At 34.2% G+C, this 72,089-nt stretch overlaps 2 protein-coding genes and 1 long non-coding RNA gene across 7 annotated transcripts; all 3 read left to right on the forward strand.

The window, feature by feature from the left end:
- Positions 1-4,991: 4,991 nt before the first annotated feature.
- On the forward strand, positions 4,992-20,840 carry LOC144420943 (uncharacterized). 2 transcript variants are annotated; one of them, XM_078110808.1, is made up of 20 exons: positions 4,992-5,703; positions 7,783-7,918; positions 8,142-8,369; positions 8,534-8,738; positions 8,886-9,102; positions 10,206-10,332; positions 10,449-10,580; positions 12,025-12,174; positions 12,353-12,411; positions 13,435-13,563; positions 13,791-13,961; positions 16,919-17,124; positions 17,203-17,343; positions 17,438-17,549; positions 17,631-17,773; positions 18,511-18,662; positions 18,894-19,036; positions 19,253-19,381; positions 19,686-19,849; positions 19,980-20,840. In XM_078110808.1, exons 1-20 carry the CDS (start codon positions 5,136-5,138, stop codon positions 20,157-20,159), a joined length of 3,492 nt encoding a protein of 1,163 aa, XP_077966934.1. In that variant the 5' UTR covers positions 4,992-5,135; the 3' UTR covers positions 20,160-20,840. The 2 variants fall into 2 exon arrangements, with proteins under 2 accessions (XP_077966934.1, XP_077966935.1); XM_078110809.1 differs by having other exon boundaries at positions 8,904-9,102.
- Positions 20,841-28,256: 7,416 nt separating this feature from the next.
- Positions 28,257-32,623, forward strand: LOC144420946 (3'(2'),5'-bisphosphate nucleotidase 1-like). Of its 4 annotated transcripts, none has more exons than XM_078110827.1 (8): positions 28,257-28,299; positions 28,706-28,830; positions 29,120-29,326; positions 29,502-29,550; positions 29,672-29,775; positions 30,507-30,692; positions 31,444-31,570; positions 32,293-32,623. In XM_078110827.1, the coding sequence occupies exons 1-8, from the start codon at positions 28,272-28,274 to the stop codon at positions 32,418-32,420; spliced, it is 954 nt and encodes a 317-aa protein (XP_077966953.1). In that variant the 5' UTR covers positions 28,257-28,271; the 3' UTR covers positions 32,421-32,623. The 4 variants fall into 4 exon arrangements, with proteins under 4 accessions (XP_077966953.1, XP_077966955.1, XP_077966954.1 ...); XM_078110829.1 differs by lacking the exon at positions 28,257-28,299 and adding an exon at positions 28,305-28,422; XM_078110828.1 differs by lacking the exon at positions 28,257-28,299 and adding an exon at positions 28,400-28,418.
- Positions 32,624-44,328: 11,705 nt separating this feature from the next.
- Positions 44,329-45,699, forward strand: LOC144420870 (uncharacterized). The gene is made up of 3 exons (XR_013474775.1): positions 44,329-44,454; positions 44,994-45,059; positions 45,513-45,699. It is a non-coding gene; the product is annotated as an uncharacterized LOC144420870 (long non-coding RNA).
- The last annotated feature ends 26,390 nt before the right edge of the window (positions 45,700-72,089 follow it).

The raw sequence follows: 72,089 nt of genomic DNA on the forward strand, positions 1-72,089 counted from the left end.
GACGGATATTTCTATTTTGTCATTTGTTAAAAATACATGAATGAGCTGATAGTAACAGGTAAACATCTTTTTTTTTTTCAGAATTCATACAAATATATTATAAGGTGACCTGGCATGGATATTACATACTCAGTTAAACGATTGGCAATTAGGAAGATATTCAAATTTTATTATGTGTATAACAATGTTTGTGGATATTTCCAATGAGGCAATTACCTGAATGACGGCAACAGTTTCCGAGTACATTTACATTTTATAATTTCACGCGTAAACACTTATCAGGTAATAGTGGTTAAGTGCATAGGAATGTATTACAGATGTTTGTTGGAGATTTTTAGTGCTAACATAGATTCGAGAGCAAATAACATAGTAACAAGAATTTTACGTAAATAATAAAAGTTTGAAAACCTATTATATTTGTAATATATTTTGGGACTTACTCTTTTCTCGCCTGGCTCACAGCCAGGCAGTTAAATATAGCACTGCATTGTGTTCAAGTTTTTAAACATGTGATGGATTGCATGCAATAACAAAATATTATAGTAATTTCCTACGTTCGTAGCGTAAAAATTTGTATATGACCTTTGCATCAATTATCTCCAGACGCAAGACGCACGTACCTATACGAATAAAATGCGTCGTTTCTTGTAAAAGTCAGTCCCTCATTTTCTATTATTTAGATTATTTCGAGATAAAGATTTGTTTATAAATTATTTTCCACAAAACGTATCAACCGTTAACCTGTTGTATGAGTTACACATGGCCAGTACGCAAACAGTCGGGTAGACCAAGGTTTTATAATATTATTAATTCAGCACGTAATTACGTAATCGCATAAAACTTGGCGAGCAATTCTGTGCAATATCCGCTTAGTTTTGGCGAAATATAGAGTAAAGGCGATAGTAATATTGTGATAATATTGTTTGTTCACCTATAAATAAAAAAAGGATTTTCCTACAGGCAAAATTCAAATTTGATCGATTTTTTTACATTACAATTACAATATACTCGTGAATTTTCAGCCAAAATTCCTAAAAGTGCAATTCATCGAAAGAATAAAAAAAACATGACTTAGCGCATTGTTCTACTATGCGGGAGACACTTTAGAGGTATCTATAGCTTTCGTCGTTCCCATCAATGATGGGCCACCCCGTTATAGCAGATGTCTAATTGTGTACCCTACCAAAAAGGAATGTAAGTGTCCGGTTGTCCATTCAAGTGACTGTGTTGTATTAAACGTGGGAAATAACCATGAAGAAATGGGAAGAATTATTGATACTTAATAATAATTCAAAAAGCTCTCTTGTGGCTCGGGACCATTTTTTAATTTAATGTGCACTGAAAACACAACAGTGCTGGTATAGGTTTGTTAGATCATTGATTCCATGGGGAAGTCAAACGATATAACGCATAAAAAACGAGACGATTGAAACCAATGTTTGTTGATCAGCATTTTAAGTTGTAAAATTACACAGATTTGAGCAAAATAATATTTTTAATAATATAATATTTTAATAACATAAATATTTTATAATATTTTTATAATATCTTCTTAATACTCATTGGATTGTTCTATTATTTTAAATGATAACACTCCAAAGAAATATTTGACTATAAATATTTTCATATTTGACGATTTACCATCTTATTATAAAAGTTGTACAAAATTGAAAAAAGTTGTAGACCAGCACACATGAAATCACCGTAAGCTGTATCAATGTTATAAAATACCCGGTGGAGAATGCGTCGTTTTTACTCATACAAACTTTTACTTATACTATGTTCTAATGTCATTTATGACACGCTTTTTCTTTGCCCGGTAAATACAGTTTTAAATAATACTTGAATTAGAGAAATTCCGCCGTGGTATTGTCATTTTTGTTGTTGGGGATACGCCCAATGTCAACGAAAACATGCTGTTCAACATATGTGGCGATTCCCACACTAACATACGTCACAAAAAGATGTCCACTGAATTTTCTGAAAATTTGGCACCAAAAGGCATGACTACAGATTATGGAAGTAGAAGGGAAATTACTTTTCGATACGTCATGATGAGGAATATCAATTTATATAAAGTATCCGTTAACTAGTTTCAATTGTATTTTATTTCAAGGTTATATTATAATATTTGAAAAACGTTAAACTATTTGCATGTTTTGAATGAACATATATGTTCATACCAGCGGCGTTCTCTCGCTACCCTTTTTTCGTTCACCGAGATATCACTTGTGACAGAAGGAATCTGAAATCATATTTTCAGTTTATTGATGTTTGGAGCGTAAATGTATGGCTCTAAAACACATCTTCCCAAATAATAAGTCTGTAGTATACATCATTTGACTATATGCTTTTCAATGCAATACTTTCTTGCACAAAGCGCGAACCTTTGAATTGTTCTTATCGTTGTTGTTGAGATAAAAGATGATTTTTTCCCTATTTACTTGACCATCTTTTCAGATCATCATTGAAATAATTTAATATGGATTTCAAAAAATTGCGGAACATTTGGAGTTTCGTATGTGTGGATTTATTTCTTGTTTGATCGCACAGAAAGATACGCGATACACCAACGCCAGGAATTAACCCAACAGACGACGTATCTTCAACCATTACTTCCGCAATGCATTGTATATATAGTTCTGGCAAAATAGGACCGAAATTAACATCCATGATTTAATTTTAATGTTTTTTGTCCAAAACGTGAATGAATTTGTATTGTGGTAAGTTTAACGTGTGGTATCTTGTTCATTCATTAACGAAAAGTACCGCTTATCTCTGCTATTTTCATGTATTGTTTGTTATTTAATGTTGTCGTACTAGTCTGTCGCCAAAATCCTTTCTACTTGAATTGAATTACTTGATTGATTGCTTGAAAATTTTCTCAAGATTCTGCATCAAATAACAACACACATAATGGTGTGAAGTAATACAATATTAAAAATAATATTTATCACTTTTCGCCAATGACAACAATTTACTGATAGAAACGTAACCTATACGGAAAACGCAATTGTATGAAGATCTACATTTTAAAATAAAAACTTCTTTATAAAATTATACACAAATTATCGTTTGAATTCAAGTCAAAATACGAATATGATATTATACGTACTATGCTGGTCGAGATTCAACAGTAAGTTTATCCCTGATCAATGAGTGTTCACTCCTGATCCATAGTTATCTGTCCGTCAAATTATTCTCTGACGAAACGTATGTATGACTTTCGTAAACATACGAGCTACTTTGCACTTTTAAAGAGCTAACAAGAACCTTAACATTGGCGGGCACTTAAGTCTATATCCGAACTCGTAACGCGGTCTAATTGACGAATAATTTCATAAACAACCGAGCCAAGGTTGCCTTCTAAGCGATAAAAGCGTTAAATTATTTTGTCGAGATCATGTATTAGAATTATTGCTGTTTGACCCTTGGCTATCGTAGGCTGGCGAAGTCCATTGTATTCTGCGAAAGTCGTAATATCGAGACGATAATAATCGCGATTTGTGCTTGAATATAAATTCGAACGAAGGTATGACAAATACGAAAGGTGTTTTTGATTTGTGGTTGAGTTTTGGTTGTTGTTTCATCGTGAATTGTGTTCTTGATATCAAATGAAGACTAATTTTAGAATCATTTCTCATAAAAAAGAAAAATGAAAGTCAATTTGGTGATTTTATACATTACTTCATCGGCGGTGGACTAGCAGAAGGGGGATACATTTTATATTGATTAATATATTTAGTTTGTAAGTTTTTTCAGTTTAGTCAATGAAAACTACGGATTTCGATAGAGTTTTGATTTCCATGCTATCTAACGGTGGTTATTGACCAGTAATATACCGGAAATATTTAAATTATAGCATGTTTCCTACGTTAAAAAGAGTGCGGTTTTTGAGGAATGCAATGTAAAACCAATTTTGACAGACAGTGTACGGATTTTGTTCTTCCGAATTAGAGAAGAATATGAGACATAACGATGTCGCTTGTTTTGAAATATCAAGTTACAATCGTATCAATCTTAACATTCAAGGTTTGGTATTGTATATACCTTAATGTGTGACTAGAAGTTACGACTGGTAAGCTACAGTTATCGTTGGGCTGAGGTATAAAAACTAGATATATATATACATAATTAATATATATATATATATTTAGGATTATTTCGTGAAAGAAGATTAAGTTGGCTTTCGCCCGTTGGTGCGATTATAGGCTAGTAAGTTGTTAGATTTGCTTTCTGTTCTATAAGATGTGAATGTATGTTGGGTCATAATTCTATCTTTGTCGAGTCACACAATCACAGGTGAAAACAATAATAAGATAAGATTATATGTGATATATACTTTGCATAAACTTCTTCGAAACGTCATATTACTGACATGCGCTCCCGATTAAGGAAATGAGTAAATCAAAGTTGACATCAATTTTTAAATGAACCGTTCGTGATGAATATTCTATATTTGAAATACGGTTCTATTTTTGTGCAAGTGTGCTTTAGTCACGTTTTCTTCGTGAAATTCAATTCGATGCCAATTTCTTTCTTTGTCGTTAATTAAAAAAATGGTTGTTTTATTTGATTATTTATATATTCGAATACTTTCCTCAATTTTCATCATTTAGTCCAACGGCATCGCATTAAAGGATGTAGGCAATTTAATACAATATAAGTAAAATTGAATTATAACTTATAAAAAATGCTTAATTAGGAATTTAGTAACGTGGATAGAGGAAGACTATTTTTTAGGTAGTAACATACACCATAGCATTGAAAATGTCTTTGTGTGAAGGCGTAGGTGTGATTGTATACGAAATTAAATAAAAACCATATCTTCATGTAAAGAAATAAGTACTTATAGATTTATTTGATGACTTTTTATTTTTCACTAATATGGTTTTGCCACTTTAAAGAAGTAATTACAAAAAATATTTGTTTGCAAATAATAATCACTAACGATACATTTTCTACACAGATAATTTGATTTTGTAATTTTTTATATGATCTCTTTGAAATATTTTTACGGATTACAGAGACTGTAACGCCGGCTACGTTTTTTTTATACAAGTTTGACGCGTGCGTTTGCATATTTAGCGTCTAATATAAATACCGGCGGCGATACTGGGTGCTCACTATAAGTCATGATTAAGATCGCGACTGCCGGATCTGGAAAAAATATGGAACTTATCTCCGCAAAGCTCAACTGTACCAGATTATCCACTGTTTTGAGATTATGCATAGCTGTGCTTGTTTTGAATTTGCCGACGACGAACGGAGAAGATACAAGTCCTGTCATACACGAACTGGATTATATTCCTGATGTTTCTGAATTTAATATGCAAAATAAAAGATTAAAACTTGAAAATGTTGCCATAACACCTGCGATTCACACTAATACTGCGAAAACGCACTACATCGACTCTTTTTTAAATCAGGTGGATAAACCAGACTCACTGCAAACAAAAATGTCAAAAGACGAGATTTCGCAAGTTTATAAACATGACATTTCAAGTAATAAACATGAGCCGTCAGTTAATTCAAATTCAGTTTTACGATGGTTTCCCGAAGCAACATACGCAGGAAAGTTAAAGAAATTGGGATTGCTTGCGCAGTCAGTAACACAAACTATTGGAAATGAAAAAAGGAAGTTTATTGCAAGACTGAACGGACTGCTACCTCATATTTTGCGATTTGGGAACAAGCAATCAGGTTTTTGCATCTTATTTTGTTTTTCATTTTATATTCATGTCTGCTGACATTAATATGCTGCAACGGAGTGGTGATGACAGGCCATATTACCGAGCAGCAATAGAACGACTATGAAATCTTTTTGATCAGCCTTCTATCAAATATTATTTTCGACCGCCGAAAAACTTGTGACCGAAACCGAAATATAAACTAGAGACAAATTCGTGGTTCATTTGCCTGAACTAATTAGCAAGTTTGAGATTATGACTGTGATTATGTCAAATCAGGAGAATTGATGAAAGCAGGGGGTCGAAAAATAATCTTAAGATAAACCATTGTTAAAATGATATTGACCAGCATAAAAGTGACCTTTGCTCGAAGGACAATGTAGAACGAATGAACGTAAATATTAGGTGCATTCAAGGTTGACAATAAAAATAATTTTGCCAAAAGTGTGAACGTGTAGTATTCAGTAATTTCCAAAGTATCAAGTAGCTACTTACAGATAAAAGGTCGACGCAATATTGACGAAAATAATGTTGATTTTATAATATGCTCGGGCAGATAATATTTTGTTCCTCCGGTTAAAAATAATACCAAACATCATGCATACTAAAAATCGGCGTAATGGTTATGCTCTGAGAACGTTATACCAGATCTTGCATCTAAAAATAAATAAACATTCGGTTTAGTTGAGTTGAGTGAATTTCATTCGTTGGAATGTTACATTCTAGTGATCTATTGATTATGTGCAACTACCCACTTTGTTCAGGGCAACGTTTCAAAACCAGGGAAAAATTGCGAAAGAAATTTGATTTTCTTGGAAGGGAAATAGCATTTTCACAAATATTATTTAGGTATTTAGTATAATTTAATACGTCTTTATGGATATATTATTATAGGTCATTCAAGGTGTGCGAAAGTCGGCGTAGCACTAGCTAAGACGTTGTGCGTAGCACTAGCCAAAAGGATTAATTAAAGATTGAAAAAATAACGGAAACAAAATTTATAGGTGTAGTCAAAAATAGGAATTTGTCGAAAAGGTTGGTTTCGGGTTCTCCTGCGAGGGGACTTAACAACTTTGTGCTATTTAGATGGGTGGTAAAGACGCGTTTATGGATTGTTAAATGGTGCCCCAGTATGTAAGTGACTAACGAACTGAAGCTTGCTCAGAATTTGCTGGTCTCTGAGCTTTGCGCCGCATCTGAACAGCATTAGCATTCTGGTTTCATGGGGAATAAAGGGCGCTGCCCACCCTACTTACTCGATACCATCGTTTCGGTCCATTGTCAAGTCAAAGTAATAAGCCATCGCTATATTAGTGAACCCTAATAAGCCGCCTAATGACGATGTCGAAATTCGACTAGGTGCACACTCTGACCTAAAGTAGAAAAATGTCTTTTTGTGTTAGATTTGCATTTTTGTGGTTTTTATTTTAAACGGTTTCATGTCATAAGTAATAATAATGCGCGTTGACTAGAAAAATTCTCAGAACGAAGTATCGGATACTTCTCGTATCTTCCACTATCTGTTTAAGGTCGTCTTTAACATGACTAATAGTGTAACATTATTAACTTCGGATTAAGGGCAAAGATTACAAGAAATGAGAAAATTATATTTTTTTAATTCTAACCGATGATTACATTTTATTGTGAACATGTACAGGCGAGTAACATGAAACATTCGACGAGTTTAGCAAACAAATATATTTATTTACCTTTCATTCATAAACGAACAAGGACTCGTTGATACATTAAAATAAATTCTGAGAATGTTTGATTTCATGGAAGCGCTGCATCAAATAATTTATGCAACCGTGCATTTTTTAAAGTATATTAGTCATCATTGTATCAAACGTAAAACACTGCACTAGGGGTGTCCGGGCAACACCTAAAGTAAACTTATCCCTCAGATTAATTATGTCAATAAATTAACGAGGGATTACATGAAAAATCATGTCATCGAATACACCGATGGTAGAGAGAAGGGTTTTTCTCACCAAGAAACCACGTCACTGACTTAACAATATGATGATCAATATGCTGAATAAGCAATGTAAATACACAATTCTTAAATTAATATTGAAATTTAAATTTTTAGATGAGGCAAGCACGGTAACCGAATCCAGAGATCAAGTACTAAATAGAAGTAGACGGAGTAGTAGTTGGGGAGATTTTTGGTATGACGACGAAGATTATGAATTAGATTATTGTGAAGATCCACCTTGCCCCAGATGGTATGTCAAGTATTTTTTGAAAATAACAAATAAAATACGATTATAAATAAAATTGCAATACGACTATGTTTGACGGGTGGTTACCGCGAATTTCATAGCGAACAAATGTCCATAACAAATTGAACATTACTCTCAATATATGGTAAATTCCCAGACTATTTTGAGCCAAGCCAATACTCGGCAAATTACAATACCAGCAAATTACCAAAAGATCATTTTTAAGGTCGGAATGGCACGGACACGGATTGTGCAATGCAACTTGTGGCGGAGGAAAGCAATTATTAGTTCGATATTGCAATAACTCAAACCCTGATGAATTTCAAGGTGGTTGTGATGGCGAAAGTACAAAATTGGAAGATTGCAACATGCAGCCTTGTCCAAATTGGGCTGACTGGCGACAAGTTGATAAATGTAGCACAACATGTGGGAAGGGAATCGCGAAATATACAAGGTGAGAACATAGTGTAGAGAACGCCGAAATATTGATTTTGCTATTCCCAACCATGTTCAAAGGTAAGTGACAATAGCTTCCTGAATTCAAATACATTTGAATAAAACAAAATGGAAAGCTCATTCTAACTTTACATTGATTTGATTGAATTTTAACTACTTTAGAAAGTGCCTATTACAAGGAAAAGAAGTTGACGGGTGCTTGGGCGCCAATGCAGAATTCCGAATTTGTTCTGGGAACGAGTCATGCCCCCCAGAATGGACTTCGTGGTCTCGGTTCAGTCCATGCACAAAGACTTGTGGATTTGGAGGAGTTCAAGTGCGGCGACGATTATGTATTGTTGATGGAAAGCCAATAAGAAGGAAGGAGGTAAGATCGATACTGTAGTCTACGATTCAATCAAAGATTGTGATAGTTTTTCTCGTTCGGCTATGATGTTCCGTATTAAAGTCAGTATTCAGGTTAAAATTAGAAAACGACTCGTTATATTGTTTCAAATTATAAAACAACTCACAGATGCGTAACTTCTTGCAGACACCTTGCATCGGTTACTCAACTCAGCAACGACGATGCAAAGGAATAAATCAATGTCCGCCAAGATTTTCTCAATGGACCTCTTGGACAGTATGTGACGCGATGACCTGTGAATCGACCGGATTCCAAACTCGTTCAAGGAGTTGTGTAGGACCTAATGGAAGAGTGTTATCAAAATATAGAATGAACTGCAGTCCAGGTAATCCGACGAAATAGTTACATTACTTTGTAATCAACTCATATAAATATAGTATTGAAGGGCGTTTCCATATAAATTTCGAAACTTGTTAAAGTGCATAAATTTGTTTATTATTATTTATTACTTTCAATAGCTGTGCAATAGCTTTCTATAAAGCAATGTGCATTTTTACCATTGAATTGAAGCTACAGTCATACCCTAATTTACCATTTACTTCCTGGTCAGATTTTTGAAACAATAGAATAATATTGTTATTGTGCGAAACAGATTGTCAGTCACGCTCGATTTTTATAAAAGCATATATATATATATACTTCGTGCAAATTTTGCCGCGTCAAGAAGTTCTACTTGTTAACGGCGTTTACCATTCATTTCTCTCTGCTGTTGCTATTTATTTTCATATTATTGCGATTTAGCCTCAACAAAATCACAAGATTTAGATTGCCGGGTGCCACTGTGTATTGGCCACCATGTATGGTATTGTCGCGTATTGTGAATTACTGTAATTATCATGTTGTTTAATTAATTGTGGACCATTACCACGTTATTGAACTTAGTGAATTTGTAATTTTAACAATGCAGCCTACTTGGATAAACCGATCAAAAATATTCTCCCAGTCGTTATATTTTCTTTGTTCATTAGAGGAAAACAATAAAAATAGGAATTATGTTGTAGGATCACAGTATATATATGTTTTGTGCGCCTTTATCGGTTTTTATTACAAAAGTCGATATGTTTCTTCCAGATATTTTTGAATTAGTGACTTGCAATCGCACATTCACATTTGTGAAGCACAAAAACTGTAATTATTTCTTATATACACACGAAGTTTACTTATATTACCTATTCTTTATATTAGTTTTAGGGATATGCACAGCTCGATATTCGACTACTCCGACTGTTTATATACAGTGGATTCTCGCATTTCCGTAAAAAATAATAATAAAATTTTAAGCGAGGACAGATGTTCTCCAGTTGTTATAACTTAAACTAATGCACACATAAACAAACTTTTCTTATTCCTCATGCACTGATTCTTGACTTACTGAATGAAATCAAGTGATATATATGTACTATTTCTGATCGATATTATCTTCCACAGATCAACTTTCAGAGCAAAGAATATGCCGAACGGAGTCTTGTAAAAAGTCTTGCACAATTGTGATTGCTGATTATGCGAAGTCCAACAAAACCATACCCAGTCGAATGTACAGCGCCCCAGTAGCAACGTAAGTAGACACCCCGTTTAAATAGCAATCAATATAAATGTCTCCATTGAATAATTTAGTGCCAACATAGGATGCTTATGTAATTAATGTAATACATCAAAATAATTTGATACCAGGTGGTCTCAATGGACAGAATGGAGCGATTGTAGCGCCACATGTGGACTTGATGGAAAACAAGCGAGAAGTCGAATGTGCTTTGGAGTTAGAATAGAATCTAAAAATGACACTGTAATACTGAAAGAAGACAAGTGAGTTTATATACATTCATTATTTGAAGACTATCGAATATTATTCCGGAAAGTGATTAGATTATTCACGGTATTATAATGAATTGGACCAAGAATTTGGACCCACGTTCTACTTATTTGCGCACTTTTTAGTCAAACTTGGTGGATTTCACTCTTTTGTTTCTTCCTCATGTTTCTTGAAAATATATATATATACTGATTCCTCTGAGATTAGTTGGTATAGCGGAATTTAAACTATAAATTTATAATCTTTAAGGTCAGTATACCAAACAAAAGGGACATCGCGCTAGGTAATTACATTAAAATTAGAAACTTGAGTACGTGGAAGTGCCCTGGCCTCCTCACGTTTATCTCGAATGTCAACAATCCAAGCAGAGTTTCACACATGATGTAGAACTCACCACTGTCATAATAACAAGATGTTTATGTTTACAAAATAGTTATGACCGTTCCATCAACTGTAGCACAATCCGTCATTGGGTTTCACGCCTAATAAAGTTGGGTAGTACCAACAAACACTCATACGAAATATGTAGTTTTGGTATATATTAAAGATGCAATTCTGTAAACAAATTTCATATAAATTATGTGTGAGTGTGTAAGCGTAAACTTTTCCAGAAATTTTTCGAAATTGACCGCCCAAATCTTTTAAAAGAATCGTAAACTATTTACAGATCATCAGTAGATAGGAGAATGTTGCAAATGTCCATCAATTTGTTAAATGTCGAGACAACGTTTTTGTTTGAATAAGTCAACAGGTTAATTTAAATAAATTTGGATCAATTCACACACTTACACTTTTGCTTTCCACATGCCAGCGGAAATTCTGTGCTCAAAGTGTTTGCTCGAGGATTTTACCTTGCGGAATTCTTTTTTGCATATAGCTGCTCATATGTTCCGTTTTAAAGGCCGCTGGCTGACAATCGATTTTTTATCCGGAACGAACTTATGAAAAAAAATATATATACACTTTTTTTTTAGTACATATTTATCGGTAAATAGCGCTGAGTAATGTTATCTGAATATTGTTCAAATATATACACGCCAAAAGTAAACGGTGGAATTCAAATCTTTGACGTTCAATATCGGTGTGACTGAGTTTAACTTTGTTTATTTTGTACACAGCACGTATTTATTGTTACTTTTGAAAAAACCGGCTGTGAATAATGGATACGTCGAAAATTATCTTTTTAGCAATATAAAAAACTGCTTCAATGGAAAAAAACTAAAATAGATAAACTTACGACACTCTTTAAAAGAATGAAGTAACCCAAATTTCAATTTGTCTGACTAACTGATTTAATAATATCTAAAAAAGACATAATTTATAATGGCATTGTGGTCATAGAATCAGATATTTTAACGGATCAAGTACACATTGCATATCGATACAAGCAAAGGATAATTTTTTATCTGCATTATGTAAGACATTTTGTTTTATTAGATCTTGTGAGGGAAAAGCAATTGAAACTAGAGGTTGTCATTTCAACATTGGATGTCCGCACTGGGATTCCTGGGAGAAATGGGGAACTTGCACTAAAACATGTGGACTCGGGGGGAGACGGAAAAGAAAAAGACATTGCGTGATACAAATGTAGGTATAATATATGATATGTTAATTGTTTTTACCACTATCTATCTACATTTGCGACTTATTCTTTATAATGAGAACAATATTATGGAAGTAATAATTAGAAAGCACGTAATTGAGAACTCAGTCATATCAACCAAAAGATTTAATAAAAATAATAGTTTTTTTTATCTGGTTTCAGATATGACAGATTTGATATCGGCGAAGTAGAAGAAAGCAGAAAAATATTGAAAAAAACAGGTAAATTTTAGAATTCAAATCTACCATTTCATATCAATTTTCATTATTTCCTAATAAAAACTCTTGATTTATCAAGTTTCTAAAATTGGAATGTCATCCAATAGTTCTTTGGCATGTCTTCAGGGGTCGTTTTTATGCAAATCTCAGATTATCCTAACTAAAAATGAATACTTTGTACCATCCCATGCTTTCCCTAGAATCAATTCGTTGAAATGTAGATCAAGTTAAACAGAAACGGGCCAGATTAATAGGATTAGCTAAACGAAAGGGTAACTTTAAACTAATTTTAAAGTAAATAATTTGATCAAATATTTTCAAATTTCAATTTAGTTTCGTATCAATTGCTGCCTCAATGCATTGTACACTCTGACACCCGCAATATATATTTAGAACTTTTGATTAGTCAAGTACGATTATCGTTGCAGCACCTATAATTGTTGAATAAGATTTTGTGAATGAAAAATAAATTTTGCGACAAAGACAATTTGAGAACATCGGCCAAGTGCATGGTGTTGTCCGTGTTGCAATGTCTCCAAAATATACTTATCCCCTGTGAAAAATATTTCAGCAATGTTTAAAGCTTTCGCAGATCATACCTCTAATATATTATAGGCATAACCTCTCATGCGCATTTTTCTGTATTTAAAAATGTCGAAGTATGAAGTAGAAAATATAACATTTCGCAGACTAGATGAGATAAATGCAATTCATTTCTATTTGCACCGAATAACATATTTAATTTTTTTCAACTTCAAAACAAGACAAACCTGCAACTTGAAAAACAAGACAATCCTGCTTTAATCCATACTTAAGGATACCCGTAGTATGTCCACCAATGGCGACAGAACAACAACCACATACTAATTGAAGTGGCTATATACTATATAAATGTCTAGTTAAAACCCGTTCAAATATGTTTTATTTTCCTTACAATATCTGGATTTGAGAGTTCGGTGCGGCATGGTATATTCAACTTTGAATAATGAAGCACATATTAAATTTTTTTCTTTAAAATTCAATTAGATAATGGCGATGCCGAAGAAGGTTCTGGAGGAAATCAATCAGAGTCAGACTGGGAAAATTTGCCCATGGTGATTATGTTTTCGGGAGGTCATGATCTTTACAGACAGAGACGTAATGTGTCCAGAGTAGGTACGTTCCAGCGTCCTAAATTTAAATGATATGGAGGAGATTTATGTATCCAACCTCTATACACAGATTTCTCTGAAGGCTAATTATTTTTGATTATTTGGTATTCAATTTTTCCGTGATGGCTTACTTTTCATTAAAATCGATGTTTCAGTTCAAGAAACATTGCCTTATTTCTATAGTATGTCCGGTGAATGCTGATATACTTGTTTTAAATAATTGATTTGCAGATCTTCTAAAACCACATTGGTGTCCTGACGGCTTTCACGCTTCCAAAGTTGTGTCGCCTTGCAACGAACATTCGTGCCCACCTAGATGGAGTCGTTGGCAGGCGTGGAGCGAATGTCCCGTTACCTGTGGGAAGGGTCAAATCCAGAGGTCTCGAAGATGTATTGGAAAGGGTAAGAAATAAAAACATTAGTTTTGTGAATTTTTAATGGTTATCATGAAGGTATCATTTGCATCATTTGCAATTCGTCAAGTATTAGAGCACTTATCTCTAAGTTTGTGCTTTCGACTCAACTGCCATCTATCGTGGGTTTGGTGAAGTGCTATATATATATAACCAAATGTGCGTAGGTAGCTCATGCATGCACAGCTAACTAATTATACATATACAGCCAATGTCATATGCACGTACAACCGACTAGCATACATACACAGCCATTCAAGTGGAGTAACTAAATAGCAAATATAGTACCCATGCATGTATGTTCGTGTCATTGATATCATAATGTTGCTATTTGTTCAATCAGCAAGCCACCGTGGGGGTGTTGATATGCTTTTGGCATTATTCAGCGTGCTGCCTAACTATACACACAGATTCAGCCCTTTGTGATGATTGAATATATAGGATGTAACACCATATCACAAAAGCTCGTCGCCAATATAACGAGTAATGTGCTAGTAACAACAATAACATCAAAATTATTTCTTGAACAAACTGTTTTTGGTCATAGTTAGTAAATTCGCGACATACTAATCAAACTATGAATACGTTCCATTTTGCTACAAGTATCGCGAGAATACGTTTTGTAAAGTATGGATATGCTCGCTGACGAAATGTGGCCGGGTTCTTTCGCTTGCAGTAAACCAGTCTTGGACACGCAATGGACCGATAGACCGTTTTGTTATTACTTATCGATCTTAAGATCGGTAAGTATATTGATAGGTATTTGTATGTCTGTGTGTGTGTGTGTGTGTGTGTGTGTGTCTGTTAGATGAACGCGATATCTCGCGAATGCGAGGTTGAATCTGCTCCAAATTTTGCATGTGCATACATCATATCTCGGACCAGAAGCCTATTGATTTTGGGTTGATTATGTCGTATAATTAGCGAGTTATTAATTAATTAGTGATAGGACACACAGTGTCACTACGGAGTAAGACCACTGTTTTGGGGGATCCCCTAACCTCCGATCGATAAGTCTTCGGTTTCCAACCGAATTCTAGTTATGATGTTGATGTGAAACAATCGCTTTTCTCTTCAACTACTGAACCAATTGTTTTGGAATATTTCGAGTGGTTAGAGCTTGTTGTTGTCGCTATTACTTTTATTTCTTTCAAAAATATCTGTGGGCTCTATGGAATTTGTTTTTCACTTTGAAGTTTTGTGCGATGACGTAATAAAAATTAAAAATTGCGTGCCTGATCACAACTCAGTGATCTAGTGGTCAGACTACCGGTACTGTAAAAGATGTGAGACTACTTCGTTTTGGTCTTCATGTTAATATATCTGAGCATTGCTCTTTTGTTGGACATATGGATCGTTTTTATTATAATGTTGTTGTTGTTCTTGTTGGTGTTTTTCCTCTTATTGTTATGAACAAATCGCTTTTCTCATCAACTACTAGACCAATTGCTTTGAAATATTCAATGGCATTCGTGTCCATATACTTGAGCATTGCTCTCTTGTTGATAATAACAATAAGTGACTTATCACAGGTGTAAAGAAGACTTACTGGATTACAAATTTGAATGATATTCAAAATGTGATCTAAACATTGCTTAAATTTTGTCTATGCAAAATATGTTTTAACAAAGGACAACGCTCTAATGTCAAAAACACGTTCATACATGCAAACAAAATAGATTGGTTTTCTATGTAGGCTACATCACTTTAGTGGCTATATATGTATATTGAGCCGGATTTATATGCATACCATTGGCTGTATATACACATTTCATTGGCTATATATTATAATACATGCAATTATTTAGATGTATTTGCATATTGTGTCTGTGTGTGTATGTCACGTTTTCAACCACGCTCGAATTTTGAAATGAATGAAATAACTTCGTGCTTTTATTAAAAATATTATTGTACCAGCTGCTAGGATTATTTACTATAGCGCTTAATCGATATAGTATAGTATAAAATAGGAATAGAAATTGAGCTATGAAAAGTCCAGCTTCTTGGTCTTGTGATTATCCAACAATACATCATAATTGTATATTCCCCCATACACAATGAACTAATAATGCGCTGTAGCTGCATATTCTTGTAGTTATATGAAAAATATGGTTTTTAATGACGTGCTTAAATTGAGCTAGACAGATATTCACTGATAATTAAATGGGCCAACGAATCGAATTTGTGAAAATGGTTTGCAAACGTATTTGATGGTAAACAGTTTCTACATAAGCACCGGTCGTGTTGATGATAAAATGCTTCAAAAAACGATTTTTTAAATTTTCAAAATTCAAAAATTGACTCGCTTGGAACAACCGACGTCCGTGGCCGAAAAATAACGAAATTCTTTGATACCGACAATAAATCAACTGATTTATACCCCTTCCTTTCACATCCCCATTCTTGTTCTTTGCTATTTGAGAAATATTTCGAACGGCTTCAAATCGAGGTTACTGACAACAATAACTCTATTTCAGTTAATCGAAGACTTGATCTCATGTACATAATTTTATGTGCTCAGTCATAACCTATCTGAAGGCTTACTCTTATAATGCATTAAACGAGCTTAACTCCGACGCTTCCGTCTCCTGCAGGCGTCAGCGAGGGTCCAATCTGCCAATATTTGATTGCACTCAATCGGACCTTTTTCTCGATTACTAATCAACTCACTTATTATCCGCCCAACACTGGAGTTACTAGCGATAATAATTAGTGTATAGTATTTCCGTCACAGAATGCTTGTGCAAAACGCAGTCAAGCCTACATTACATTAACATTTTAGTCGATAAAGCAAGTTTTAGTGCAAGTGATAGTGAATATTACCTCGATTTGAGATTATGCACTTTTCTCCTCGAAATACCGAAGTGCATAATAATATTCCCCGTGTATGAGTGTGTGCATGTGTAATTCATCAACAACTCCCTTGACTACGAGGCTTTATTTCAGGGACCTGTCACGGAAATAAATATGAGTTTCGCGCATGCTATCGACCTCCTTGCTGGGGAGAATGGAGCCCATATACACCATGTACTTCCTCGTGTGGAAAGGGCATTAGGACACGAGCGAGAAAATGCAGAGGTGCTACGGCAGCGGTTCCAGGATACGACAAATGCGAAGGTTTAAATAAAGAAAGCATAACTTGCAATATTCAGGTATTTTATACTATCAATGATAACCCGGATCAATGAAATGAATGAAAAAAAATTTGAAAATTTTTGTCCTCTGTTTAGGATTGTCCAAAGTGGGAAGAATGGAGCACATGGGGTAAGTGTTCTGCGCCTTGTGATGGAGGAACAATGATGCGAACAAGAAAATGCGCCCAAGGAATTTGTAAAGGAAGAAACAATGATGTAGCCAGCTGTAATTACCAGGTAATAAACTGCAATTTTGTATCTCGCACATGTGCTTACATTGCCATAGGTTTATGCATAAAATCATTCATTGTTTTGATATATACCAATTCAGCCATGTCCATACTGGGATCAATGGTCTACATTCTCCTGCTGTAGTGTTACGTGTGGAGATGGCGTGAAGACAAGAAATAGGATATGCAGGCATGGAAAACAAGGAGAAGGTGGTAAGTAGTCACCAGATGACATAGGCTACAATACAATTTTCAATAGCTTCTGCTCATGATGTACTTTCGTTTTATTCGTAGGTTGCCAAGGTCCATCCGACGATGTTGAACATTGCAATCCAAATCCTTGCAATAAAACTGTGGAGCCACCTCTAAGTTCCTTTCAGTGTGGAATAAAGCCTAAGAAAGAACAAGAGCCTATTTTGAGAATTTTCAATGGCAGAGTAAGTGAAGTTTGTATCTATAAAAATACTACATGCAGTTATCTCGACAAATTTTCGTATTTTATTAATGTATATACATGAATCTGTGGTTTAAAATCGGAATACGTTTAAGTAATGGTATAAAATAATCGGGTAAACATAAACGCGCATATTTGTGTGGTATTTCTATTATATGTTACCACATGCACCACCAAAGTGTTTTGGCCAATAGAGGAAAGTGCGGAAGATTGGGACACTATTTATTTGCATCCCTTAAACCCTATAACCTGTACATGTATTTGACATGGTGGGGATAATGTATAGAGGGGTAAATGTAGTTTTTATTCAGCATGTAAGATATTCCCCAGCAACACAGATCTTACCACTAAAAGGCTATAAAGTGCATTGGTGGGGCACATTGGGACGCACACGGGGCAGTCTATTAAATTCAACGAAATATGTCGTTAAAAATTTACTTACCTGTTTGCTGCGTCCAATAAAACAACAAAAACCAAGATTCATCAATCACTGCCGAAAGCAAACAATTTACGCTTTCAAACGGACTCTGAAAAATATTTTTGAAAATGGAATGTATTTCATATTGGGCCATACATATAACATAACGCGTCTTTAGAACCACAAGCTGTGTCAAACGTCGAAACACATACTGATTCCGATTTTGTTATGAGAGATGGTTCCCCATAGTGCCCCATGTCCCACCTTCCCCTATTTACTTGAAATTTTTTTTTTCCTTGTAGATCTCGGGTGATCATGAATGGCCTTGGCAAGTTAGCTGGCAGCATTATACATGTATGGCGGGATTATACGATTGCAAGTGGGAACATTTATGCGGAGCAACCCTGATTGGACCAAAATGGGTTGTGACAGCTGGTCATTGTATCGAAGAGTGGTGGGTATACCTTATATTATACCTTATGAATGACCAACTTATTTTCATGACTACGTCATGTAATATTTATTAACACGTTCATTTTGCTATCCCACATGACGGAAAGCGGATTGCTTTGACCGCTTCTTATCCTAATCTAAGGTGTAGAATCCTAAATAAAATTTGTGTATTATTATAATACCCCAGAAAATTTATATTCAACATTTTAAACAATAATAGTTTTTATTGCAGGCTTTACAGGGTTGTACATGAAGATCCCGGCGAAAAATGGAGCGTCGTTATTGGCATGACTAAGCTTTATACAGATGGAGATAGATACTTTGTCAGACGAGTTTTTCTCCATCCACATTATGAATATAGAGGAGTGCCAAGAAGTATGTACATCTTGAAATTATAGCTAGAATTGAATCATTCACTGTAAAATCGAGTGCGATAAAACATGATTTTTGTTTCTACTAAACTTATCAAGTAATTGACGGAACCAGCAACTACATAGTTTCGTTATTGGTTTGATATGTGATTTGTTGATGTGTGTTTATACTAAGCTATCTTATTAGCATGAAAGGTGAACTTTTTACAACGTTTTACAGATGACATTGCTTTGCTGAAGTTGAGGGAATCAGTTCCCCTCACAGATAATGTAATGCCTGCCTGCTTGCCAGAACACCACATCCCGCAAGTTGATGATGAATGTTTCATTACTGGATGGGGAAACTTATGTAAGTTTTTTTTAAGTATGTTAAGAAATATAACGAAGGTTCTCGGAAATGGAAAGTATTTGTGACTCTCTAAAGTACGAATACATCATGTTACCTTGGAAAAACATTTCTGGTTGAAAAATTATGCGAGAAACTTATATATATTCTTTTTTCCGACAAAGTTAACAGTGACTAACTTTGTAATTACAATGTTACATTGTTCCTTGAATGAATCATTCATTATTTAGCTATCGCTGTCCTGCAAATAATATAACATTCATAGTATTATCTTCTACAATTATCATCTGCTTATATGTTTGTACAGATCCGAGGAGAAATTTATCGAGAGATCTTTTGCATGCGAGTCTACCATTACTAGATTTCAAACAATGTCAGAAGCTTGGTGATCTTTACAACACGTATTTGAATGAAAATTGGCACTTATGCGCAGGAGACACAAAACGAGATGACGGAGCAGATTCATGCAGGGTAATTATTCACGCTGTTATATTGGTATTTTTTTAAACATAGAAAGTTATTGTTGTCCAAGTGTTTTATATTTATATACTAGAATACCATTAAGTAAAATATTTATTTAGTTAGATCTTTTGTATTTCAGGGTGATTCTGGTGGCCCTATGGTATGTGTGCGAAACGGGAAATGGTATTTGACTGGCATAACATCGTTCGGATTTAAAGAATGTGGCACCAAAGGTCACGCTGGAATATACGCACCTATGAATGAATACAATGAATGGGTCAGAAACACTATTGAAAATTATTCGCACAATGGATGCTAGTAGGAAGAAGGAGTTCATACGTCAGGTGCCTAGATAAATAAATCTATGAAGCATCCTATGGAAACCATGGAAGAAGAAAAAAGATTACGACAGGCGATGTGTGATCAACTCCATCGGAAGAAATAAGTCTATACTGAGATCTTTGTTATGTCAAGCAAATGGGGGAAATTGATCCCATACTTATTAAGTATATAGGTTGTTTAAAAATCATGGAGTTTAATAAAGACTCGCAGGGATAACACGTCGCGTCATTTTCACCCATATACACTGGATTTTTGGTTGGTAGTTGTTTATTGAGTGTTAGTTCCTAACAATATTGATAAGCGATTTTTTCCAGTTTAAAAACTAAGTATAAAAAGTACAATTTTGAATGAAATGCATGCATGAGAAGCAAATGAAGTAAAATATATAGATGGTAATGTAAACAAACAAATCTATTTTAAATTGTTCCAATTCTTACGTCAAGCTCAAACGTATTTCTACCTCTCATAAATATATCCATTTTGTTTTCTGCACAACTTTCTCCTCACCTGAGTCATCCTATTTATTTGTATATAAATCATATTTTTATTGAACTGTTTTAATATTATTTGTATTAGTTTATACAAATGCAATTGAATTCTTTGTATGATTTTATCATTGTTTTTCTTTTGTATACAATTCTGAAGCTTTTTCTGTAAATTTTGCATTTATGTTCACGACAAAAATAAAAAGGGGGGGTTGGGGTTGAAAGGCTCCGTAGGTTTATGGTATATTTGACTTTTGATTGTACGCTGTTTAAGTGTGGAGAACTGGAAAAATTTAAAAGAGAACTTGCGAAATAAGTTTTAATACGACCACCACGTTTGTTGAATTCACTTCAAAAATGACCATGAAATACATCACTCAACTCGATATGCTTAAATTATTTCAGCAATAACAGTAGACGTATTAAATCATCCACCGACCGTATTTGCTGGCACACCAACATCACTATAAATTCATTTTAGTGGTCGTTTGCGACTTCCCAATAAGTCATCCATTTACTTTTAGTGTGCGATCGCGACCTCGCTTTTACCAGACTTACATAAAATTTTACAGGAAAATAGGTTTGTTGATTTAATGGATCTACTCATCTGTGTATACTGTATATATATGTTGAGTTGGTTTCCAAGTTGCTGATGAAATAAAGAATGAGCTTCCTATAAAATTAGAAATTAAATGTGCTCGTCTTTCCGAAAAACCGCGTTCATTTTCGAACATATTGGTTTGGACATGGCTAAAGCTATGAAGCGATTACGTAATCAAGTCTTGAAAACAGTTTATATTCACATGTTTTATGATGAGACATCTGGTATCGAATGATATTACTGCACAGCCTTTGAAAAATTGCCGGCCTGCACGGGTACTTAAACTATTACTATAGGTCGTAGATCTGTTGAATAAGCTGCGGATCTTTTGTACAAATCCCCCGTCACTAATGTGAAATGTGAGGTTTGAGAAAACATCTCCGCCACGTTTTCAAATGACAAATTAGTAATTATCCAGTTTGAGTGAGGATTGACTTAAAAATTTGAATTATCAGCGCAATCTGCATTCCTAACCCCACGCTTTGTACACGAGATCCGAAGCTGCTCCTTAAGAGCGGTAGCGCTAAATCACCTGGCCTTATGCGAGGCTATCAGAAGCTGTCATGTTCGGAATAGCGGAAAGCCAGACTCGCAAAACTTTCGTTTCTATGCAAAAAAAAAAAAAAATAGGCCAGGTTAACCACGCTTGCGTTACGCGGAGTGGGATTGGTAACGTGATATACATTTTAAGCCGATTAGATGTACATATATGGTCATTCAAGTGAAGTACATACACAACCCATGTCATATGTATGTATAGTCAACTCAATATTTACATAAAGTTATTTAGGAGATTTACACACAAAAGTAGATACCATAATATGCATATACGACCGAATTTAAAAGGTGCGCATACAAAAGTCAATGTCATATGGACATACTGTACAGCCAATTTAATATACATAAAAAGCCATTCATGCAATGTATGTTTACAAACCAATGTCATATATACGTATAGTTAACATCCAGCGGAAAGCCTCCTATATGTTGTTTGCGCATAAGTCCGCCGGTGCACGTGGTAAGTGAATAGTTTTGGTGATACGTACAATTTGTTACAATCTATGATGTCATAGTTCCCTACACCAGCTGATCGTTCATAACATGAGGCATGTGTTGTTGTAGCCACCGCGACATTTGAAATCTTTGTTCAAAACTATTGTTTAGCTTAGCAATTGATAGTAAACTGGCGACAAATAAAGAGATTAATGTTAATTATTCTATCAGCTTTACATTTTTTTTATATAAAAATTGTTTTTAATGCAAATATGAATAGTTTTGGTGATACGTACAATTTGTTGCAATCTATGATGTCATAGTTCCCTACACCAGCTGATCGTTCATAACATGAGGCATGTGTTGTAGCCACCGCGACATTTGAAATCGTTTTTCATTAAACTATTGTTTAGCCATTGATACTAAACTGGTGACAAATAAAGAGATTAATGTTAATTATTCTATCAGTTACATTTTTTTTATATAAAAATTGTTTCAAATGCAAATATCATCTTATGCAAAGACCATTGTAGCAGCAGAGATTCCATAACCCTGAGAATTCCATGGTAGTAAATGCCACAAATACAACAATCCTAGAAATTAGACAACATTTGCATTTCTAAAAACAGTGGTTTTTAAACCTGCGCCCTATCGTAAAAGTGCCTTAACTTCGGATTTTTCAGCAATCATTTAGCCATTTTTTGTTCTAACGGCGCCGAAAATGCATAATAAAACTTTCATGTAGTACTTTCCAGCTGGCCGGCGGGTATTTGTTTAATATTTTGTGCAACCAGAGAAGTTGAATGATGTGCTTGGAAGTCTAAATTGTTATGCCGCCTTGATGTCAAAATTTATTAATTACCCTCCCGTACCTCACATTTGGTAATCAATCTATCTAGAGGTATTTTGTAAACACGAGTTCGAAAAGAAAGCTGACAAATTCAAACAGATTTTAAACTGAATGTGGGAGGGAAGATACCACAATGCTTGAAGAATATAAAAGAATGTAATTTAAAACGGCATTTTAGAATCTTGTGGGTCATTTTACAAAGTTAAGATTAAGCTTTTTAAAATCTTATCGATGTTCAAAAGCACTTAAATTTACGGAAGCCCTTTTTCCGTTATGAAGAGTTTGAAATCTTACTCTAAATTCCGATATAAATAGAAAGAATTTTGCTGGTTTTTGCATGATAAATGATAAACCCTGATCAATATGTTTGCACAATAAAAATGTTTGTTATTGTAGGCTATTGTATGTTTGGCTATTCCCAGCACTATGTGGCCCACGAACAATGTAAAAATAATTTTGTGGCCCCCGGAGCCGACCATCTTAGATAATTTTTTTCCTATTTTACTCTCATGCTCTGCTTTAGCAATCTTCAATATGTTAACACTGAACTGAAAATATTTTAAAGACGCTGATGGAATATGCTGAATAAGATCTTGAATTTATGTATTTAGAAGCAATCTTACCATTTCCGGAGTATCGTACGCTTCCTTACAATCTACCACATTTTATCAAGTTCGTCTATGTTTCGCCAAAGAACCGTTATAATTCTGATCGAAGAGATTTTTACACCATGGTTTCCATACGGTGCCATGGGTTCTAAAATCTTCTGAGGTTTTTTCAGGCGCATTGCCATATTTGTTCGTATACTTTTTGGGGGCTAATGTTCACCGTCAATGTCCATTTGCAGTCGATATGCAATTGTTGCCGTTGAGGCAATTGAAACTGATATATTGATTTTTGAAGTTGCTGAACGATTCTAGTTGTTGGGTCGCGATTATCTGTAGGCTATGATTTTATGAAAATTGGGGTCGCGACAATAAAAGTTTGGGAACCCCTGCATTATGGTATCATAAATTGCAACACATAAAGTACACCGGGCATTTTCCGTCTTATTATGCGTAAACAACATGTTACCGATGCTCGAATGATGCCCATACCATGGCATTTTATTACATTCACGTCGCGCGTATTTCTCCTAGGCCTAAACCATAGCCTGAAGGAGGCTAGAACTTTGGAGCGGGTATCGTACCTGGGTCTAGTAGACTCTAAGGTCCGCTTATCATAAAATTTCGTTGAGCGAGCACCGACTTCGCAAAATCAAAACAGAGGACAGCCTTGACGTAGGCCGTCACGTTTGACGAATGAAAATCGTGTTCACATGAATGAAAATAGAACAGCGAAATTTTGGAGAGCTATCTAACGACAACAATAATCTTCAATCACTAAATTATTTCAAGCAATTAGTCCAGTAGGCTAATTAGAGAAGAGCGATTCTTTCACAACAACATGGAGTAGAAAAATACCAACAGAAACATAACAAGAGAGCTATGCTCAAATATATGGACACGTAGAGTCACATAATTTTGATGACGTCATAGCGAAAAAAAAAGTAATAGTCTTCTGGAGAAAATTTTTATCTTTAACCACTAAAAATTTCAAAGCAATTGGTCCAGTATTCGAAGAGAAAAGCGACTTTTTAAAAACGTGTCAAGCGGTACTGAGTTAGCAGTCAGGCAGCATCTTACCTGTACACTGTAGGCCATATACGGTAATTGATCACAGAACAGTTGTTCCCTTGCAAATTTTATGTTGTTTACACTTTAGGACAGATAATTGATCCCAGAACACTTCTTCCCTTTCAAATTTTATGTTGTTTCCAGTAGACTCTCATCAAAATAAACAAATATAGTAGGCTACAAGTGCTACAACGCTTGCATTGCTGCACTGGTAGGACCGTGAAAGAATAAGTTACGGTAATTTCATTGTGGTAAGACACCGGTACCGGCACCAGTACCAGTATCGTACTTACGTACTGAGCTACCAGTACCGGTTAGCAGTCAGCCAGCATCTTACCTGTACACTGTAGGCCATATACGGTAATTGATCACAGAACAGTTGTTCCCTTGCAAATTTTATGTTGTTTACACTTTAGGACAGATAATTGATCACAGAACAATTCTTCCCTTTCAAATTTTATGTTGTTTCCAGTAGACTCTCATCAAAATAAACAAATATAGTAGGCTACAAGTGCTACAACGCTTGCATTACTGCACTGGTAGGACCGTGAAAGAATAAGTTACGGTAATTTCATTGTGGTAAGACACCGGTACCGGCACCAGTACCAGTATCGTACTGAGCTACCAGTACCGAACCTGTAGGTCTGATATTCCGTTCCGCATACGATAGGCTATAAAACTTGCATTGCAGCATTAGTAATACCGCGGAAGGAATAAGTCAATTTCACTGCGTTACGGTACCTGTATGGCAACTTACCAGTACCGACCTACAGTAGCTGTAGTACTGAGCAAGACAATCGATCGCGAAACCGCTTGAAATAAGTGTAAAACAGTGTTCCCATGAGTAAAAATAAATACCGCGAAATTTTGTATGAAATATCATATCTCATAGGATTCATATAAAATTTAAGAATAAACAAAAGTAATAGCCTTCTAGCGAAAAAATTAATCTTTAACCACTGAAAATTTCAAAGCAATTGGTCCAGTATTCGAAGAGAAAAGCGACTTTTTAAAAACGTGTCAAAGAACAAGAACAAGAACAAGAACAAGAACAACAACATAATATTGAAACGATCGTTATGTCCACTACGTGTCCAATAATAGCAAAACGAACCATAGGTCCACTTGGTGTCCAATAACGCTAACTTTATCACACTTCAAAATGTAGGCTCACAGGAAGCGAGGATTTTGTTTCGTTATACATCGGCCGCAAGCCCGCAAACTGAATTTTTTCATTCCGATTTCTTGATGTCCACTTCAGTTTTTTTTTCACTCCGTTTCATTTCAACATGGATACAATACAGTGAATGGGGCACCTTGTGACGTAATGACGAAGTAAATTCATATTCTATTTTAGAGATGTATATCTGCTTACGTCTCCGTCCAAATTTGAATAACCGTGCAACCGTTCAACCGTTGAACGTGTATATATTATATACAGCAAGGTAGACAATCCTCAACATCATCAAAAATTCCGATGCTAATTTTGACATAATGATGCTTACTTAACCATTATTTTCAAATGCTAATTAGGAAGTAATTAAAAATACTCAGTTTGTTTGCTAAAAATATATGACTTTTGTAACATAACTGGCTGAAAATATGACTTTTTTGATGGAACCGGCTGACAAAAATTTGAATCCCACCGCTGGTTGTATTCATTTCTTCATCTAGTGTATATAGCATAAGTATAGCCACCGCCGTGAAATGAAAAAAAATGATTCGGGTTTTTTTGTTCTCTATATTTTTGCTTCCATTAATAGTCACGCGGGGCATTGTGCAGGGTGCATATATCTATATATATATCTTGATAATGAAAATTGTGGCTTTTCAAATGTGACATGTATATTATTGACTTCTGAGCTAATACTAATTTACCGGCACTAGTAGTGAAGCTTTACTTATCCAAAAATGGTTTCAAACTTGAACAAAACCTTCCAAACTTGAAACCTCACCCTCCAAGAAACATTGTTTCAATGAATAAATTTAAAATCTTTGTTTGAATATCCGTATTTGGTCCATACAAGAGTTACCGTGTAACGGTAGTGATCAAATGCCTCTATTCATAATTATAAAACCGTTGATTTATTGTACCTGATTTTCCTTACTTTCAATTGTTTTTATTAATCATAATATATGATTGATATTGACTTGTTTTATGGTGGAACCATAGACTAGAAAATGTTTTGCGTTCTTTGCACAAATATGGATTGTAAGTGCATTCCATACGACGATTAAGGATGATTTCTTACAGAAGATTCTGATTTATTATAAGTTTGTTGCAAAGAAGGCAGGGGTATGATAAATCAACAGGAAACAGGTAAAGCTGCGAACATAACGAGGCGCCGGATACCGTTAGGTCTGCTATTTACTTTGAGTTTTCTTTCGACCGGTGTCTTTCGCGCGTCGTTTCACATTGTCCTAGTTAAGTTAGGTATGTCTGTAAATCAGTAACAAACAAGTCGATGACGACGTTTGCGTCGTTGCAACTTTATGGGTGCATTGACGCATTTAGCTGAGTGTATAAGTTTATTTCGACTCCATAATCAGCAATAGACGAGAAAATAATTGTTAAAAACAAAATAAATAAAACTGATTACAGAATCGGGAAAGCAAACGAAATATCAAGTAAGGTTTAAAGCGTACAGATTTTAGGTGGGAAGGTATTGACAAAAAGAAGTAGTACGTGTTCGCTCACCCAAAGTTAGTGTGAGACAGTTAACAATGGAATATGGAATTCCTACTTATCCCAGGAAAAGGAAGAATGATTAGACGGCTTAATCATACATGAACCCCGTCTTATCGCCCGGTCACAAGTCCATGTTGCGTAAGTGAATAGTTACTTGTTTCTCATGTATTAAAACGATGGTGGAAGAAGTCGTAACCAACCAGCGGTTACGTGAACCCCAACATCATCCGCAGTACTCGAACCAGCGTAGGTGCGATGTCGAGCGTATTCCAGTGTTCCAGACGCTTAATACGATGCGCCGACCGCTGAGCCTATATACAAGTACGTATACGGTACGTAATGTGCGTTCTCACATTCATTGTTTGTGTGACGGTAAATTCTAGTTATCGTAAAATACACATGGCTTGTTTTGTGAGACGACATTAAAAAGTAATGAACTGCCACATATCGTCGCCAACATAATACAATTAGAATTTGAAACAAACAAATGACCATCTATCAATGAAGATTAAGTGTGAGCCTAGTCGAAGGCGAGAGCATTAGGAAATTTGCTATATTTAGTTTTGAAACAAAGTTGGTAGGCTACACGCAAGAGTTGCGTCGTCATTCTTACAATGCCCCTGATATGACGTCGCGAATGTGATTCGGTTGAAATCCGCAACGTTGCTAGTCAGTTTGCCCAAGGGTGATTTTACGTGTTAGTCACATCACGTATTTCGTACCTCAACAGGTTATTAAAAATCGCAGATAAAAGCATGACTAAGGAGGACGTTATGAAAGCAAACAACTCATTAAATGAAGTTGGAACTACACTCAGACACTGGTTAACATTCTGACATTCCACCAGGATTTGCGATGTTATAAATATGGGAGGCACCATGTACGATATATCAGTGTGCTGGTGTGGTGCTGTCTGACTGTATATCACACATTTGTACTGTAGTAGGTATCATGCTCACTCTACTCATTGGCTTTGCTTATGTTATCTTCCTGTATTGCAGTAGTCTAGTACTCTAGTACAGTATCAAACGGACTGAATTATGCAGAATGCTGGATTGGGAACTGCGTTACTGTTATAACACTGTAGCAAGATAAACTAAACTGACCTAATTACAGTATTAAGGTATTACCTTTATTAGGATATCATTACAGTGGTAACATGAACTAAATATGCTATCTGGTATTACTACTTGCAGTTTATTTAAAATCATTCATTTTGTAAATCATAGTGTCAAAAATGTCGACTGCTCCTTTGTTGATGCGCCTGGTCGCTTCTTCAGTTCGTGCTGCTGATAAGGCTGCAGAGTTGGTTCGAAAGATTATGAAAGGAGGTGACTTGGGAATTATTGACAAGGTAGCTGTACATATATTACTATATTATTTTATACCATTCAAGTTTAAGATTAATGGGAGTTTGTTTGTCTTTATAATATATATCAATATTTTGTAAAGACTTGTGAATGTTATCTTTCTGTCTTTCCTTATCTTGCTTCATGTCTTGTTGGTGAATTATGAATGCTCCAACTCTAGGAATATATATTTTTTTATATTATGACCATTTAGCACAACCACTGGCAAAGTGGCCAAATAATGTCTTCGATGTCCTTATTTATTTCAAACTTTGTTATATCTAAACTTTTTAGGGCGGCTTGAACAACTTCCAAACTGAGGCCGATAGATCCTGCGAAAGACTCATCCGAGCAACTCTCTCATCTCAATATCCAGAAGTAACAATAATTGGTGAAGAAGATGAAAAATCTGATTCATCTGCAGATGCAAAATGCGGAATGGATGAAGAAGTTTTATCAAAAGAATGTCCAGATTATCTTCAAAACATCAAACAAAACGAGGTGATTAAACTAAATATATTTTTCAACTTCCCATATGAGTATGTTGAAAACGTATGTGTTGATTAATATAAAAGGAAAAGCAATTGGATTGGTTTGTTCTTTGACTGAACTGCCGATGGTTCCGGTTTTGTGATGAAAAAAGTCTGTATTGTTTAAATAAAAATTTTGTTTTTAGGTTGTGGTGTGGGTAGATCCCCTTGATGGAACCGCAGAATTTACGCAAAGTGAGTTCAATTAATCTTGTATGTTCTGTATTTCATCTTTACTCTTTATGACATTGACTGCATTATCCCTGGTAATCTGTTTTTTAAATGTGAACTCTTTTCTAAAAATCTTTTTTTTTAGATTTACTTGATCATGTAACAGTGCTTATAGGAATAGCAGTTAATGGGAAGGCGGTGGCTGGAGTCATAAATCAACCTTTTTACAACTATAAAGCTGGTCCTGATGTGAGCATAAATTTTATCATCATGCCAACAAGCATTGTTCTAGCGGACCATGCATGGTAGATTCTTATTAATGTGTATTGATTGACTGATGATAACAAGCAAGTTAAGTAGAGTCATTAAAATGCACTATACCTTAGCACGCACATATATCGTAGTTATAGTAACGGTGCTTTCCAGTTAAATATTGGCCAATCTAAAATACATTCAGTTATCTTGAGCATACACAAATTCTATAAGGAATTCCCCAAGACCTAGTTCAGTCTGTGTTGGGCACATGCTTGTTGACATTGCTGTGAACAAATAAAGATACACATTTTATATTATAGTGTTCACCTGCCATATCTCAACCTTGAGACAGCATATATGATATTGGTATTCACTCAGTTTATACATGGCAGATTAAAAAAATTGACACTAACAATAATTTCAATTGAAAAATACATTCATTGAAACTATGATCACACAATGTTATTATACATCAGTCTAAGGGTCTAGTCAAAACCTGTTAGTTAATCTATTTATTTGTGATTGATATATGCCGCAGTAGATTATGTCACTTCAAAATCAAACCTTAAATTTGAAAATTTTGGAAGTTTTTTCATTTTTCTGTAGGAAGGCATTTTCCTGAATTTTCATAGTTTCTATTTCATCCATACTTTCTGGGAGTTCCATATCAAAAGATATACTGTGGAACGTTTTTTTTATTTCATAAGTTGTGATTAATGTTACAGGCAAAACTGGGCCGAACAATCTGGGGGGTTATCGGTCTTGGCGCCTTTGGATTCAAAAGGAATGATTTGCCGAAAGATAGCATGATAATAACGACAACTAGATCACATTCCAATAAGCAAGTAAATGATTGTATCGAGAATATGACTCCAACAGAAGTTGTCAGAGTTGGAGGTGCAGGAAACAAGGTAATGATGGCTTATGATATTATTGATACGTTGTAGCTGAATTATCGATTAGTATGAATCTAGCATTGCAACTTCAGATATCAATATCAGATATACACTGAAAAGGAGAATTACACAATTTGCATCCCATATAAAAGAATGGATAACAGAAAGTAATTATAGTAATTACAGATTGATTCGTAAAGTCATCTCCATTCGGAAATATTGTTCAACACCTATTTCTATTCTTTAGAATTACAATTTTATTTCATCGCTATGTCATTTAAAATACCTTTCGAATAGGATACTGAATTTTATGTAAAAAAAAAAATTGGCACATTATGCTACATTACATTTAGTTCAGAAACAAAGATAACAACTGCTGTTTATACCTCATTTGTCTTAATTATCTCTGCTGACTTGCGAAATTACACAAGTCTAGTTTCATCATATTTCCTGCTATTGCATCATGAAAACATGTATAACATTCATTGACATGGTGCTAGACCTTGATATCAACTTGTTACAATAATCATAAATTTCTTGAAATTGAGAGCATGTAACCACTTGTTTGCTTATTTAGTGCAAGTGGAGCATGTAGTCACATATCTTAGATTGCCTGATTGAACAGCATTTTGCTAATGTCGAATAGGTTGCCGCGGTTAGTATGATGGAACGTCTTATAATCTTCTCATGCAGATTATATCCATCGGGTTTTGAATGATGGCCAATCAAGAAAAATATAATTTCAAGTATGATAAATATTTTGTAGGTTTTAAAACTCATTGAAGGAAAAGCTCATGCTTACGTGTTTGCAAGCCCTGGTTGTAAGAAATGGGATACATGTGCTCCAGAAGCAATACTTCATGCTTTGGGTGGAAAATTAACAGATGTTCATGGTTTGTATTTTTGTATTGATAAATGCTGTTTTAGTCGGTTTATGTTAAATTGTATTCGTGCAATAAGATCAAATTTGATTTACACAATGAATTTCATTTTAGCAATATTTGTTCAAATTTAATCATGACAAATTACTGCACTGATTTTATCATGATTCATGAGACAACTGACCATATTCTAATCTGTGTGTGGATGCATTATTTTGTACATGTCAAACACCCCTTGCGTTTTTTACACTGATGTATTAAAAAGAAAATGTAGATATGCATTATAGTTTGGGCTATTTTCTCACAAGAATGTAGCAGTCAATTGGAGATATTTTCTGTGAACCACAAACTGTAACCTCCCATTGTAGTTACTAGTTAAGGTCGGATATGGCAATAATTATGCTGTCAATTGTTTGGATGCATGAACTTTGAAGATAACCCGTTTTTCAATGCTTTATAAGTAAATTACTGGTTCCTAAAGATTGTAAGCCCATTCCTTTATATGAATAACATGATAATACCAGTGTGATGCAAATTGGGACTCATGGGAGGCTTCAGCTTGACTGTAACACAACCAATATAATATGGTATTGCTTATTTGAAATAATCTTCTGGTGTACATATCTAATCAAAAGTTCTCTATTGGATGTGTACTGATGTATGCTGTTTGGTAAAAACGCTGAAATACAATATCTCGTATCTTCAAATACTGATTTTTAGTTTTCCCATTTCAGGTAATACTCTCCATTATCAAGCTGATGTAAAGGTTCAAAACACTGCTGGTGTGATAGCTGCTTGTTCAGATCATGATTGGTACATCAAAAAAGTACCACAATCAGTGAAGGATGTTCTGAAAGCTTGACTAGAGGACTGTACAAACTCGCCGAACGACGGGATAATGTTGTCGACGGCAATGCCAAATGAATCTAGTACAAAAACAATTATTTCCTATTTATAAATTGCAGTAATTTAATTTATATTGGATGTATTTAGCAATTAAAGCTATACTGTCTCTTTATGAGCAATTTTAACAAAGTTAATTATCATTCCATGATTGCTTCTCAATACTGTTTTTATTGTTCCATTGTGTCGTTAAGAGTTAGATCTTCGCCTTGCATAGTGTTTGTAGCCTAAATGCGCTATAATGGCTATATACTAACGAAATAGTGGTTTAAATCTTGCATTATTACAATTTTCGATTTCAAATACAACGGATGATTGCCGCATATATAACCGAATAATACTTAAAATAATTATGTTGACAAGAAGAATCGATTAGTGCTCGTGTGTCGTTGCTAATCAATAACACCCGGTTTTATAAATTTTTTCAAATTTCATACCAAACATTTCACAAATCATGGAAAGGATAATACGATCGGCGCTTTAGCATCACGCTCACCATTGCGCAGCTTTGACTGTGCGAAGCCCGTGAAAGATGAATATACACAAGATGATTTCTAAGGTAGTTCACATAACCACCGTCGGTTGCGCCTTTCTGCCCAATCAAGCCCACACCGGTGCGTCTGAAAATGACACCAAGGTAAACTGTCCTCATACTCGACGTGGACTGGTAATAGAAGCCGTGGTTCACCATTTGATAAATTCATCTTCTCCACTTTCCTCCGTGGGATAAATATGAGAAATCTTGTTTCAAGGGGACTATCGCGAAGTGAAATTATTCAATTATAACAAAAAATTTGCTGTAAAACCTCCCAGAATCCATTCCAACAAATTTTTCTATTCATTTTCTTTGCGTGCCTGCATATGAAACGTTAAACTATTTATTATTTGTATTGCCTTCTCCGACCTGGGGTGGTAAGCGAATGGGAGGCCTTATTTCGTCATACGAAAAAGCCATTTTGACGATTTCTATAAAGTTTTTTTTCCATCCAATACGTGTAAACGACCTTTAAAATTACTATATACTTCATAAAAATATGCAAACTTTAGCAATTGACACATGAATAAATCAAACCAAAGTACCAAGTGAATACTCAACGAATATCGGCGGGGAATCGCATTCATTAATTATAATTATATATATAATGGATAAATGCAAAAATAAGTCTGGTAAAATTAACTAAACACAAGTGTGTTAAACTCAATACATGAGCAGACTACTCTTAACATAGCTAGGCTTTACCCGACTCATTCCCAGCTAACACGGATCATCGAACCAAATGACAGACGTAGACAGATTAAAACTTGGTGCGGGACCGACGAATGAAAATAATGTGCAGTAGTATGCATTAACCGTTCTCCAGATTTTTGATTCATGTTCACATTGATTCCAGGTTAGGTGGTACGGTATAGAGCGATTTGTTGCAAAACCTCTTCAAGTTAAATATATTTTTGGCTCTGGAGATAAAGGGAGCGGAGCGCCTTTGTCACTATGTATGTTGCCTAATCAATGTGGAAATCAAACAGGCGGATAATATTCAATTCGTTTATTACTCCAGACCGCTGCGGTCCATATAAAAATACCACAAACAAATAAACATAAGCAAAAATAACACAATGAATACATAAAATACCCGATACAACAATCAGATTCACATTAGATCTCAAAAAAGAATTAATACAGTAATCTAAGAGGCCAAAAGTGACGTATAGAATCCAAGGTAGCCCGTCACAAACAGTATCTGGAAATCAAATAATGATTGTAATAGAATGTTATTGGATGTACTCGCTTTTTTATATCCAGGATGAATATGAAAACCGAATCTCGCGCGATGGGAAAATATTTTGATTTTGGCTTCAACGCAGTGGCACACAATCTTTTTTTTGATAAATATATACATTTTGGGTGTTCCCAAGTATGTGCACCAAGATGGTGCACAACCTGAACCCTAACCGTGTACACCAGAGGTCGGCAACCTTTTGTCGTTCGTGGGCCAAAATTAATGGTTGCAAGTCATTGGCAGGCCGCACATATTTTTAAAAAGTTGAAAACCGAACGGATAATATTTTTTATAAGAAAAATAAAGCAGTGATACATCTCTCGAATAAAATATACATTTACTTCCCCGTTGTATTTCCTATCAAAAAATCCAATCTTAATATTTTCTGCGCCATTGAATCCTTCGCACAATTTTTCTGCGTTTTGTTGCCATTTGTCTAATTGTAATTAAATTATGGGCTCATTAAACGAGTAATTGTGAATTATATACTTGTTAGATTATAATATAATTTAGTCTACATGTGTCTCACAGTGAATTTCTGTTGCGTAAAGTATATAATCTTCAAAAAAGCTGTTTGGTTACTATAATTTAGTGAAGCGTCGCGGGCCGGAATATATATAGTACTGCGCGAGCTGGATCCGGCCCGCGGGCCGTAGGCTGCCGGTGTATATTATATAAATCTGGTCGATTGAAAAGGTGAAACTGATCAAGCAAAAATAGAATGATTATATAACTCATATACGTTGGTAGTTCAAGTCATTCGTTTCTTAAACTTCAACCTGCATTCAAATCCATAAACGAGCGTTAGTCCACTGTTTTATAGAAGGAGGGATACAATATGACTGAGTATGAGCGCTATATTGAGGTAATTGAGATAGTTTTAAGCAAAGCTCTACAATGTAATATTCTGTGCCAAGTATCTAACACTTAGTGAAAATCTAATACGCCTCGATTTCACATTCATTTAAGTCAGTGGTTCTTAAACCTTTCATGCTTGCGGCGCACTGATGAAAAAATAAAAGTTTGCTTTGAACAAATTTATTATGTAAATGATAATGCGATGAGTGTGCCTGTTTTGAGAAACAAATGAAATTGAAAAGGAGGTTCCGTCGTTGCCCAGCACACCCGCTTTTCGTCGTCAATTCCAAGAGTTTGCTCTCTTTTTGCTTTTAATTTCAATCAGAGCAGAAAACCCGAGTTAATAGAACCAAGAAAATGCAAATGGCAAAATTATTATAATGGTTTCCACACCGATGATTGAATAGGATTTGTAAGCAGTTAGCCAAAATTGTTTTCATATTTGCCTGACTCAGCACACAAGTCAGCATGTTTACAAACACATTATAACATAACAATCCAATACTATTATAGAGTGACAATTACCCTTACTACATCGACATGGCTCGCCCGTTGCATGCATGCCAATGTGTAAAACGAATAGCTTCTTTTCTAAATTTTCACAAAGATCAACGGCACACTTGAAAATCTCAAGAGGCGCACTAGTTCGCCTCGGCACACAGTTTGATAAACGCTGATTTAAGTACACCAACACCAACTCAATTGTTAAGGCAACAAATTATTTGAATAAATGAAACGAAAAAATAATAACTCGTGTTTGAGTGACATACTACAATGGTTTGGCACAAATCATAACTAAATTTTCCAAAACATGTTTTACGAGATTGATTATGCGCAGGGTTTGTAAAATCTTTCGTAGGATTTCGTTTACTTATAATGTAGCCTAAATATCTGGAAGAAGCTGGTTCGAAAATCGAAAAATGACAACAGTGTTCCATGAATGTGTACTATATATATATATATATCCGAAGGAAGACTATCCAAACTTCACTTTGCTTGATTTACAATTTTGCTGTATGGGTATGTTGTTTTCCTTGCAAAACAAAATTGTCCAAAATGATGAGGGAAATTTAATGTGGATTTGCCTTTAAAAAGAGTATCGCGGTTTATTTTCATAGAAATCGACCATTCTGAGAAAAATATTTGAAGTCATTGAGCCATCAAATATCAACGAAAAGTCAAGCAAACTCATAAGTAGCATTGCGGCGGAAGATTGCAGTTCTCTTATTTAGGCTCTAAAATCGAGAATATAAAAATTGCATACTTCGACCTTTAACGTATACCAAAGCATGGGAATGAATTACTGATGCATATTTTAGGTTATGCGGTTGCTATTGGCTGTTTTCTGAATAAATGTGACGTTACCCGCTATTTTCTCGCTAATTAGAATAACATTCCTATTTTACATTTATATAGCATTTTTCATGTTATTCTCATGACGACTTTAGTGCAATACTGATTGAAAAATCTAAGTTTGTTTGTAAATTAATGAAAATTCATCCAATAAAAACGAAGAGTAACCACAAATGCCCTATCTAAAGATGGAAGAAAAATCGCCTGATGAGGCAACTCATCTTCGTCGATCCGGCAATTAAGGTACGAAAATGAATGAAAAAATATAAAATGAACAAATGCTTTCGGTACATGACTGGGAGACAACGATACGACCTTTAGGAGTCATCGGACTCAGTTGCCACGTATATTAGGCTTATGGTCTAAATTTATAACTGTTGTATATTATATGATGTGATACCGCTAGGTGACGCTATTGACCCAGACTGATTTGACCTTGTTCTATCTGTGCACGTGTTATGTGCTGACTTGCTGTTTAGTCTGTTACTGCTATGGTGTCTTAATGTTGAAGTGCTTGACTCTTATAATAAAGTAGTGTTGTAATGGAAACTTGGTGCTTGTTTATAAAGATCTAAAGGCAGAATACACTACAAATTGGCGACGAGGATGGGATTAATCTGCTGCCATATAACGTTAGCTGTGTCAATGGGATCGGTCTGCTGCATGCCGGTGTCACAGTAAGTGTTTCAAATCAACGTTATTACAAGTACCTGAAAAGAAGAGTCTGCAATATAAGCAGCTGAAATTGTCTTTATAGACTGAAATTTATGAGCCTGAAATTCCATAGCTGAAAAATTACTATACCTGAAATGACTACTTTTGGAAAAATAGAAGAGTATAGTAATGGCCAAGATTGGTCTGAATATGTTGAACGCCTAGGACATTATTTTGAAGCAAACGAGATTGAAAGTGCTGATAAAAAGAAAGCCATATTATTAAGCGTTTGCGGGGCTCAAACATACAGTTTGATCAGAAACTTATGTGCTCCTGAAAAGCCTGGTGAAAAAACTTATGTCCAGCTGAAAGTACTTGTGAACAAGCATCTCAACCCCAAACCATTGGTGATAGCAGAAAGAGTCAAATTTCATGAAAGAATCCAACATGATGGAGAAACTGTGAATGAGTTCCTGGCACAGCTCAGGAAATTATCTGAACATTGTCAATTCGGTGAGTTCTTGAATGATTCACTAAGAGATAGATTTGTGAGTGGACTAAGATCAACTCGAATGAAACGTAAATTATTAACTGAAGTTGACCTAACTCTGCAGAATGCTGTGAAAATTGCTACTGGTATGGAATTGGCAGAAAAACAAGCCAATGAATTAAGTTGCAAATTTGAAAAATTGCCAGTAGATGAAAATAAACCAAAAGTTCATAAAGTTCAAAATAATCAAAGATTTGCAACGCGTTCTGAAATTCGAAAATTCAAAGAATGTTTTCGATGTGGGAAAAGTAATCATTCTGCTGAAAGCTGTTTCTACAGAAATGCAAAGTGCCATAAATGTAAACGAATTGGGCATATAAGTCGAAAATGCTCAATGCAACGTAACTTCAATCGAGGTTCCAATCCTCTGAAAAGTAAAAAGTCTTCAAATTGTGACTACATGCAACCTACGAATGATGATAACCTGTCTTCGGACTGTTCTCAAAATGAAATGTGTCCTGTATTTACTACTAAGTCTAGTTCTTATGGTCCAATAGTAGTTCCACTGAGAATCGAAAATTGTGATTGTAAATTTGAATTAGATACTGGTAGTGGGGTGTCACTCATTTCTGAAAGCATGTATGAAAAGAATTTTAAACATTTGCCTTTGCTGAAATCTAATGTTGTATTGACAACTTATACTGGTGAAAATATTACTGTCTTAGGTAAAGTGAATGTTACTGTTGAATATGAGTCACAGTGTGTAAATTTACCTTTGCAAATTGTTCGTGGCAATGGTCCATTACTATTGGGTAGAAATTGGTTATCCCAATTGCAATTGAATTGGCATCGTATTTGTCATATTGGTTCCAAGCTCACGCTTGAGAATATTTTGAAAAAGTACTCTGTTTTTGATAATTCCCTTGGTACTATAAAAGGTATAACTGCTAAACTAAGGGTGAAAGAGAGTGCCATTCCGAAATTCTACAAGCCACGTCCTGTTCCTTTTGCTCTTCGTGATAAAATTTCGGATGAGCTGAAAAGACTAGTAAATATGGGGGTCCTGAAAAAAGTTGAAAGTTCTGATTGGGCTTCACCCATTGTTCCAGTATTGAAAGCTGATGGTTCAGTGAGAATTTGTGGGGATTTTAAAGTAACTATAAATCCTGAATTGGATGTCCCTGAATATCCCTTGCCTAGACCTGAGGACCTATTTAGTAAATTGAATGGGGGACAGAAATTTTCAAAGCTTGATTTATCAGAAGCTTATCAACAAATCTTACTTGATGACGAATCTCAAAAATATGTCACTATTAATACTCATATGGGGTTATTTAGATATTTAAGGTTACCATATGGGGCAGCTTCTAGTCCTAGTATTTTCCAAGAAACTATGGAGAAAATTCTCCAGGGATTGCCAAATGTGGGTTGTATTTTGGATGATTTGATTGTCACTGAAAAAGATGATGATAGTCATTTGCAATTTCTTGATAAACTTCTATATAGATTGAATTCATTTGGTGTAAAATTGAAACGTTCTAAATGTTGTTTTTTGCAATCATCTGTTGAATATTTTGCTTTTATTGTTAATGCAGAAGGTATTCACCCTTCTCCGAAAAAGATTGAAGCAATAATGGAAATCCCTAGCCCTGAAAATGTAAAAGAATTGCAATCTTTTCTTGGTATTGTAAATTATTATCGTAAATTTATTCCTGCAATGTCTACCCTTGTTGATCCTTTCAATAAGTTACTGAAAAAGGGTAGGAAATGGAATTGGAATAGTGACTGTAAAAAAGCTTTTGTGAAACTGAAAGATATATTGGTGTCATCTGAAGTGCTAGTACACTATGACCCTGAAAAACCATTGGTACTTGCCACTGATGCTTCATCTGTGGGTATTGGTGCTGTAATTTCTCATATACTGCCAAATGGTGCTGAAAAACCTATTGCATATGCTTCTCGTACTTTAACAAGTGCTGAAAAAAATTATTCCCAAATTGAGAAGGAGGCACTAGCAATTGTATATGGTGTAAGAAAATTTCAGGTGTATTTATATGGTCGAAAATTTAAATTGTTGACTGATCACCAACCTTTAACTATGCTATTGAGTCCAAAACGTGGTATACCTGTTTTAACTGCAACCAGATTGCAAAGGTGGGCTATAAAACTGTCTGCATATAAATATGAAATATGTTATCGAAACACGAAAAATAATGGGAATGCAGATGCATTATCCCGATTGCCCATGAAAACAGATCAGTCTGAAATACGTGATTGTTGGGAAGAAGAGGCAACGATTATGAACATAAACCAAGTTCATACGCTTCCCATAACTCCTGCAAAGCTCCGCCATGCAACTGAAAATGATCCAAAGCTCTCACGAGTGTTGCTATATACTATAAATGGTTGGCCTGCAAAGGAGGAAATTACAAATGAATTGTTGCCATTCCACAGGAGGAAAGATGAAATTACTGTGGAAGAAAGAATATTGCTGTGGGGAATACGAGTTATTATTCCTGAAAAGTATATTGCAGAAGTACTAGATGAGCTGCATGAAAATCATCCTGGTATGGTTCGGATGAAATCATTAGCCAGATTGCATGTTTGGTTTCCGAATATTGATGAAAGAATTGAACAGAAAGTCAGAGATTGTTCAAATTGTCAGGAAGTAAGAAGTCCTGCGAATAAAACGCCTGGAAATCCATGGATATGGCCTACGAAGCCATGGCAAAGAATTCATATTGACTATGCTGGTCTAATAATGAATGAAAACTTTCTGGTGGTGGTCGATGCTCATTCTAAATGGCCTGAAGTGTTGAGAATGCCTTCAACTACTTCTGAAAAGACTGTTGATGCATTGAGATATTTATTTTCGAAATATGGACTACCCGAAATATTGGAAAGTGATAATGCTCCTAACCTGTCATCGAAAGAGTTCAGAGATTTTATGATACGAAATGGAATTAAGCAAATCTTCTCAAGTCCGTATCATCCGTCCTCTAATGGTGAGGCTGAAAGAAATGTGCGTACCTTCAAAACTGCACTGAAAACTTTAAAGAAATTACCTGGAACACTGAATCAGAAGTTGGCATCGTTCTTGTTAACTTATCGAACAACGCCACATTCTACAACGAAATGTACTCCAGCTGAATTATTCATGAAAAGAAGACTGAGAACAAGATTAGATTTAATGAAACCTAATTTGAGTAATTCGATGCAGAAAAGAACAACTCCAGTGCAAAAGCCTATTAGAAATCTGGAAGTTGGAAATCGTGTTCACGTTCGTGATTATAGAGATCCAAACCAAAAATGGATTCATGGAATAATCTTAAAGAAGTTGAGTCCTGTAACCTATCGTGTAAAAGTTGGTTCAATGATCTGGAAAAGACATATTGATCAAATATTGGACATGTCTAAAGTGAAATTAGAGAAATCATATGATAGTAGTTTGGATGATGACGTTTCATTGCCTTCTGTGTTTCCAAATACTGATGTAATTGAACCTAATGTTGATATCCCTAGTGCTAATGAAAATTTACCTGTTAATCCTAATGTTAGTACTGAAAGTGAAACCCAGTGCCCTGATGGAACATCTGTTGAAATTTCACGTTATCCAAAACGTCTTAGGGTTAAGCCTGAGCGGTTGATTGAAACAATGTAAATGAAATGTAATGACATTCTCATTTTTTTGAAGGGGGGAAAAAGTGTTGTATATTATATGATGTGATACCGCTAGGTGACGCTATTGACCCAGACTGATTTGACCTTGTTCTATCTGTGCACGTGTTATGTGCTGACTTGCTGTTTAGTCTGTTACTGCTATGGTGTCTTAATGTTGAAGTGCTTGACTCTTATAATAAAGTAGTGTTGTAATGGAAACTTGGTGCTTGTTTATAAAGATCTAAAGGCAGAATACACTACATATAACACATTTCCAGTGTGATGATAACAAACACAAAAGATGGTTCAAATACTTGTTGCAATTACAATTGGCGAAACGTAGGCAAGTGACAGATATCAGCAGAATGTCGTCGAATTGCGTAAATATTAATGCTTCGTATTTGTGAATCACTTACAGAAAATCTATGCGATTGTATTCGTAATCGGAAGATAATTTTGAAAAGGTAAGCAAATGTTTATCTTTATAATTTTTGCATTGGTTATTTTTCACATTCATAGAAATACTGTACTTTCAATTTGTGTACTTCACTCAAGCATTCACATATGCACTATGAGGTTGAGATTCAAATAACTCGAATAAATCACCATTGCTATCCGAAAATATTCACGCTCTTGTTTATTTATAAAAGTAGAGTTCTGAATCCTGTTAGTGGTCAATACTAATGGGCGGATACAATGGGGGAAAGTTTTGTTTGTACTATATTACGAGTTAATTGATATGACTGACCACTAAGCTGGTCGTTCTCCTTCTTGCTCTTCCTGATAATTTTGATAAGTGTATTGAATACCACGAGATTTTGTGGCATCTTCTTGAACACGACCCTTGGTGTAAAAATGTTATTGTCTACTTTCCTCCATGCCCATACTCTTTTTGACCCAGCTATTCCATTGTTCTGAGATACGGTAAGTAGGCTTACATATTGTGGGCCATGTGGTTGAAGTTAGAAGAAATAGCGGAATTCGTCCTGATTTCTGAATTAGGACTAATATCATATTCTTACAAAAGATCATTCATATGAAAGGTGATTAATACAATAAAAGGAAGCTTAGATAAGTGGGGCATTCTCAAGTCATCGAAGATATGAGGTAATGTTTTAAATTGTCATACACGCAAAGAAAGAGGGTCAAATTTCATACTTACTGACTGAAGGTGTGGGTTTCTCGGGCAATACAAAGCTTAAAAATGATTCTTGGTAATCAAGTGTTTCAAATACTATATTGAACGAACTGCTGGACGATCAATAAACAAAACACTGTTTGAATATCGGATTGATTCTTAAAAAATTGAGACTAAAACTGATGCCATCTCTTTGTCAGATGAGCAAGTAGGCTACATCTATAGTATCGAATTCCACTGTTGACTTCAGAAGAACATGATAAATTGGAATTGGGTACAGAGAATTTTAGCCCGGGCGTGGTAGGCTATTCCATTTTAGTCGAGGTGAGGTACCAAACTATCCACCGAATGGTTTCCTGATGTAGTCCATTTACATTTTGTCGGACAGATGAGCAAGTAGGCTACATCTATAATATTGAATTCCACTGTTGACTTCAGAAGAACATGATAAATTGGAATTGGGTACAGAGAATTTTAGCCCGGGCGTGGTAGGCTATTCCATTTTAGTCGAGGTGAGGTCCCAAACTATCCACCGAATGGTTTCCTGATATAGTCTATATATACAGAAAATTTGAGCAATGCGAATAAAATATATTTCATTCAAACTAGTTCATTCAAATGTTACTGAATCAGGATATTTTATGGGGAACTGCCACAGATTTGTATCGTCACAACATGAATTGATTTTTTGCGTGTATCCTGTGCGTCCTCTGACTCAGAGAATCTTCACCCAAATTATAAACAGTTCATTTTGACGTAAAGTAAACATAGAAGGATAGAACAAAACAATGAGTAAGATTCTACTCAAGAACTATGAAATGAAAAAGGGCCTTGGGAGGCATAAAAGCAGCACAATAGAATATAGACTATAGCAGCATTCACATTGCAGCTATGTGAACAACAGTTCATTCTATTTTTGGTTGTTTCATTGAAATAAACTTCTAATTTTTGATAATATAGTTGAGATGTTTTGAATAAGGCTTTTAAAGAACCTTTGTTTGATACATATAATACAGATGAATTTTTATACAAAGCAAACCCATATACGAGCAACACGTTTTCCTATTTGTTACAGGTAAATTAGAAAAATCACGAAGCGTTTATGGTCATAATGAGCATGATTTCAATTGTTGAATTACTCTTACTATTGTCATCAATTGCACTGATAACAAATGCAAGTCAGTTACAGAAAAGCTGTATTTCAGAGGGCATGGAAATCGATGCTGGAAAGATACGGTGGAGATGAAGATAACAACTCAAATTGAGACTAAATTATAGAAGTGTGTTGAACCCACTTGTTTTTGCTGATTTTAATGAAAAACATGACTCTTTAAGTTAATATTAAAGTAATTACTTCCAATCCTTTATTAGTCAAAACCATTTTTGTGTAACTAGTATTAAATTCTAATCAACCAATGCTAACATACACCGTGTTTCCCAAATATAAGACAGGGTCTTATTTTAATTTTCTTTCGAAAAATAACACTAGGGCTTATATGGGAGGATGCCATTTATCAAAAACAAAATTATGAAGTAGAAAATTACGAGATTTTCAAATATACAAAATATGAAACCCGATATCCATTTACTTAAAAATAACACGTTTTTATTAAACAACAAACTGCCATTATTTAAAATTGACCATATCATCATCCTCTGGAATGTCATGCCAGTCACCAGATTCATAAATTCCAATGAAGATTTTACTCATTGAACCTTTTCCTTTCTCACGCGTTTTAGTTTAACCATTTGAAACGTGTAAGAGAGATTTCTTGCCTTCGATTAGGTCAAAACAAATTTCACGCTATCGGCTAGATCTTATTTTAAGGGTAGGGCTTGGATTAAAATCATTTATAAATTTGGGCTAGGTCCTCTTTTCAGGCTATAGGACTTATTTTCGGGGAAACACCGTAATTTAGGATTTTCCCCATTTTGTAGTTATCAAAAACTACGTGGTATTCTGGACTGATGAAACAACGTCTAAGGTCTCTTGTGCCTGATTCACTAATATCACGTCTACAGAAACTGGATTCCAAGCTGTTTCAAAGGAAAATGGGTCCAGGTAAATATATGAAAACAAAAAGCAAAATCTACAGAGTATAAATGTGTTACAATAAGTAAAATATTGTTGAAAATAGCTAAAATTAGGAATAAATTATTTACCTATACTGATTCTTCTACATTTTCATATGTTGTTTAAATTACCAAATCTACCTGAGAACTCGTCCAAGAGTTACGAGTCTATTTCCTCGGATCTGATAGCATACTAATTAATAATGCTTTCCAATAAACTCTCGAAAACACAATTATAAAATTAGATAACAGGTTGCATAGAAGGACAATTTTTTTAACACCGTTTTATTTGCCAGGTATGTTGAATTTGAATTTCATGTCGACTATGAAGGAGATGGAACTTATCATATTAGGAAATCAGACGATGGTATGTTGTGTACACAAAATGTATCCCAATTGAATGCTTTCAAAACGTCGTGGAAAGTTATTGATTAGCATAACAATGAAAAGTACTAGTAAACTCTTTTATTATTTTCCTTCTAATTTAAGACATTTGGTAATTTTTTGACACAAATTGAACGTTTGCAGAATTTATTCACCTCGAGCACGGAGAGGAAATGAACGGACTTGCGAATGAAGCGGTGTCAAATATGGGTAAAATTACTAATACATGTACATATATAATATAATATTCGATATATAGTTAAATTATTATTCTTTTGTTGGTCTGCAGTTAAACTCATTTAATTCTATTTGTTTTAATCAGACAACCTTTTAGACAATGCAGCTATAGTTTTTCTTTCTGACTATGAAAATTATTTTGCGGCTTTGTTATGTCCACTCGACAAATGTATGAAAACTTATATCAAACTTTTTAAGTACTGGAAGATATTGTAAATTATATTACCAAGTCGAAGTATTTGTTGTTGCATCATGAACTAGTACAAATACCGGAATATAAATACTCCTTCCATTGAGTTCAAACGTTTGTTCTCTACCCATTGTGGACATGAACAGCAGTCTCGTTTTGCCTTAGCTATATATATATGCAAGGTCTGGTGATATCAGAATTTTATCGAAAAAACTTGTGTGTTTTACTTTGTTCAGATCATCAGGTGATTCGTGGATTTTTTCCAAGTCCAAATCCAACTTTGTGACAGGTTGCAGCCTTCATTAACGTCTTGCATGATGTCGCAATATCTGCAAAATTTTCTCCTTCAACATGTCCAGAAACTGACTGAAGTCATTATTTGAGCTAACCAACTATTATTTATCAATGTTAGTTACATATCTATATATATATATATAGATAGTATATATATATATATATACTAATTTCATCAACAGTCCTCGATGTTTGCTATTATTCAGAATATTGTATTTTAAAAAATAACGCTGATTACGTTGTTTTATAATTATCTAAATATATTTTATCACACCCGTATATGAATGAAAATAATGACTAACTCGTAACCTGTAAGATAATATCACTATTTGACAATTTAGCCATTGATAAAAAAATGCTAAAAAATACGTTAAATATAATTACTATGACCAAATTTATTGTTAATTAGGTTTTGATTTGGGTATTTTGAGAATTTCGAAAAGTATTGATATTACGTAAAGCGAACTCGCCACGAATCAGCTTGGTTTGGTACAAGATTGTGTTGTCAGTTTAGTTCATGCGATGTGACTGCTATACGTTTCTTAATATAGACGCCGTCGGTAAAAAGTAATGGTCAGAAGGATTGGCAAGATTTACACACAAGCCATTCACAGATTCTCACTTCTCTTTTTATTCACGTTTCTATTGCAAAATATACTAATGGTTTTTAAAATTCGAAATCTTCTTTACGGTCGATAGAGTATAGTCAATGATTCGAGAAAATTCATTCCAGTATATATACATGCTCTTATCCTCTACGTTCATAATGGTCTCCCGGCAGCTTATGCATATACGTACGGTTTCACAAAACATTTTCATGCTTCCGAGTCTTATTCCTCTGTTTTAAATCATTCCTATTTTTACATGTCAATTTGTCGTACTATTTTCAATTTGACAAGCTGGATATTCATCAAGTACATCCGCTTGCTGTTGCCAACCTTCGTTTTTTTCAGAGCTCCAGAAGTATATGCACCAAGATAGCGCATATCCTGAACATAGTATTTGTACCAGGTTATGGTTCAGGTTGTGCGCCATCTTGGTGCACATACTTCGGGAGCGGCGTTTTTTTGATCCTGCTTAAATATAATTTTATCAAAATATTAAACCACGTTACAAAATATCATTTTGTTTTAAATTTTAGCATGAATATCAATCGAAAACAAATTTAGCACTTTGCCTTAGCCATGATCCATCACAATTATATATACCAGCTTGTCAACAGAATTTCGCAAGTAAAACCAGAGCCAACCTATTTTTAGAATGAGAGCTAAAAATGACAAAGTTATTAGTAGATTATCAGTAGCATTGTGCATTTCTTTATGTTTATATATTTATTGGTATTCGTTATTCACCATATACTTTCTTTTCATATAGTGGGTAAATTATTATTTACTGATAGCCTAATAAACAAATAGTGATATATAATTATCTATGATTCACCCTATGTGAGATACCTTGTGACATCAAGATGCCAAAGATCAGATGCCCAATCAACGAATGTGAATTTGAAACAGAGGATGAGGCCTCTATTGTTGCTGCATTGCTGAATTTACACGCTACCACACACAGCGCACAAAAAACTCAACAACCCACAACCCAAGTTGAGAAAGTAAAACGTTCAACCATCACATCTGCTAGCTCAACTGAAGAATGGACATATTTTGAATCAAGATGGACAGACTACAAAGCTGCCACAAAAATATTTGGCCAAGACATAATTTTCCAACTATTGGAATGCTGTGACGATCCACTGCGCAAAGATCTAACTCGCACCTCACCTAATCTTACAGGAAAATCAGAACAAGACATACTGAACGCTATCAAAGGAAAATGCCATGATCGCCAGAGTCAAGCTCGCCAACATGAAACAAGACAGAGACGAACCAGTAAGAAACTTTGGCGCCCGCATTCGTGGCCAAGCGACAGTCTGCCAAGCGACAGATTCCCAGTCCACAGACGCCATCAGCTCATATCGAAGGTGGCGATTCAAGTCAAGCCCACATCCGATAAGATGCAAGCCACATGTACTTACTGCGGAGAAACAGGACACGGCAAAAGTTCTCCACTGAGAATCAAATAACGTTCCTGTCCTGCTTTCAATCAGACTTGCTACCACTGCTTGAAACTACACCATTTTGAATCAGTTTGTAGAGGCAAAACATCGTCAAAAATGGTCAAACCATCACAGGAACCTGATGACATGGAGAACTCTATGTCCAATTCATTACGCTCAGTTTACAAAAATTCATCCAACGGAATGGCTCTGGACCACCACCCATATGTGCCAAAGTTGGGAAAAACGCAAGTCAGATCCACAGCTATTTTTTGATATTATGATCGACATACTGCCATCTGACTTTGCTAAATTGGGGTTTAAAAAGAATTTCAAACCCCAACAACAATGACTGCGACCAATAACAAATGGATACATATTCTTGGCGCCCTAGTTGCAAGATTTTCAGGAACAACTGATAACGGGAAAATAGTTCGTTCCCGTCAGATCATTTACATTACCGACAGCTCGGACAAGCTGTTCTTGAGCAGGAAAGCATGCATTGAACTCGTTTAATTTTTCAAAGATTGGCGGAGTCAACAGGGAAATGACATCAATTAACATGACGGACAAAACTTTGACAGGGACTAAAAATGGTGACATATAAATATGCACATGTCCCCGCCGCAAACTTCCCCCACCAATCCCAACGTCGTTACCATACTCGCCGAATGGGAAAAACGGACAGAAGCTACAGGAGTATCTAATCGAATAATACAAATCTAGCACTTTCAACACCTGCGAACACCAACCGCTCCCTATATGATGGACGGGCCGTCAATAAAACTTATGATAGACCCTGAAGCAAAGCCTGTCGTTCATCACACACCAGTACCAGTACCCCTCCACTGAAAAGAAGAGGTAAAAGCCGGCCTAGACAGGGACACTTATAGGACTATAGGATATTGGGTAAACTATCTGCTTTTGGTTAATAGATTACGTGTTTAAACTTAGTCACTCTAATCTTAAAATTAGAAGTAATATCTTAGTCATAAAATACGTAACAATTAGACGTACTGTAGGGCAGGGGTCCGCAACTACGGGGTCGCGACCCAAATTTGGGACGCGAAACCCCCCGCTCTGGATCGCGAAACAATTTAAATTTTCCATAAATATGAGCATTGCGTCTGTGTAGCGTATTTATGTATAACAACTTTATAAATCACTGATTATAATTATGAATGTTTCCCCGGGTATACACTTCCATATTTACTGTCGTAACATTGGCCAATCAGCATAATTGCAAAAATGAAGTAACAATAAACGTTTCAGAAGCGCTCAGATACTTTTTCCATTCAGACAGTCTTTCGTGGTTGTGGATATTATCTCGTTTTGGCAATTTTCGCGTGTTGTTTGTTAGTTTTTAGTTGTGTTTTGGTAAATATACGTCCTAATCAAATAACTGAGTCCTAATTCTTGAAATAAGAACCAATAATTTTGCAATGGTAGAGTGTAGATCCAAGAGGAAGAATTCAAGAGATCAAAAGTCGAGGAAACATTCGTTACTTAATTGTTCACATTGTTACATCCTACTACGTAGACTTTAGGTTTTCAAAATGCTGCGTACGCACCCTCAGGACTCCGTTAAAGACACTTAGACCTCCGCGAGCTATTCGTTCACTTGAAAACTGTCCTCGACCCACTGCCCTACATCAATCTACTTACCTATCCTCGACCCACTGCCCGACCTCCCTCAACTTTCCTATTCTCAACCCTCTGCCCTATCTCCCTCAACCTTCCTATCCACGACCCACTGCCCCATCCCCCAACTTTCGCATCCCCGAACCACCACTCTATCTCCCTGAACCTTTCCCCTCTTGACCTACTGCCCTATCTCCCTCAACCTACCTATCCTCGACCCACTGCCCTATCTGCTACAACCTACCTATCTTTGACCTACGGTGCTATACTATTCAGTACTATTATTTACTATCCGATCGCCACACTGAACTTTACTATCTTGCGACCAACTTCCATGGGTTAAACTGGTCGTGTATGCCAATGAGATGATTCAATCGTACGTCGACAAAACAGGATTGACGGCATTCGTATAATATGTAGGCTGGAATCTCAAATGGTAAACAATAACCATAATTGACAGTTTAAAAATGTGTTACTAATTGGGCTACTGATGGTTTCTTGCTGGGAATGACAGTTTTCTAAATTTTAACAAGCCGTTTTATGCCCTTAATAATTGGCAATGTCGTGAGTCTTGTGACAATATGATGCCGATCCGAAATGAGCAATAGTGCTACTGTTCGTATAAAGTATTTTTCTTTGACATTTTATAGTAAAAGCTGCGTCCTTTGCAGCTTCATAAGTTTCAGATAAGATAAGCTCAATTTTGGGACTACACGCTGGATTGGAGGGCAGTTGGCAACGCTAGCTACGACAAAACATTTCATGTCTTAAAAATAGTTTGGAAGGAATTACACTCACTAAGCGACTTATAGTTTTGACTGTTTTTGACTATTCAGCCTTCTCAGCCAGGTAAATAATTTTTTTTATATTCAACAAGGATATGGCAGAACATTCGTTGAAAAAGACTAAGCGTGCAAATATTCGATTTCTTCCTCCCCGTTTTGCCCTGCACGGAAATACAGGCGACATTAAATGAGTTTCTGAAAAGGAACTCAGATATTTCGATATCGAAAGGCCTGTTAAAATTTTAAAATCAGTGACTCCAAGCCCGATGCCATCAGTAGCCTAATTAGTAGCACATTTTTAATCCACTAATTATGGTTATTGATTACCAATTGAGATTCCAGCCTACATTTACGAATGCCGTCAATCATGTTTTGTCGACGTACGATTGAATCATCTCATTGGCATACTCGACCAGTATAACACATGGGAGTTGGTCGCAAGGTGGTAAAGTTCATTTTGACGGTCGAGTCGTAATTTTAGCGCCGTTAGGTTAGGTACTCAGTGGTATAGCGTCGTGGGTCAAAGATAAGTAAGCTGAGGTAGGTCGGACAGTGGGTCGAGGGTGGGAAGTTTGAGGCAGATAGTGCAGGGGATTAAGGGTAGAAAAGTTGAGGGAGATAGGGCAATGAGTCGAGGATAAAAAAGTCGGAGGGGATAGGAAGGTTGGGGAAATAGGAAAGTGGGTCGAGGATAAGAAGGTTAAGGGAGATTGGGCGGTGCGTCGAGGATAGGAAGGTTGAGGGAGGTGGAGCAGTTGGCCGAGGCGAGGGAGGCAGGGCAGCGGATCGAGGATAGGAAAGTGGAGGGAGATAGGGCAGTGGGTCGAGGATTTGAGTTGGAATGACTGTATAACTTCACTGGCTCCAAAGTCTAAATCAGAGGTCGGCAATCTTCTGTCGTTCGCGGACCAAAATAAAGGTTGCAAGTCATTGGCGGGCCGCACGTATCTTAGAAAGTTAAAAACCAAAGGAATGACCAGTAAATCACATTTTTCCACCCAGAAATTTCAAGCAGTGCGCGAAGACTGATTATTTGAATATTTTCAGCGTCATTAAACCATTTGCGCTCAGCATCAACTTTTTTACGTTCTGTTGCCATTTCTCTAATTATAATCAATTATAGGCTCAATGAACGAGTGAATGTGAATTATATACTTGTTAGGTTATAGTATAATTTAGTTTCTCAAAACAAATTTTGACACGTAAAGAATATATTCGTCAATAAAGCTGTTTTGATAATATAATTCAGTGAAGCGTCGCGGGCCGAATCCGAATGTGATTTGCCGACCCCATATTTAAACCCTCCAATGAAAGTTTGATCATTTTACTGTGTCGGTCGATATTTGTCTCATCACTGCATCTAGAAATCACTGATTTATGCATAGACCGAATTCGATATGAAAGTATCAAATATAATTGGCTTCATAACTGCAAACTCTCCCTTAACAACGAAATATTGCGATAATCCTAAGTGCTGAGAGAGCAACTCAAAAATACGATTTCAATCCATTCCTTGCTAGTAGACGGTTAAAAAAGTATTCCATGGTTGCCGTAGTGTAGTATATTAGTCAACTCGAAGGCGAGCAACGATGAACACAATTGAATTGATATGACAAGACATTTTAAATTCACGGGTCGGCCATGGATTGAGCGATGAGTGTTGCTCGGGAATTTTCTATTCTGAACCCCCTCCCTTATAGACAGGGTTGCCATACCGTGCTTATTTCTAAGATTTTTGCTTATTTTCTAGCCCGCGTCTTATAAAGTAACGATGTGCTTATTTCTAAGTAAAGTGCTTATTTTTGAGTCGCGTGCTTATTTGGTCTTAGAAACGTGGATGACCAATACTTGTTTTGCGTACAAAGCTTGCGTAGAAACGATGGACGAACTTCTTCTGTCAACAATGGGGTTTGCGGTATTTCCAGGCAAACTGTGACACACACAATAGTTGCTGCTAGTTTTTAGGAATACTGTTTTTAGGGACAAACTGCAATTTAGAGTAAGCGTAACCATGAGTTCTGTTTCGAACATGAAAAGAATTTTTTTTTATTAACTACTGCTATGGCGACATCGAGAAAGGTGGAAAACAGTAATCGGTGCCCACAATACTACCATAAAAACACAAGAGGCATTGTGGGAAACCAAAGTATGAGGACTTTAGGTTAGAGGTCGGCCGCCTGCGGGTCATATCCGCCGCACGGAGTAAAATAATCCGGCCCACAGTGCTCACTTAAACCTACGGATCGTTGTTATGTTATTCTTGTTCTTCATTAATAATTCGTTTTCCAATCTTTATGAAAAAAAATCGCTTTTGTTTTTAATGACTTAACCAAAATAAAATTTTCCTTGCGAAGAACTAGGATTAGTGATAGACATTTAGAAAATTTTGATTTTATCTAGTGTGTCACCTAGTGTCGCATTAAATATTATTTGTAAATATTTTGTATAATAAGACGACTTGAGTCAACGAGTTGTCGCAGTGTTCGCTCGCTATTAAAGTCCGAAATTTGAATTTCTAATCTGTATGAATAATGTGGTTCATCAGTCACCCGTTCAGTTTTTAACTTTCTTGAAAAAATATGTGCGGCCCGCCAAGATTCGTACCACTTGGCTTTGGCTCGGGAGCGACAAAAGTTGCCGACCCTTGTCTTAGAGATTGCGTGTGGCAGTGACTTCGTCTCTTTCCATAGCTTTTTGCAATTTTAGAGCTGCGTACAACGTAGTAGTATATATTTAGGGTACAACCATGTTCGAAGCGACTTCTAATGATAAAAAGTGGGAGACTCGTGTATGATTTCATGCCTATTTTTGGCTCTGGGTAGATGGCAACCCTGCTTATAGAAAACCATGGCTGCTGCGCCCTTAGTTATAAATAATGTTATATTTGAATCACTACCACATTTTGAAACCACCGTCGTCAAATTTTGTTAGTGATGGTAATGCTTGAAATAATAAAAGAACGATACTCAAATAGATGGACACGATAGCCGGTGCTCCTTAAGTATGCGTAACAAGATGGCGGACACCGGAACGTAGTATATGTACCACGTTGGGGTTAGGCCATAATTTCAGGTACAAATACTACGAGAGTATCTTGGCTAGTCCCCTAACTTGAAATAAAACAAAATAAGGAAAATTGGAATAAAATTATGGCCTAACCCTAACCTGATACACATAATTCGTCCCGGTGCCCGCCATATTGGTTTACATACTTCGGGATTACCGAGGTCGAATACTTAGTCATATATTAGGTGCATACGTTATGTGGTGTATGTGGTCGCCGAGTTCGCCATATTTCATTTTACTTGTATTGTATTATTTATCGACTGACGATTTGCTTGCTCGTTTTTATTATTTTCCTCCGCGGGACCGCACTCGCTAATTTCCATTCTCTACCCAGGTTTCTACCACCACCATTTTTATGTTTCTTGGCCTGCTGTCATGCCCTGCCCTGGTGTATCAGAATCTAGCTTTTTCAATAACGTCACGCATGACAACCCACGACTAGGCTAATTAACTCTCAAAAATTACAATACACATACTGGATTGTTTTAAAGGAAGTGTTGTTATAGCTGAATGGAAGTCGTTCATCTGAAACTATCGTTTGCGTTTGCTTTACAATTTTACAGTATTCGTGGAAATAAAATGATATCTCATTTTAGCTCTTGATCATTTTCGTTTTTTCGATAAAAATGCGTAATTGCGAAAAGATGCGTAAGATAATTTGAGAAGTGAATCCGCGAACCAAATTTCTTACGTTCAGTCAGCTTTTTCATCCTTCACAAACAGATTCAAGTTATTATTTGAGTATTTTATTTTAACCGGCCAATATCGAGGTATATGTCGTTTGACTGATTCGAATCTGCCAATTAGTCTAATTCTAAACACTGAGCCCATTGAAAAATCGTCTATGGAAATTACTAGAGTGCAGATATTTCTGTGGTGCCCATTTTCATTATTGCCAGAAGCACCTGATTCTATTACTTAATTCAGTGGTTCCCAATCATTTACGGTAACACGTCCTAGCAGCCACAGCCTGTCGGTACTGGACTATATATGTTTCTTTCTTCTGACAGCATTATCCAAGTCTTCATTACGTTTCATTCCACTGCTCTTGACCTATAAATAATAGACTACAATCTAATTTACAAACGTTATTGCGATTATTTTGCAACTTTGTGATTCTTCCGAAACTATGCCAGCAAAAATTAATCAACTGAAAGTAGGCTACCGTACGATTTGGGCACAGATAACAAACGTCAGCTTCAATAACAGATTCATCGTATGACATGGAAACTACAAGATTGCAAAAAATCTTAGCCCTCTGCTTCAGGCAAATACTTGCTTCACCTATGTTTGAATATTGTGACAAAAAACAAGCATGGGGGGAAATGTTAGAAGTCTTTCACGTTCATTATTATTCTGGTAATTGTAAATAAAATTGCAAGCTGGTTCATATTTTACACAATGCCATAAGTTTATAAGTTATATATTTCCGTAGTATGTGAACTGGGTTAAGCCATACCTTCATTCAGATTTTCCTTATTTTATTTATATTTTGAAATCGGGCTGCCTGTGTTGGCCAAGTAAAAATACTCCTTAACATAGGTTTTGTGTCCTTGATGTAAAGTGGCCCAACAAAATTAGTTACCTCCATATTTGTACACACACTTCTGGAGCGCCGTTTATGGGGCTTGATCTGGCATTTTAAAACCTTGTGCAAGTTTGAATGCCTGACATTGGGTTAAATAACTATCTTAAGCAGAGACTAAAATTAATTGATTACCATCTCGACGTAACATGTTACAGACGAAGTTTCTTTGTTTTATTTTGTATGTATTTGACAGGGTTTATTTCAAGATATCGGTCATTGAGCTTTGTTATTTGGTTGACCGCTCATAAATTACTCCCTTTTTGGAAAATATCTGTTTGTGGGCATTAATAGGCCTGTCGGCGTAAACAAAACCCTTTATAGGTCTTTTATTTTCCTCTCATTCTTGTTTATTTATTATTTTGAATCATTGCCAGTCGGCTGTTTACTATTTATTTAGTGTTAGGAGTTTGATTTATTTTGCATAATTTAATGTTGCTATTGTTTGCATATTTTAGAACAAAGTATGTTTTAACCTGCCTGCTGGGTTGGTCGTAAACTTTAGCAACTCTCAATATTACTATATCCATTTATTGGGCCCTCTACATTGCAAAAATTATTCACACGTCTATATCTACGATACTGGAATCATTTGTTTTTATCACCACACAATTTTGTTGTTTCATTCATCACATTTACTTGTCGGTATTTCATCGACTGCAATATATTTCAATCATATTCAAAGTGGTGGACTTTTTAATTATCGAGAAATCTGGCAGGTTATACATCAAAGGAAGTTAATACCGCAAAATATCACCGCCCAACACGTTATAGGCTTCTTGTAGAATGTAGATCCTCATCATAAGTACTAAGTCGCTTATACCCTACATATCATATTGACACACTCTGTTGTATTGCTCAACATATATGTACAAAACTGCGTGTCGGAATTGGTTGGTATAAATTGTCACGTTTCTGGTTTAAACATGGAGATCGTCGCCAAAGTGACCCTAGAAAGAAAATTTTCTATAGAAATGATCACTTGCACAAGTGTACATGCAGAATGAGATATACTTATGGTGGTGTCTCTCTTTTGTCAAATATAAATTTTATTGGGTCTCCTCAAGCACGACTCTCTCGTCAAATATTTATTTTATCTGATTCTTCCCAAGCACGAAAAACGAATCCCCGCTTTATGGTTTTTAACTGGCTATACTCCGTCATGCTAGTCAGCAATTTCTTTGGTGTATCTACGTTCACCCATGCATGAAGTTACAAGGTAAAACTGACCATGCTCACTTATGCATGACGTTACAAAGTAAACTGACTTAGTGCACTCATGCATGACGTTAAAAAGTGGAACTGACCACGCTCACTCATGCATAACGTTAAAAATGTGAACTGACTTCGCTCACTCATACATGACGTTACAAAGTGAAACTGACTAAGCTCACTCATGCATGAATGACGTTACAAAGTAAAACTGAATACGCTCACCGACGCATGAAGTTTTATATTAAAACTGAGTATGTTACAAGGTAAAACTGACTACGCTCACTCATGCATGATGTTACAAAGTATACCTGACTATGCTCACCCACGCATGAAGTTACAAAGTACGCTCACCCCATGCATGAAGTTACAAAGTACAACCCCATGTATGAAGTTCCAAAGTAAAACTGACTAAGCTCACTCATGCATGAAGTTCCAAAGTAAAACTGACTACTCTCACTCATGCATGAAGTTACAAAATGCGTGAAGTTACAAAGTAAAACTGACTATTCTCACTCATGCATGAAGTTACAAAGTAAAACTGACCACGCTCACCTATGCATGAGGTTACAAAGTAAACCTGACTATGCTCACTCATGCATGAAGTTACAAAGTAAAACTGAATATGCTCACTCATGAATGAAGTTCCAAAGTAAAACTGTCTACGCTCTCCCATGCATGAAGTTCCAAAGTAAAACTGACTACGCCCTCCCAAGCATGAAGTTACAAAGTAAAACTGATTATGCTCACTCATGCATGAAGTTACAAAGTGAAACTGACTATGCTCACTCACGCATGAAGTTACTAAGTAAAACTGATTCGCTGACCCATGCATGAAGTTACAAAGTAAAACTGACTATGCTCACTCATGCATGAAGTTACTAAGTAAAACTGATTCTCTGACCCATGCATGAAGTTACTAAGTAAAACTGACTATGCTCACCCATGCATGAAGTTACAAAGTAAAACTGACTATGCTCACTCATGCATGAAGTTACAAAGTAAAACTGACTATACTCACTCATGCATGAATTTACAAAACTGACTATGCTCTCTCATGCATGAGGTTACTAAGTAAAACTGATTCGCTGACCCATGCATAAAGTTTCAAAGTAAAATGACTATATGCTAATCATGCATGAAGTTACAAAGTAAAAAATGACTATGCTCACTCATGCATGAAGTTACAAAGTAAAACTACCTATGCTCACTCATGCAAGAAGTTACAAAGTAAAACTGACTACGCTCACCCATGCATGAAGTTACAAAGTAAAAGTGCCTATGCTCACCCATGCATAAAGTTACAAAGTAAAACTGTCTACGCTCACTCATGCATGAAGTTACAAAGTAAAACTGACTTGCTCACTTATGCATGAAGTTACAAAGTAAAACTAATTGAACCTAATACGCTTACTTACTCATGCATGACGTTACAAAGTAAAACTGACTACGCTGACTCACGCATGACGCTATAAAGTAAAACTGACTATGCTCACTTATGCATGAAGTAACAAAGTAGAACCGACTACGCTCACCCATGCATGAAATTCCAAAGTAAAACTAACTACGCCCTCCCATGCATGACGTTACAAAGTAAAACTGACTATGCTCACTCATGCATGAAGGTACAAAGTAAAACTGACTATGCTCACTCACGCATGAAGTTACTAAGTGAAACTGATTCGCTGACCCATGCATGAAGTTACAAAGTAAAACTGACTATGCTCACTCATGCATGAAGTTACAAAGTAAAACTGACTACGCTCGCCCATGCAAGAAGTTATAAAGTAAAACTGACTACGCTCACCCATGCATGAAGTTACGAAGTAAAACTGACTTGCTCACTTATGCATGAAGTTACAAAGTAAAACTGATTGAACCTAATACGCTTACTTACTCATGCATGACGTTACAAAGTAAAACTGACTACGCTGACTCGCGCATGACGCTATAAAGTAAAACTGACTACGCTCACTCATGCATGAAGTTAAAAAGTAGAACCGGCTACGCTCATCCATGAATGACATAACATTGTAAAACTGACTACGCTCAGCTATTCATGACGTTACAAAGTAAAAATGCACTCATGCATGACGTTACAAAGTAAAACTGACTACGCTCACTATATGTTACAAAGTAAAATTGACGGAATCCGACTACATTCATCTATGCATGAAGTGATGTTCACTCATGCATGAAGTTGCAAAGTAAAACTAACTATGCTCACCCACGTTTCAAAGTATCATTGACCATGCTCACCACCCATGCATGAAGTTGCAAAGTAAAATTCACCCATTTTTTTGGAGACCTTTCAATGCATTTCTTCTTGTAGTTATTCGGGAACCCTATCAATTGCGAACTTATAATATTTGTCTAATACAGACAATTGCTGGGTAGATTTATATAATTCAATAGCTCGACTAGATCTGCCATTTCGATACGGAATAGAACAAAACATTCAAAATCGTTATTTTATTAAACAGATCTATTTTTTCATTAATTATTTATATGCAAAATACAACTAAAACATATTGCAAAGTAAGTGCAGTAGTCACATATTTAATGAAATAATAAGTAATATATATTCATTGCAAATAGTAACATTGTATTTTTTAATAATTAAAATAAAAAAGTATTTTCTAAATTGTCAAAATAAAATACCGATCTTCCATGTGGACCCAAGAGGTGTCGGTTTTTCCACTCGTTAGGACTTGTTGATGGGGTCCTATCGCGCTCCAGAAAAATCTGAAACGCCCTATGCCCATATTTAAATTCCAAACGAATTAACTAATTTGGGAAACAAGACTTTACCAATATTATAAAAACCCAGTCATTAATGCATTATAATATACCTTATCGTGATTGTCTTCACAGATATTGTTCGGCTTCTTCTATTTCTTGGTAAGTAATCTTCTGAAAAAAATATCATTTAATAAAATATTCAATAAAATCGAACTTATTACCTAATTGAACTTCTTATCATAAAAAATATCTAAGCCTAATAAATTTGGTAAAAATATTTACATGTAATTTGTAGATTTTCCTTGTATCCGTCTTTTCTTAATTTTTCCAGTCCCTTCATAGTTCTGTGCCTGAGAAGCTATAATAACATTAAAAATATCTAAGCCTAATAAAAACCCTATTTTTCCTAATGGCGGGAATGGGTCTAAATCTATCTATAACAAATAAAATGTTAATAGTGAAAAAGCCATGGCGATCCCTGTTAATACTTTTCTTCTTTTGTCGGTGTCACAATATCTTGTTTCCTGTTGAAAATATCTCTAAAATAGAAGAGAAAATAATGATTATGACAAATAAGATAGGCAAATATGGATACAGCATATCATCAAAAAAAGCTTTATTAATAAATATTCAATAATAATAATAACATATTTACCGGTATTTTAGATTAGTCTCTGGTACCGTCTTTTTTCAATTTTTTCAGTGCCTTCAAAATTCTGTGCCTGAGAAGCTAAGATAATATTAACAATATCTAAGCCTAATAAAATTAGTAAAAATATTTACATGTAATTTGTAGATTTTCCTTGTATCCATCTTTTCTTAATTTTTCCAGTCCCTTCATAGTTCTGTGCCTGAGAAGCTAGAATAACATTAAAAATATCTAAGCCTAATAAAAACTCTATTATTCCTAATGGCGGGAATGGGTCTAAATCTATCTATACCAAATAAAATATTGAAAACAAAACAAAAAACATGGCAAGCCTTGTTAATACTTTTCTTCTTTTGTCGGTGTCACAATATCTTGTTTCCTGTTGAAAATATCTCTAAAATAGAAGAGAAAATAATGATTATGACAAATAAGATAGGCAAATATGGATACAGCATAATACTAAAAAATCTTTAATAATAAATATTCAATAATAATAATAACATATTTACCGGTATTTTAGATTTGTCTCAGGTTCCGTCTTTTTTCAATTTCTTCAGTGCCTTCAAAATTCTGTGCCTGAGAAGCTAAGATAATAAAATATTTACATGTAATTTGTAGATTTTCATTGTATCCGTCTTTTCTTAATTTTTCCAGTCCCTTCATAGTTCTGTGCCTGAGAAGCTAGAACAACATTAAAAATATCTAAGCCTAATAAAAACCCTATTTTTCCTAATGGCGGGAATGGGTCTAAATCTATCTATAACAAATAAAATGTTAACAGTGAAAAAGCCATGGCGATCACTGTTAATACTTTTCTTCTTTTGTCGGTGTCACAATATCTTGTTTCCTGTTGAAAATATCTCTAAAATAGAAGAGAAGATAATGATTATGATAAATAAGATAGGCAAATATGAATACAGCATATTATCAAAAAAAGCTTTATTAATAAATATTCAATAATAATAATAACATATTTACCGGTATTTTAGATTTGTCTCTGTTTCAGTCTTTTTTCAATTTCTTCAGTGTCTTCAAAATTCTGTGCCTGAGAAGCTAAGATAATTTTAACAATATCTAAGCCTAATAAAATTGGTAAAAAATATTTACATGTAATTTGTAGATTTTCCTTGTATCCGTCTTTTCTTAATTTTTCCACTCCCTTCATAGTTCTGTGCCTGAGAAGCTAGAATAACATTAAAAATATCTAAGCCCAATAAAATCCCTATTTTTCCTAATGGCGGGAATGGGTCTAAATCTATCTATAACAAATAAAATGTTAATAGTGAAAAAGCCATGGCGATCCCTGTTAATACTTTTCTTCTTTTGTCGGTGTCACAATATCTTGTTTCCTGTTGAAAATATCTCTAAAATAGAAGAGAAAATAATGAATATGACAAATAAGATAGGCAAATATGGATACAGCATATTATCAAAAAAAGCTTTATTAATAAATATTCAATAATAATAATAACATATTTACCGGTATTTTAGATTTGTCTCTGGTACCGTCTTTTTTCAATTTTTCAGTGTCTTCAAAATTCTGTGCCTGAGAAGCTAAGAATATATTAACAATATCTAAGCCTAATAAAATTAGTAAAAATATTTACATGTAATTTGTAGATTTTCCTTGTATCCATCTTTTATTAATTTTTCTAGTTCCTTCATAGTTCTGTGCCTGAGAAGCTAGAATAACATTAAAAGAACTCTATTATTCCTAATGGCGGGAATGGGTCTAAATCTATCTATAACAAATAAAATGTTAATAGTGAAAAAGTCATGGCGATCCCTGTTAATACTTTTCTTCTTTTGTCGGTGTCACAATATCTTGTTTCCTGTTGAAAATATCTCTAAAATAGAAGAGAAAATAATGATTATGACAAATAAGATAGGCAAATATGGATACAGCATAATACTAAAAAATCTTTAATAATAAATATTCAATAATAATAATAACATATTTACCGGTATTTTAGATTTGTCTCAGGTTCCGTCTTTTTTCAATTTCTTCAGTGCCTTCAAAATTCTGTGCCTGAGAAGCTAAGATAATAAAATATTTACATGTAATTTGTAGATTTTCATTGTATCCGTCTTTTCTTAATTTTTCCAGTCCCTTCATACGTGCCTGAGAAGCTAGAACAACATTAAAAATATCTAAGCCTAATAAAAACCCTATTTTTCCTAATGGCGGGAATGGGTCTAAATCTATCTATAACAAATAAAATGTTAACAGTGAAAAAGCCATGGCGATCACTGTTAATACTTTTCTTCTTTTGTCGGTGTCACAATATCTTGTTTCCTGTTGAAAATATCTCTAAAATAGAAGAGAAGATAATGATTATGATAAATAAGATAGGCAAATATGAATACAGCATATTATCAAAAAAAGCTTTATTAATAAATATTCAATAATAATAATAACATATTTACCGGTATTTTAGATTTGTCTCTGTTTCAGTCTTTTTTCAATTTCTTCAGTGTCTTCAAAATTCTGTGCCTGAGAAGCTAAGATAATTTTAACAATATCTAAGCCTAATAAAATTGGTAAAAAATATTTACATGTAATTTGTAGATTTTCCTTGTATCCGTCTTTTCTTAATTTTTCCACTCCCTTCATAGTTCTGTGCCTGAGAAGCTAGAATAACATTAAAAATATCTAAGCCCAATAAAATCCCTATTTTTCCTAATGGCGGGAATGGGTCTAAATCTATCTATAACAAATAAAATGTTAACAGTGAAAAAGCCATGGCGATCCCTGTTAATACTTTTCTTCTTTTGTCGGTGTCACAATATCTTGTTTCCTGTTGAAAATATCTCTAAAATAGAAGAGAAAATAATGAATATGACAAATAAGATAGGCGAATATGGATACAGCATATTATCAAAAAAAGCTTTATTAATAAATATTCAATAATAATAATAACATATTTACCGGTATTTTAGATTTGTCTCTGGTACCGTCTTTTTTCAATTTTTCAGTGTCTTCAAAATTCTGTGCCTGAGAAGCTAAGAATATATTAACAATATCTAAGCCTAATAAAATTAGTAAAAATATTTACATGTAATTTGTAGATTTTCCTTGTATCCATCTTTTATTAATTTTTCTAGTTCCTTCATAGTTCTGTGCCTGAGAAGCTAGAATAACATTAAAAATATCTAAGCCTAATAAGAACTCTATTATTCCTAATGGCGGGAATGGGTCTAAATCTATCTATAACAAATAAAATGTTAATAGTGAAAAAGTCATGGCGATCCCTGTTAATACTTTTCTTCTTTTGTCGGTGTCACAATATCTTGTTTCCTGTTGAAAATATCTCTAAAATAGAAGAGAAAATAATGATTATGATAAATAAGATAGGCAAATATGGATACAGCATATTATCAAGAAAAGCTTTATTAATAAATATTCAATAATAATAATAACATATTTACCGGTATTTTAGATTTGTCTCTGGTTCCGTCTTTTTTCAATTTCTTCAGTGCCCTCAAAATTCTGTGCCTGAGAAGCTAAGATAATATTAACAATATCTAAGCCTAATAAAATTGGTAAAAAATATTTACATGTAATTTGTAGATTTTCCTTGTATCCGTCTTTTCTTAATTTTTCCAGTCCCTTCATAGTTCTGTGCCTGAGAAGCTAGAATAACATTAAAAATATCTAAGCCTAATAAAATCCCTATTTTTCCTAATGGCGGGAATGGGTCTAAATCTATCTATAACAAATAAAATGTTAACAGTGAAAAAGCCATGGCGATCCCTGTTAATACTTTTCTTCTTTTGTCGGTGTCACAATATCTTGTTTCCTGTTGAAAATATCTCTAAAATAGAAGAGAAATTAATGAATATGACAAATAAGATAGGCAAATATGGATACAGCATATTATCAAAAAAAGCTTTATTAATAAATATTCAATAATAATAATAACATATTCACCGGTATTTTAGATTTGTCTCTGGTACCGTCTTTTTTCAATTTTTCAGTGCCTTCAAAATTCTGTGCCTGAGAAGCTAAGAATATATTAACAATATCTAAGCCTAATAATATTAGTAAAAATATTTACATGTAATTTCTAGATTTTCCTTGTATCCATCTTTTCTTAATTTTTCTAGTTCCTTCATAGTTCTGTGCCTGAGAAGCTAGAATAACATTAAAAATATCTAAGCTTAATAAGAACTCTATTATTCCTAATGGCGGGAATGGGTCTAAATCTATCTATACCAAATAAAATATTGAAAACAAAACAAAAAACATGGCAAGCCTTGTTAATACTTTTCTTCTTCTGTCGGTGTCACAATATCTTGTTTCCTGTTGAAAATATCTCTAAAATAGAAGAGAAAATAATGAATATGACAAATAAGATAGGCAAATATGGATACAGCATATTATCAAAAAAAGCTTTATTAATAAATATTCAATAATAATAATAACATATTTACCGGTATTTTAGATTTGTCTCTGGTACCGTCTTTTTTCAATTTTTCAGTGCCTTCAAAATTCTGTGCCTGAGAAGCTAAGAATATATTAACAATATCTAAGCCTAATAATATTAGTAAAAATATTTACATGTAATTTGTAGATTTTCCTTGTATCCATCTTTTCCTAATTTTTCTAGTTCCTTCATAGTTCTGTGCCTGAGAAGCTAGAATAACATTAAAAATATCTAAGCCTAATAAGAACTCTATTATTCCTAATGGCGGGAATGGGTCTGGATCTATCTATAACAAATAAAATGTTAATAGTGAAAAAGTCATGGCGATCCCTGTTAATACTTTTCTTCTTTTGTCGGTGTCACAATATCTTGTTTCCTGTTGAAAATATCTCTAAAATAGAAGAGAAAATAATGATTATGATAAATAAGATAGGCAAATATGGATACAGCATATTATCAAGAAAAGCTTTATTAATAAATATTCAATAATAATAATAACATATTTACCGGTATTTTAGATTTGTCTCTGGTTCCGTCTTTTTTCAATTTCTTCAGTGCCTTCAAAATTCTGTGCCTGAGAAGCTAAGATAATATTAACAATATCTAAGCCTAATAAAATTGGTAAAAAATATTTACATGTAATTTGTAGATTTTCCTTGTATCCGTCTTTTCTTAATTTTTCCAGTCCCTTCATAGTTCTGTGCCTGAGAAGCTAGAATAACATTAAAAATATCTAAGCCTAATAAAATCCCTATTTTTCCTAATGGCGGGAATGGGTCTAAATCTATCTATAACAAATAAAATGTTAACAGTGAAAAAGCCATGGCGATCCCTGTTAATACTTTTCTTCTTTTGTCGGTGTCACAATATCTTGTTTCCTGTTGAAAATATCTCTAAAATAGAAGAGAAAATAATGAATATGACAAATAAGATAGGCAAATATGGATACAGCATATTATCAAAAAAAGCTTTATTAATAAATATTCAATAATAATAATAACATATTTACCGGTATTTTAGATTTGTCTCTGGTACCGTCTTTTTTCAATTTTTCAGTGCCTTCAAAATTCTGTGCCTGAGAAGCTAAGAATATATTAACAATATCTAAGCCTAATAATATTAGTAAAAATATTTACATGTAATTTGTAGATTTTCCTTGTATCCATCTTTTCTTAATTTTTCTAGTTCCTTCATAGTTCTGTGCCTGAGAAGCTAGAATAACATTAAAAATATCTAAGCTTAATAAGAACTCTATTATTCCTAATGGCGGGAATGGGTCTAAATCTATCTATACCAAATAAAATATTGAAAACAAAACAAAAAACATGGCAAGCCTTGTTAATACTTTTCTTCTTCTGTCGGTGTCACAATATCTTGTTTCCTGTTGAAAATATCTCTAAAATAGAAGAGAAAATAATGATTATGATAAATAAGATAGGCAAATATGGATACAGCATATTATCAAAAAAAGCTTTATTAATAAATATTCAATAATAATAATAACATATTTACCGGTATTTTAGATTTGTCTCTGGTTCCGTCTTTTTTTTATTTTCTACAGTGCTTCAAAATTCTGTGCCTGAGAAGCTAAGATAATATTAACAATATCTAAGCCTAATAAAATTGGTAAAAAATATTTACATGTAATTTGTAGATTTTCCTTGTATCCGTCTTTTCTTAATTTTTCCAGTACCTTCATAGTTCTGTGCCTGAGAAGCTAGAATAACATTAAAAATATCTAAGCCTAATAAAATCCCTATTTTTCCTAATGGCGGGAATGGGTCTAAATCTATCTATAACAAATAAAATGTTAACAGTGAAAAAGCCATGGCGATCCCTGTTAATACTTTTCTTCTTTTGTCGGTGTCACAATATCTTGTTTCCTGTTGAAAATATCTCTAAAATAGAAGAGAAAATAATGATTATGACAAATAAGATAGGCAAATATGGATACAGCTTATTATCAAAAAAAGCTTTATTAATAAATATTCAATAATAATAATAACATATTTACCGGTATTTTAGATTTGTCTCTGGTACCGTCTTTTTTCAATTTTTCAGTGCCTTCAAAATTCTGTGCCTGAGAAGCTAAGATATTATTAACAATATCTAAGCCTAATAAAATTAGTAAAAATATTTACATGTAATTTGTAGATTTTCCTTGTATCCATCTTTTTTTAATTTTTCTAGTTCCTTCATAGTTCTGTGCCTGAGAAGCTAGAATAACATTAAAAATATCTAAGCCTAAGAAGAACTCTATTATTCCTAATGGCGGGATTGGGTCTAAATCTATCTATACCAAATAAAATATTGAAAACAAAACAAAAAACATGGCAAGCTTTGTTAATACTTTTCTTCTTCTGTCGGTGTCACAATATCTTGTTTCCTGTTGAAAATATCTCTAAAATAGAAGAGAAAATAATGATTATGACAAATAAGATAGGCAAATATGGATACAGCATATTATCAAAAAAAGATTTATTAATAAATATTCAATAATAATAATAACATATTTACCGGTATTTTAGATTTGTCTCTGGTACCGTCTTTTTTCAATTTTTCAGTGTCTTCAAAATTCTGTGCCTGAGAAGCTAAGAATATATTAACAATATCTAAGCCTAATAAAATTAGTAAAAATATTTACATGTAATTTGTAGATTTTCCTTGTATCCATCTTTTATTAATTTTTCTAGTTCCTTCATAGTTCTGTGCCTGAGAAGCTAGAATAACATTAAAAATATCTAAGCCTAATAAGAACTCTATTATTCCTAATGGCGGGAATGGGTCTAAATCTATCTATAACAAATAAAATGTTAATAGTGAAAAAGTCATGGCGATCCCTGTTAATACTTTTCTTCTTTTGTCGGTGTCACAATATCTTGTTTCCTGTTGAAAATATCTCTAAAATAGAAGAGAAAATAATGATTATGATAAATAAGATAGGCAAATATGGATACAGCATATTATCAAGAAAAGCTTTATTAATAAATATTCAATAATAATAATAACATATTTACCGGTATTTTAGATTTGTCTCTGGTTCCGTCTTTTTTCAATTTCTTCAGTGCCCTCAAAATTCTGTGCCTGAGAAGCTAAGATAATATTAACAATATCTAAGCCTAATAAAATTGGTAAAAAATATTTACATGTAATTTGTAGATTTTCCTTGTATCCGTCTTTTCTTAATTTTTCCAGTCCCTTCATAGTTCTGTGCCTGAGAAGCTAGAATAACATTAAAAATATCTAAGCCTAATAAAATCCCTATTTTTCCTAATGGCGGGAATGGGTCTAAATCTATCTATAACAAATAAAATGTTAACAGTGAAAAAGCCATGGCGATCCCTGTTAATACTTTTCTTCTTTTGTCGGTGTCACAATATCTTGTTTCCTGTTGAAAATATCTCTAAAATAGAAGAGAAATTAATGAATATGACAAATAAGATAGGCAAATATGGATACAGCATATTATCAAAAAAAGCTTTATTAATAAATATTCAATAATAATAATAACATATTCACCGGTATTTTAGATTTGTCTCTGGTACCGTCTTTTTTCAATTTTTCAGTGCCTTCAAAATTCTGTGCCTGAGAAGCTAAGAATATATTAACAATATCTAAGCCTAATAATATTAGTAAAAATATTTACATGTAATTTCTAGATTTTCCTTGTATCCATCTTTTCTTAATTTTTCTAGTTCCTTCATAGTTCTGTGCCTGAGAAGCTAGAATAACATTAAAAATATCTAAGCTTAATAAGAACTCTATTATTCCTAATGGCGGGAATGGGTCTAAATCTATCTATACCAAATAAAATATTGAAAACAAAACAAAAAACATGGCAAGCCTTGTTAATACTTTTCTTCTTCTGTCGGTGTCACAATATCTTGTTTCCTGTTGAAAATATCTCTAAAATAGAAGAGAAAATAATGAATATGACAAATAAGATAGGCAAATATGGATACAGCATATTATCAAAAAAAGCTTTATTAATAAATATTCAATAATAATAATAACATATTTACCGGTATTTTAGATTTGTCTCTGGTACCGTCTTTTTTCAATTTTTCAGTGCCTTCAAAATTCTGTGCCTGAGAAGCTAAGAATATATTAACAATATCTAAGCCTAATAATATTAGTAAAAATATTTACATGTAATTTGTAGATTTTCCTTGTATCCATCTTTTCCTAATTTTTCTAGTTCCTTCATAGTTCTGTGCCTGAGAAGCTAGAATAACATTAAAAATATCTAAGCCTAATAAGAACTCTCTTATTCCTAATGGCGGGAATGGGTCTGGATCTATCTATAACAAATAAAATGTTAATAGTGAAAAAGTCATGGCGATCCCTGTTAATACTTTTCTTCTTTTGTCGGTGTCACAATATCTTGTTTCCTGTTGAAAATATCTCTAAAATAGAAGAGAAAATAATGATTATGATAAATAAGATAGGCAAATATGGATACAGCATATTATCAAGAAAAGCTTTATTAATAAATATTCAATAATAATAATAACATATTTACCGGTATTTTAGATTTGTCTCTGGTTCCGTCTTTTTTCAATTTCTTCAGTGCCTTCAAAATTCTGTGCCTGAGAAGCTAAGATAATATTAACAATATCTAAGCCTAATAAAATTGGTAAAAAATATTTACATGTAATTTGTAGATTTTCCTTGTATCCGTCTTTTCTTAATTTTTCCAGTCCCTTCATAGTTCTGTGCCTGAGAAGCTAGAATAACATTAAAAATATCTAAGCCTAATAAAATCCCTATTTTTCCTAATGGCGGGAATGGGTCTAAATCTATCTATAACAAATAAAATGTTAACAGTGAAAAAGCCATGGCGATCCCTGTTAATACTTTTCTTCTTTTGTCGGTGTCACAATATCTTGTTTCCTGTTGAAAATATCTCTAAAATAGAAGAGAAAATAATGAATATGACAAATAAGATAGGCAAATATGGATACAGCATATTATCAAAAAAAGCTTTATTAATAAATATTCAATAATAATAATAACATATTTACCGGTATTTTAGATTTGTCTCTGGTACCGTCTTTTTTCAATTTTTCAGTGCCTTCAAAATTCTGTGCCTGAGAAGCTAAGAATATATTAACAATATCTAAGCCTAATAATATTAGTAAAAATATTTACATGTAATTTGTAGATTTTCCTTGTATCCATCTTTTCTTAATTTTTCTAGTTCCTTCATAGTTCTGTGCCTGAGAAGCTAGAATAACATTAAAAATATCTAAGCTTAATAAGAACTCTATTATTCCTAATGGCGGGAATGGGTCTAAATCTATCTATACCAAATAAAATATTGAAAACAAAACAAAAAACATGGCAAGCCTTGTTAATACTTTTCTTCTTCTGTCGGTGTCACAATATCTTGTTTCCTGTTGAAAATATCTCTAAAATAGAAGAGAAAATAATGATTATGATAAATAAGATAGGCAAATATGGATACAGCATATTATCAAAAAAAGCTTTATTAATAAATATTCAATAATAATAATAACATATTTACCGGTATTTTAGATTTGTCTCTGGTTCCGTCTTTTTTTTATTTTCTACAGTGCTTCAAAATTCTGTGCCTGAGAAGCTAAGATAATATTAACAATATCTAAGCCTAATAAAATTGGTAAAAAATATTTACATGTAATTTGTAGATTTTCCTTGTATCCGTCTTTTCTTAATTTTTCCAGTACCTTCATAGTTCTGTGCCTGAGAAGCTAGAATAACATTAAAAATATCTAAGCCTAATAAAATCCCTATTTTTCCTAATGGCGGGAATGGGTCTAAATCTATCTATAACAAATAAAATGTTAACAGTGAAAAAGCCATGGCGATCCCTGTTAATACTTTTCTTCTTTTGTCGGTGTCACAATATCTTGTTTCCTGTTGAAAATATCTCTAAAATAGAAGAGAAAATAATGATTATGACAAATAAGATAGGCAAATATGGATACAGCTTATTATCAAAAAAAGCTTTATTAATAAATATTCAATAATAATAATAACATATTTACCGGTATTTTAGATTTGTCTCTGGTACCGTCTTTTTTCAATTTTTCAGTGCCTTCAAAATTCTGTGCCTGAGAAGCTAAGATATTATTAACAATATCTAAGCCTAATAAAATTAGTAAAAATATTTACATGTAATTTGTAGATTTTCCTTGTATCCATCTTTTTTTAATTTTTCTAGTTCCTTCATAGTTCTGTGCCTGAGAAGCTAGAATAACATTAAAAATATCTAAGCCTAAGAAGAACTCTATTATTCCTAATGGCGGGATTGGGTCTAAATCTATCTATACCAAATAAAATATTGAAAACAAAACAAAAAACATGGCAAGCTTTGTTAATACTTTTCTTCTTCTGTCGGTGTCACAATATCTTGTTTCCTGTTGAAAATATCTCTAAAATAGAAGAGAAAATAATGATTATGACAAATAAGATAGGCAAATATGGATACAGCATATTATCAAAAAAAGATTTATTAATAAATATTCAATAATAATAATAACATATTTACCGGTATTTTAGATTTGTCTCTAGTTCCGTCTTTTTTTATTTTCTTCAGTGCCTTCAAAATTCTGTGCCTGAGAAGCTAAGATAATATTAACAATATCTAAGCCTAATAAAATTAGTAAAAATAATTACATGTAATTTGTAGATTTTCCTTGTATCCGTCTTTTCTTAATTTTTCCAGTCCCTTTATAGTTCTGTGCCTGAGAAGCTAGAATAACATTAAAAATACCTAAGCCTAATAAAAACCCTATTTTTCCTAATGGCGGGAATGGGTCTAAATCTATCTATAACAAATAAAATATTTATAGTAAAAAAGCCATGGCGATCCCTGTTAATACTTTTCTTCTTTTGTCGGTGTCACAATATCTTGTTTCCTGTTGAAAATATCTCTAAAATAGAAGAGAAAATAAGGATTATGACAAATAAGATAGGCAAATATGGATACAGCATATTACTAAAAAAGCTTTAATAATAAATATTCAATAATAATAATAATAATAACATATCTACCGGTATTTTAGAAATTTTTTCAGGTTCCGTCTTTTTTCAATTTCTTCAGTGCCTTCAAAATTCTGTGCCTGAGAAGCTAAGATAATATTAACAATATCTAAGCCTAATAAAATTGGTAAAAATATTTACATGTAGTTTGTAGATTTTCCTTGTATCCGTCTTTTTTTAATTTTTCCAGTCCCTTCGTAGTTCTGTGCCTGAGAAGCTAGAATAACATTAAAAATATCTAAGCCTAATAGAAACCCTATTTTTCCTAATGGCGGGAATGGGTCTAAATCTATCTATAACAAATAAAATGTTAATAGTGAAAAAGCCATGGCGATCCCTGTTAATACTTTTCTTCTTTTGTCGGTGTCACAATATCTTGTTTCCTGTTGAAAATATCTCTAAAATAGGAGAGAAAATAATGATTATGACAAATAAGATAGGCAAATATGGATACAGCATATTATCGAAAAAAGCTTTATTAATAAATATTCAATAATAATAATAACATATTTACCGGTATGTTAGATTTGTCTCTGGTTCCGTCTTTTTTAAATTTCCTCAGTGCCCTTCAAAATTCTGTGCCTGAGAAGCTAAGATAATATTAACAATATCTGAGCCTAATAAAATTAGTAAAAATATTTACATGTAATTTGTAGATTTTCCTTGGATCCGTCTTCTCTTAGTTTTTCCAGTCCTTTTATAGTTCTGTGCCTGAGAAGCTAGAATAACATTAAAAATATCTAAGCCTAAAAAAACCATTTTTTTCCTAATGGCGGGAATGGGTCTAAATCTATCTATAACGAAACAAATATTTAAAAAAAAGCCATGGCAATCCCTGTCAATACTTTTCCTCTGTCTTCACGATATCTTGTTTTCCTGTTGAAAAATATCTAAAAATACTATAGAAAATAATGATTATAACAAACAAGATAGCCAAACATGGAAGTAGCATATTTTCAAAAAAAGCCCAAAACAATAATATAAATAATAAATCAGTAATATACAATAACAGTAATAAAAATATAAGTATAACGTAAAACGAAAGAAATACTTTAATTTTTTCATACCAGGACGTCAAATAAACGATTGCATTACAGGGTGTTAAAATACAAATAACAATTGTATTCAGTTTTCTGAGCTTTAATTCAATTTAATGAATATATAATCAAGAATTTGTTTGCAATTATTCAAATTACATAAATAGTTCTTCACGGGTCGAGCCATGTTGAACTTCCGCTTATAATCCTTTTACAGCGTGTATGGCATTTTTGTATAGTTTTAAACAACAGTCTTATTTGATATAAATACATTCGTGTGTACTGCCCAGTGCATT

Source organism: Styela clava, chromosome 3 (genome assembly GCF_964204865.1).
Source record: "Styela clava chromosome 3, kaStyClav1.hap1.2, whole genome shotgun sequence".
Classification (NCBI taxonomy): domain Eukaryota; kingdom Metazoa; phylum Chordata; class Ascidiacea; order Stolidobranchia; family Styelidae; genus Styela; species Styela clava.

Bases quoted from the DNA above. Each gene is read 5' to 3' on its own strand.
- LOC144420943 (XM_078110808.1), top strand. From the start codon at position 5,136: ATGATTAAGATCGCGACTGCCGGATCTGGAAAAAATATGGAACTTATC. The intron at 18,663-18,893 runs GTGGGTATACCT...TTTTTATTGCAG, and splicing joins GGTCATTGTATCGAAGAGTG to GCTTTACAGGGTTGTACATG. The intron at 19,850-19,979 runs GTAATTATTCAC...TTTGTATTTCAG, and splicing joins ACGGAGCAGATTCATGCAGG to GGTGATTCTGGTGGCCCTAT.
- LOC144420946 (XM_078110827.1), top strand. From the start codon at position 28,272: ATGAAGTTGGAACTACACTCAGACACTG. The intron at 28,300-28,705 runs GTTAACATTCTG...TGTAAATCATAG, and splicing joins GGAACTACACTCAGACACTG to TGTCAAAAATGTCGACTGCT. The intron at 29,551-29,671 runs GTGAGTTCAATT...CTTTTTTTTTAG, and splicing joins AACCGCAGAATTTACGCAAA to ATTTACTTGATCATGTAACA.